This window comes from Nymphaea colorata, chromosome 2, assembly GCF_008831285.2.
Source record: "Nymphaea colorata isolate Beijing-Zhang1983 chromosome 2, ASM883128v2, whole genome shotgun sequence".
Classification (NCBI taxonomy): Eukaryota; Viridiplantae; Streptophyta; class Magnoliopsida; order Nymphaeales; family Nymphaeaceae; genus Nymphaea; species Nymphaea colorata.
The window spans coordinates 8817673-8887942 of NC_045139.1; the positions used below are offsets into that span (position 1 = coordinate 8817673).

The 70270-nt window shown below is 38.4% G+C and overlaps 5 protein-coding genes across 9 annotated transcripts; 2 read left to right on the plus strand and 3 right to left on the minus strand.

Annotated features, from left to right (window-relative positions):
- Positions 1-3881: 3881 nt before the first annotated feature.
- LOC116247652 (protein transport protein SEC23-like) lies at positions 3882-16579 on the minus strand. Of its 2 annotated transcripts, none has more exons than XM_031619885.2 (12): positions 15551-16579; positions 15196-15369; positions 14231-14392; positions 9329-9471; positions 7772-7847; positions 7457-7632; positions 7276-7357; positions 6272-6364; positions 5980-6141; positions 5632-5895; positions 4499-4603; positions 3882-4418 (listed from the first exon to the last, which is right to left on the minus strand). In XM_031619885.2, exons 1-12 carry the CDS (start codon positions 16301-16303, stop codon positions 4272-4274), a joined length of 2337 nt encoding a protein of 778 aa, XP_031475745.1. In that variant the 5' UTR covers positions 16304-16579; the 3' UTR covers positions 3882-4271. The 2 variants fall into 2 exon arrangements, with proteins under 2 accessions (XP_031475745.1, XP_031475746.1); XM_031619886.2 differs by having other exon boundaries at positions 6272-6349; positions 15551-16578.
- A 3453-nt stretch (positions 16580-20032) lies between these two features.
- LOC116248362 (aspartic proteinase 36-like) lies at positions 20033-37017 on the minus strand. 2 transcript variants are annotated; one of them, XM_031621113.2, is made up of 10 exons: positions 36013-37017; positions 35402-35531; positions 34812-35059; positions 32902-33126; positions 30951-31125; positions 30806-30876; positions 30466-30556; positions 28571-28646; positions 21172-21243; positions 20033-20755 (listed from the first exon to the last, which is right to left on the minus strand). In XM_031621113.2, exons 1-10 carry the CDS (start codon positions 36234-36236, stop codon positions 20610-20612), a joined length of 1458 nt encoding a protein of 485 aa, XP_031476973.1. In that variant the 5' UTR covers positions 36237-37017; the 3' UTR covers positions 20033-20609. The 2 variants fall into 2 exon arrangements, with proteins under 2 accessions (XP_031476973.1, XP_031476975.1); XM_031621115.2 differs by lacking the exon at positions 30466-30556 and having other exon boundaries at positions 20599-20755.
- Positions 37018-37129: 112 nt separating this feature from the next.
- On the minus strand, positions 37130-40077 carry LOC116248364 (thioredoxin F-type, chloroplastic-like). The gene is made up of 3 exons (XM_031621117.2): positions 39647-40077; positions 38156-38255; positions 37130-37560 (listed from the first exon to the last, which is right to left on the minus strand). The coding sequence occupies exons 1-3, from the start codon at positions 39985-39987 to the stop codon at positions 37429-37431; spliced, it is 573 nt and encodes a 190-aa protein (XP_031476977.1). The 5' UTR covers positions 39988-40077; the 3' UTR covers positions 37130-37428.
- A 3310-nt stretch (positions 40078-43387) lies between these two features.
- LOC116248363 (biotin carboxyl carrier protein of acetyl-CoA carboxylase, chloroplastic-like) lies at positions 43388-49169 on the plus strand. Its single transcript, XM_031621116.2, has 7 exons — positions 43388-43743; positions 44428-44475; positions 44544-44710; positions 44894-45212; positions 45303-45374; positions 48632-48697; positions 48776-49169. The coding sequence occupies exons 1-7, from the start codon at positions 43585-43587 to the stop codon at positions 48797-48799; spliced, it is 855 nt and encodes a 284-aa protein (XP_031476976.1). The 5' UTR covers positions 43388-43584; the 3' UTR covers positions 48800-49169.
- A 2915-nt stretch (positions 49170-52084) lies between these two features.
- Positions 52085-60586, plus strand: LOC116248921 (uncharacterized). 3 transcript variants are annotated; one of them, XM_031621958.2, is made up of 6 exons: positions 52085-52295; positions 53700-53807; positions 56619-56986; positions 58888-58983; positions 59755-59814; positions 59918-60586. In XM_031621958.2, the coding sequence occupies exons 1-6, from the start codon at positions 52091-52093 to the stop codon at positions 60119-60121; spliced, it is 1041 nt and encodes a 346-aa protein (XP_031477818.1). In that variant the 5' UTR covers positions 52085-52090; the 3' UTR covers positions 60122-60586. The 3 variants fall into 3 exon arrangements, with proteins under 3 accessions (XP_031477818.1, XP_031477819.1, XP_031477820.1); XM_031621959.2 differs by lacking the exon at positions 53700-53807; XM_031621960.1 differs by lacking the exons at positions 59755-59814; positions 59918-60586 and adding an exon at positions 59071-59748.
- The last annotated feature ends 9684 nt before the right edge of the window (positions 60587-70270 follow it).

Sequence of the window (70270 nt, forward strand, 5' to 3'; positions counted from 1 at the left end):
AATGCATTTGGATCCACAGTTGAAAGAACAGAAATCCGGCACACCTACTCTTTGTTACCATAAAACTTGCTGATGTTTCCTTTAGAATAGAAAAATCAAATGCTCATGCATTTGTTGGGCATAGAGGAAGAGCATTTCATCTTTTACCATCCAACAATATAACCAAAGCTCTCATCTTTTTGCCCATCCCTATGGGGTACTAAGTCCGTTTTTGGTGTCTTTGGGATGATACCTTCATTATTTTGAATATCAAGTGTTCCTCTTTTTTTTACAGATGCTCCAAAATCTCAAAATGGAGGCATCCATTGTGCCAATCTCGAGAGGACAATTGCTCATGCATTTACTGGTGAAAGGAAAGCAACAATGAAATAAAAATTTTTTAAGGATGCTCACACTTAATGAATTTAAGTGAGTCACTATGGATACCATCGAATTTAACCACCAAAATTTAAGACAACTAAAAACGGGTTCCTTGGTAGGGCGCGCATTTACTAAGAGAATTGAGAACCATACGTTCTTATTTTAAAAAAAATGATGCGATTATGAATATCGTTTTTAGGTCAAATGCTAAACATAAGCACATCATATTTTCTGAAATAATAATATGACATCCTTGGAATGTGTGTTACAACAATATATATACATATATATATATATATATATATAAGCACAATGTTCCTTTTATCAAATGCCATATGATGTCAATCTTATCTCGCCTAGTCAGTGAACTAAGAGTTGAGGGTTGCGTTGATTCTTCTGTGTTTATTCATGCACTTTTATACTATTACACAAGACAGATGGGCTTCCAAATACGTGGTGAGTGCACGTGCCCATTCGTGTGCTTTTATGGGAGACTCGGACAACTGATACTCAGACTGCTAGCAGGTTTGAACACCGCTGCCTCTCTGATTTTTAGTTGAAGCAATTTGTATATGGCAGTGTCGAATTCTTATGATATCAACTTTTTATGTTGCAAAAGCAAAAGGGAAAGCAATATTGTGCAACTTCTTAACAACCCACTGCTCATAAGAGAAGCCCAAGTGACCCTCATTTCTCTTACCACTGGGGTCATGAACTACATTAGAACTTAAGTGGAGTATAATATACGAGTCAATTAGAGTATCACAATTCCACCGTTTACAGTTCAGGAAAGTAGCTAGCAGTACAGAAATCAAACTGATGATGCACGTTTTAGATGACCCACTGCCAACTAGCTATGCTGTTCCTCCTTAATGAACTTTTCAAATAATTTTTATAGCATTTTTGTTAATAGCTTATTGACAATCACCTGGAATGTTCCTCATAAAAATGTGCGCATACCAATGGACGAACCCTTTGTGAAGGCAAGTATCAAACTATCATCTTCCTTCCAAAAGGTACATGATTGAAGGTAAGGAATTTCATTCTTCTTCTTTGAGAAAAATTGTAAAAGGATGCTTAATCTTTGAGCAAATAACAAATCATCACTTAACTTTTCAAAGTCAACAGATAGAGATTAATTAACTTATAAAGAAATTCTCAGAGTTGCCTACTACCAAAGACATTATTTTTTTAATATAGAATGACAAAGTATTTCTCTTGGAAACAAAAATATCTTTCGTCAGCCGATGGAGAAGCAACTCTTTATGGGAGGTCTTTTGTCATTTTATATAAAATATTAATGTTTTGTGTAAGTAGAAGCCATTTGGGAATTTTTCTTAATAATTGAGCTCCGATTTGTAAACTTTTAAAAATTGAGCAGCTTTTATTATTTACGTCAGATGTTAAGCGCTTTTTTATAAAAAAAAATCTTTTACTTACGGATCTGCAGTTATAATTTGTTAAAAGGTAATTTCCATGCTTACTTTTTGCTTATAATTCTAGTGAAAGAGAAAATGTTTCGTGATTTTTTAATAAGGTTTATATCTTTCATAAAAGTTGTCAAATAAGGGCCTGAAGTGAACTTTAACAAAACAAAGGTAAGTTTCTTCTTTTCTTTTTCCAAAAGTTACACTTTAACGTCTTTTGCACATGTTAAAGGAAGCCTATGTTAAGCCTGTGACAGTTTTTATGAAAAGGTGCCCTCTTTGTTAAGAACAAAAGAAGGATCCTTTTTTTAATTATAAATATAAAATGCAAGCCCAAAAACGAAATTTTCCTTTATGAAACTATACTAATGTATATCAATATATAGCCCTATATTCCAAGATCGAGTGCTTTTAAATCCAGAGGTGGAATTAGAAGAGCGGCTGCAGCTACAGCTGCAATTGAAGAGGATAGATAGGTCGTCATTATTTCGCAACTGTGCATATGATTCCAGATGTACACCGACGGCCCATGTATGTTCTTCCCGTATTCTAGAAACATTTTTTCTAACTCAATTATATTGTTTAGCCAAATGTGGGTACATTTCCTTGCACGTTTAGAAGACAAAGATGCAGATGTCAAAGTGAAAATGATGTGCATCACTTTCGGGGTTTTAGGAGAAGGAAGGAGGCTTCGACCTTCACTCAGGTGATGAGATTTCCTGCCGCTCACCAAAAAAATGACGTACATCATTTTCAGCTACAATTTGTTTGTCTTGTCTCGTTATAGAGAAGTTAAAATACCATTCACATTACTACAAAACAAACATGTGAAAACAACACACATGACTTTGGTTGCTTCGATTTTCTGTCATGTGATGCATTGCTACATGTAAAACGAAATAGCACTTTGCCAGGCATCTTCTAAGAGATTCACTTGTGAATCTTGTTACACTTTCTGGCTGAGCAGAAGGCATTCCTTGTCTTTATGCCAAAGGCTAGTTCTTGGATCATGTTGAGTATTGCATATCAGATAAAGAAGTTAAAGGCACTTCTACCCATAGAAGTCTTGCTTTTCTTAATTGGGCCAACATTTAATTACCAATAAGGCTCGTTAACTTTTCGAAGTGAAGTGAGAAAATTATTTTTTTCCCATTTTTGGCTTACGATAGATTTCTTATTTCATGCTCCAACCAGAAGCAAAGCAATTTCTAGCCTTCCCTTGACTAATTTTATTTCTTCTCCCCACTGAAAAGAAAAATAATCTCTTACCTTACTGAACCAGACAACCTTTTTTTTTCTTTCCCTTTTTTGCTGGTGACACGATATCCTCCAATTAACGAGACCATGTTATTTAAACTCAGAGCCCACGAATCATCACGATATCCTATAAAGGCAAGACCATTGAAAAGCCAAGGTACAGAGGAATCCATTGAAACTTGATCGGAAACTGTCCACTCATCACAATGCCTCTTCCGAGACATTGGATAAAAAATGGAACGATACACTCATCACAATGGGTTGGAAAGCATATTGCAGTCAAGAATCGGCATCAGTATAAACATCACTGTCAAAGGACCGCGTAACAGGTAAACTCTGTTCTTTGGAATGCAGGGTTCCATGAAAGTGTCCATTTATTGGAAAAGAAAACATTCATGGAGCACTGCATTCCAAAGAAACGCAGAGGTGGAACGCCCTCCAAACGGTACCGAATCAAGTTCCTCGCCAGAATAGTTCAAGGACCGCCGCTTATCCACCTGGAGGACAGGCTCTGCAGAGCTATAATCGGCAGAATCAGCTTTAATCAGCCAGCCCATGGCCCTGCCAGTCTAGTTTTAATAATAATAATAAAATAACAATAATATTAAGATTTTCACTTTTTTTTTTTTTTAGTAAAAAAGTTTAAGAAGAAGGATATATAGAGGGACTAGTGGTATTTTTTTTTCTTCTGCAAACAAATTTGGCTAATAGAATTTAGTCTAGGCTTCCAATTGCTTACAATTAGTTCACACTCCCGAGTGAACCCACGGTTGCATAGAGTTCCGAGGCACACTAAGCATGTAGCTAATATAACGACCCAAAACGGCAACATTCAAGTTCAACAAATATTACTTTTAATTATGCAAAGAAGGAAATTTTGCACTAAATAGCATGACTCAATCAATTCCAGTACAAAGGACGTCAATTGAACATCGTTGATGCACCAGAGGGAAAAAGGTGGAAAGGGGGGACCGGAGGCACTTAAAAATATTAGCAAAAAAAAAAATAAATGACATATATATGAAACAACAAAAAGAAAAGGAAAAAGATGCAAATATTTCTCACTTTCACCTCTAAGTGCGTTTTGTTTTCTCATTGTCGTTCTATCAGCCGAGACCTACTTTATTAGAGCAAGCTGTGCATGCCATCATTCTTGTACAGTGCATTCTGCTTATGGCATGCATTAAGCGGCCAGAGTAAGCAGCCACAGATGCTCAATTCCTTTCTTCAGCTTTGGACGGCCAATCTCTGAAGATGCTCGAAGAAGACTTGCAAACTCACATCATCCGTAAAAATAACATCAGAGCCAGGGGCAACATCTTGGGCAGAGTTATACGTGGCTGAAGGATTCAGTTTAGCGAGTAGGAAGCGTGCCTATTAGAAGGAAAACTCCCAATTGAGTATTCAAGCTTAAAGAATTCAACTTTAACGTGAAATGGGCAAAAAGAACAGACCTGTGAACCATGCTGATCACAAACAACCAGCCGTGGTACTGGAAACCGATCCTTGATGATGAGATGAGCGTCATCCTGTGGAGCCTGCAACAGCTGTGCAAAAGCCTGCAGATAATATGACCAGTATGTTAGTGAAGAAGGTCCAGGTCTTTGGTCAATAAGTCCACTCCAAACCTAACATTCAAGTCCAAGAAATCAAATGCACCCAGAGTTCCACCTGGAGCAGGCTTAAACATAATCAGGACCATAGTAAGTGACTTTACAAACAAGAAGCACCCATGACTTTACAAACAAGAAGCACCCATGACTTTCATGCATCAAGATCAGGTGAGCATCTTTTCCAAGGTTAAAGAAAAATACAACAAGACTAATCAAGTGATAATTCATAATTGATATTCAAATTTTCAAGTGGTACATGGTAAATGAGTCACAAATCAAGCACTGTCCTTCCTTGGATCAGCTACTAACTATATTCAACTTGCATAAAGGAGATGGATCAAGCGGATCAGGATGCTAAATCATGAGATGAGTCTTAGAGACATTAATAAAAAGACCAGATTAATGTGTGTATTTTGTAAAAGAAAATTCAGGGTAGTTCCAAACCTGATCCAAACTTCTAGAAGATGGTACGAAAAAAGGTTCTTCTGAACAGTTTATAAACAAAAAGGTATTTTTCAGAACCAGAGGAAAGCACTGTAAAGGAGATGATTAACAGGATAATGCTGAACGTATGGGAACACACAAGGCAGCAGATGTGACAAAATGCAAGCAATAGCACTATGTTCAAGCCTCAGAGTATCACAGGTACACATGAATTCAGTTTTAATGTGGACAACAGTTTCAATCAGTTATGCAGAAATCAACTGAGATCCCAGTATTTCATGGTTAAATTCCAAGTCCACATAAAATTTTCCTGCAAGCCACCAGTGCCTGAAATTTGCATGGACCTCTTGGTAGCATCTTAAAAGGCAAGATGCTTCAAGTATAGAATGAACAGATGGTCGCACTAAATTTCCTAACCACAGGTGGAGATATTGAAAAGATTTATCTTTCTTCCATGGTGAGAAAAGCGAGCCAATATCATAAAACAAAATGGTGGAAGTAATGGAGAAGAAAAAAGCACTAAAAACAACCTGATGCTCTGGCTGATTTTGATATCCCATGTTTCGCCATTGTGCAATTGTCATTCCATGGAAGACAACAATGCTGAAATAAGCATCTAGAAGAAGTATACGGTCAGCCGCAATAGAAGCTACATCCAGTAATGCTGGTGCAGGTGGCGCGTTAAAGGAATACGTGATCAAGGATGGTTGGATCATAACAACGGAGTTGGTAATGTTTTCCCGATTTAAAAGCATACGGAAGTAGGCAGTCTCATCTGGGCTATTATTAAAAACCTGGAAATATATAAGTCAGATAAACAGAGTTGCATCTAAAGAAAAGAATGTGATAAATGGTACAATTTGATGCAAAAGTCTCACCTGGACAAATTGAGATCGCCTGAGATTAAACATGAACTGTGGAAAAATAGAGAAGCTTGGATTCAAATTGAAGGATGCAGGATCATCCTTCCTGTAATCACCAAATCTAGAACACAAGCGAATAAGAGAACGATCTAACCACCTTGTAGCGTCAAACTCTTCCTGAACATGAAAACAAAATTTATAAGCAATTTAAGGTAGTAGGTTGAACCCAAGCCCACTAGAGGATCAGAAAAAGCAAAGACATGAGAACTTTCACAATATTAAACAATGACTAGTATTTCTAGCATACCTCCACTTCCATTTTTAGTGAAGCTAATCTTGCCATAACAACAGCAGAAGTCTCCTGGTCAAATCCTTCAACTAATTCCTGCACTTTCAATTCCTTCAGATAAGAAATACAACATAAGGTAGCAAAATAGACACTAGATCAAGATGGAAAAAAAAAAATAGTTCTTAAGCTCATTGATGGACTTTGAAATGGGTGACAATGTATCATAAGAAGAAAATTGCAGTAGTTCCCATGCGTAGTAATCTATCAAGATATTAAAGTTTCGCTTAAAAAGACATATATCCACATTTTGGAAATTATAAACTAATAAATGGCTATGAAAAACTTCAAGCAGTAAAAAGTAAACATATCTAAGGAAACTTATAAATTGAAGCAGCATATATTATTAGAGACAAAACCTGCCAATTATTCAGAATAGTCTCTATTTTACTAATCTTTATTTTATTTTTAGTTAAATTTCCTAAAACAGAAGGAAGAAAACAGGAAATAGCTGCAGAACACCTTATTTTTTGTGCCAAAACATGTGGATTTGCAACATTACACGTGCTTATGTGTGTCTGGAATGGGTTGAACCAGTCACAAAATGAGACTTATTTTTCCATCACTCTTCTCTTCCTCATTCTTTTGCCTACTTTTTCTCTCTGCCCTTTTTCATTTTCTCATTTTTCCTTTTCACAACAATCCTGCCCACCGTAGGATTAGTGGATCCTAAGGAAAGGAGACTTGGAAATCCAGTCTGAAAATGGGGGTGGTTTTCCTTATTATACACACACATATATATATATACACACACACACACAGACACACACACACATATTATATATATATATATATATATATATATATATATATATAGAGAGAGAGAGAGAGAGAGAGAGAGAGAGCTGGCTTTACCAAGAACAGAAAATAACTTTGAGAAGAACTGTACTATGCAAAATCTAAGATATGCACATTTTCATGTCATACAGCATCAAGTCAACAAATCAAAAGCTTCCATAACTAACCTCTGTACTAGTAGAACCATCCACCCATTTTCTAGTAATAGTTGATACACGGAGCTTCATCTGTCCTTCAGGATTCTGGTAACTGAATTAAATGGAAAAAAGAATGTAAAAAATATAAGCAACTAAGAAAACAGTGCATAAAGACAGAAAACGACATATAAGCAAAATCAGAGTATTTTACGTTGTCAAAAACTGAATATATAGCTGTTGGCTTGCACCAGGTGCTGCCGAGTTTGCCTTCTCACTTGGTGCAACATCAAAGAAAACCGTCAAACAAGTCCTCTTATCAAGTCCACACATCTTCCATGATGTTGTGTTCCCTTGACCAATGACAACATCAGCACATAATGGTCCTTTCTGCACAATGTGATGTGATTAACAAAAAAGGTCCTTTGATAAGCATTTGATCATTGAAAATCTATAATAATAAAACATGCCTACAATGTCAAGAAGCAATAATCAGCAGAACCAGAAAGTCACAAGTTGACAACATTACCTTTTCCAAGGATGAGCAAGGCCCTATGATTCCTTGAATTTTAATATCCTTCGAACAATGTATATCAAGAGTCCCACTGTATTAAGAACAGAAGCGACATATAGAGAAGTATAAGATTTAAGCAACAAAAAGCTACCCAAAATCATATAATTGCAATTAGCCTATGCTTAACTTGCACACAACACAAAAAATGGAGCTAAAAAAAACAACGAACATAGATAGGTCCTAGGTTGAACACTCTGGCCTATGAAGAGCATGGGATATGTAGTAATAAAGTCGAGCATAACTTGTCTGATAGCAAGAGAATGTCAAAGAACGGAAACCATTGAGAAAATGCATCAAGCCACTCAAATTGCTTCCTGATAAAACAATTCAAAAATAACAGGAGGATATCTCTCAAGCATATGATAACTGAACCATAGGAAAATTTTATCAACAAGGAAGAATGAATCAAGGAATGTTGCTGCTAGCATCCATGTCAACAAGCATCATTCTACATATGGAAGAAATATTCCCATCTGCTTTTTCAGACTCTATAGCCAAAACGCTATGTTAGCCTACAATCTCTCAGAACTATGCTCAAGCTCTTTCAAAGTTTTCTTACACAAACTTGTACAAATTCGCTCTTTCAAAACAGTAATTTTAGAAGTTTACATTGCAGAAAAAAATACCTACTTTTCTTATTCTATTTACCAGTGATACGTCCAAAGATCCTATGTATTCCTTATCTTATTCTTCAGCATGACTTTTGTACCAAGCTCAGGCACATATCTCAGATAGAGCTACAGTAATCATTCTCTGTCTCTTCCAATTCGAACACTCAGCATCACATAACAGCATATTAGTTATGCTACATATCTTCAACCTTGAGAGGAGACACCCATTGGAAAGCAAGGGCACCATTAACCTTTACATCTGTCATCTCGATGGCAACTTGAGATTAAATGTTCTTAATTTGTATTTCTATTTCCGCTTCCTTTATAAAATTTAAATACTTTCCTCTGTTATTCCTGAGGCTATCACAACTTTGATTTCGTAGCATATTCTCCTAAAAATAATCTTCACCACTAATGATCTTATCTTAATTAAGATCATTAGAACTATTGAACACAAGACTATAGACACTTGGGATAATCACTAAAATATTATCGTACTGTTTCCTTTCACAGCATTTTGATCAGAGGCCACTCGAACAGGATAATGGATATTAGTCAACTTTTTGCTTGCTGATTTTCTGCAACCTCGAGGAAAGAATGAGAATCACTATAAATTTCATTACATCTAGTTGACTAGAACTTAATTCACTCCTTGTTTGCCTTTTGAGGAGTATCAATGTGTGTGCTCCAGCAACTACAGTCACGGTTAAACTTTCATCATAAGAAAGGTCCGGCTAATTGGAATAGAGCTCACTAACTCTAAATTTTCTCATAAGACACTGCCATCAAGCGAAACCAGTGGTTTCTTGGTTAATGGATAAACAAACACAGGAAAGGTTTGCACATGACATGCATGTTTATGTAGAGAATGGAAGACAAAGAATTTCACAGAAAGACTTACTTAAAAGAAAGCCCAAGAGACTGTTCGCCGCCATCAAAAATGCGCTTAAAAGAGTCTCTAAATACAGCATGTCCAAAACTTTCAGCAAGAACAACGAGACCGCCAGTTCTTTCAACAGCCACTTTCATTTCCGCAACTCCAACCTTGAAAACAGAAGATCATATAGCACAACTAAGGAATCTCCATTTAAATAGCAAGTTCCCCAAATTTCATATGACACCTAAAACATTTAAACATATGGCAAAGGATATGGTGCTTGGAAGCATAACTATAAGACCAGCAGCATCAGCAGTGGAAGAAAAAGAAGAAGAAAAAAAGAACAAAATGCTTCTGTATTTTGAGCCCATATAGGATAAAACTTTAGTCAGACACTGTGATATCACAACAACAACGTGGTATTTCAGTTATTTGTTTTTGTATTTTGTTGTTGTATTTTAAAACACTATTCTAATTTTTACTTTCAGTTATGCATTATGTGTCACTTTCCTGTACATTATTCACTGTTGATATTTCTGTTTTGAGATATTAAGTGGAGATCACTCAATGATATCAAATGAACCTATACTATTGGGAATTTACCATTCAAGATCTAGCCAAGGACAAATACTCGTGTCTCCATCATGAAATTTTCAGTACTGCACACCAGCCATAAGATCTCAATAGCAGTAAGGCTAAAGCACTCTCTAAAACCCCTCTCCAGTCATGCATGGATTCCACAGATACCTAAGTTGGTAACCTTTCAGTTGTTACCAACATCATGTTTTCCACTTTCAGTGGCAATTGGCTAATCATGATATGTCAAATAGGTACGGGTGCCAGAATAGGCATGGATGCAGAACACTTTCAAAAACTTGGAGACAGGAAAACAGCTGTATAAGATTTTAAGTAAATAAACACATAAATTCACTGTTAATATCATTAAAATATGTATTACTAAACAAAAAAATACTAAAATATACAAGCATTAAACCTGCAGTATCCAATCCATGTCTGGTAACCTCTACCCATGTCAGGTCGTGCTGACACGGATACCTCAACTGATTAGTTGTGCTTGTGCAGCTTGGATCACAGGTGTGTGGCGTTCCCAACCCTACGTAAGACTATGACGAGTAAATAAGTAACCAATAACCATGCAAGCTTCAATTTATGGTTTGGATGAAAATCGCTCCTCTTCCTGGGCAGGGAGCAATACCAGAAGTCGTGCATCCTTGAGAGAGTCGCCTTTTGACCAATCTAGCCCAAAGAGCAACCCTCAACGATGGAGTTGGAAGAAGAAATAAAGATGTTAGATAATGGCTATTGGTGGTTAGGCATGAAACTAGGAAGTAAAGGGAGTCTATTGCAGTTTCCAGGGCCTAGCCAGATAACGCCTAAGCACAATCCTAAGGTGAAGACCAGACAACAATTGATCGATCAAATCCTGAGGCATTTAGAAAAAAGCAAACAGAAATGGCCATGGAGAGAAGGCTGCAAGGTTGATCGACGTTAATGCAAGCGTGATAAAGGAGCTTATGAAGATGACGCTCAAACTCTGACCCTAACAAAGAAGCCAAACCAAGGAGGCGTTTGAGAGTAGAGTGACTATCGGAAGGCAAGGGAATATAGGTTGCAGCAAGAAGAAAACACCTGAAGGAGCGTTAGATCATCTCTTCGACCCGACGACAGGGTGCAAGTTTGGCGACATGGAAATGGGGAGTGAAAGATCAGTAAGGCAACCAGAGAGACCCCCTTGCTATCATCTTCTTGTTAAAGGTAGTAACGGTTTCACATCAGGAGATGAGGTCCCTATACCGCTCCTCAATGGCTCAAAGATGGCTTCTCACATAAGCAAGAAGCGAAGGTTCGTCGCGAACGGAGTCTTCTATGCGGAGCTGACGAGGTGCATATGGAAGAGACATTTGAGAGGATTAATAGAAGATAGTGGACACCGATCAGAAACTGCAAACTATCAGCTCGAGGCAACTCATTATGAAGGAGTTGTTGCAGAAGCTTTTTTACCAGTCTCCAATACCTCTGAGTAGGTACAACTGAGGAAAGAGAAACACACGCTAAGAACGGATGACACGTTGAGGATCGCTATTCAGAGTCCATGCATGCAGCCAATGAAGAAGAAGCAATGTTTGATCATACAGCAGTGCAGGGCAATTCAAACGACAAAGACGTTTTAGCGCAAGATGCAAAGAAGGATGACAAACTTCAGCGAGAAGAGGAGGAGCGTGGTAACAACAGGTACACATGGAAGTAGGAAACCGATAAAACTTTCGAAGGAGGAAAGTCTCCTTTGCTGGGCATTTAAAAATATGTTCAGTTAGGAAGCCAAGAGTGATATCATTCCATTAGTAGGGTGTCGAGAGTGGGGTAGAGGGCGAGTATGCAGCCAGGAAAACCCCCATGGCCGATTAGGCCACTGCGTCGATGTGTGCAGCCAACTCCTGATAGGAACGAGACTTCTCTCGTGGAAGGGAAGGGAATCGAGAAACCCTTGCGCAAAGTATGGCACATGGGTGCAAAGAACAGGGCAGAGAAAACCAGGGGATTTGGAAGACCATCGTAGACGTCTGCACTGAACTCATGAGTAAGAGCCTAATGGAGGAATATTGCATAGCTCTTACGGCGGTAGCCCTACTGATAAGATCGAACATAAGCCATGGGCAAAACTAGGAAAACTCTGTTGGAAATGGAAGAGACTGGCGGAGATTGGTTGCTCCAATACTTTTGGGGGTTACAACAAGAGGTACCGCCATTTCAGCCCAACCCTCCGCTGCTCCTATGACCTTCTATATCTACTTCCCTCCTTATGCGGACCCCCAGAAGCTCCCCATGCTCTACTAGTTGCCTGGACTCACATGATCCAATGAGAACTTTATCATCAAGTTTGGGGCTCAACGTGCAGCTTCTATCAAGGGTTTTGCATTAATGGCACTAGATACATCACTAAGAGGTCTGAATGTGACGCTAGAAGCAAACAGCTGGGATTTTGGTGTGGGTGCTGGATTTTAGCTAAATGCTACACAAGAGAAATGGAAAAGCTGACAAATGTATGCTTATGTTGTCAATGAGCTACCTAAACTTTTGAGTGATAATTTTCAACAGCCATTAGATGTAGGTGATTTCTGTAAGAATACAACACCCCTAGTGTTGATGAGACAGAAGACGAGATCGATCTTGTTAAAAAGTATGAAGCTTCTTCTAGATTTTCTTGTAGAGCTAGACTCCTTTCTGCATTAACCTGAAGTGCAGGCTTCCCTTGCAGCTATTCAAACTGTTGTTGAGACAAATTCTTACAGTTGGCAGTCCATCTAAAATCAAGGAAGGAACCTTCGAAGTCAGCATTCATTTCTCATGTTCACACCTTGAGAACAAGGTGTTTTGCAAGGGGGGAGTATTGTTAGTAACCAGTTATGTGATTTGGATTGGTTCCCATTGGGGCGGACCCAAACAAGGCTATAAATAGGTCGAAGGTCTTAGTAGGGAGGCTGGTAATTGAAGGTCATTCCCCCTGGGAGGAGAGAACCCTAGTCGGGGGATTAGGGTTTGCATGGGTGAGTTTGAGGTTTTATCACGGTGCCATTGCTCTTGTAACCCATTGTATTAGCTGGAAGCTAACACATAGACTTAAAAAGATGCCAGAGGAAATTCAAGTAGTCAACATGGCAGTTGCATTGATCCACACATGATAGCATGTGAAGGTAATGAATTTCAAGAACCTTTCAGCATGTGAATTTAACCCACCCTAAGTAATAACTTACATGATTTTGCTTCAAGTGGTTACAAGAAGACTAAACTAAAGGCAGTGGACTTGTCAAAGAATAAAGAAAGAAGAAAAAAGGCGAAGAAAAGACTAAAGTTCATGTTCCTTAACAGAATGAGGGTGCAGACAGAAAGAAACTATCTGCACTATTGTCAGAAGGAAAACAAACATTTGATGAAAAATACAACACATCAGCACAGGACAAAATAGTCTTGTATAATACATGTCTCAAATATGCTTAAACACATTAAGACTAGATATTCTGCCATGAATAATACATGTCTCAAATATGCTTTAACATGGTGAAGAATAGATATTCTGCCATGAGTACATGGCTAGGACCAACATTGAATTGGCCAGTTGGAACCAAATTAGCAGCAAATAGATCGATTTACTAGCCAATTACAAGAGTGTAACATGTAATAAAATTCATTCGTTAATTGTTTTAAAGTTTTCTTATTTTTAGTTCTTTTTTATGTTTTTTATATTTTTTCCAATTCAGCTGACTGAATTTTATGTGTGTGTCTGTGTCTGTGTGTGTGTGTGTGTGATTGGATGTGTTGTGAGCATGTCCTTTCATAGGAAGGTGTGAACTGCACAGGTTGCTTTTTCACATCTATGACAAACCAAAGTGATTTGTGAGCCTCGTTGCTTCCCTTTGGCATACCACGGACATAAGATGGAATCAGCCATCAACATCTCCAAAAAATTGAAAATATTAGCAATTGAATCAGATTGGCAGTATCAGCAGGAATCCATAATGAAACTGAAACTTTGAATGCCACTACAATTATATATGATGATGCAATATAATATCATGGAAATGAAATGTCGCTGAAAAACCTGCTTGGCAGACTTTTTAGTCTCCAGACACCAACCTAAATCAAACAACTGTTTAAGGAATCATAAGCATCTCATAGACAGTAGACGACATGCTAAGCACATGGATTATTCATGATATCCCATGCAGAAAGCTCAATGCATGGGAACATGCTTACATGCAGTACTAATTTGGACGCTATAAACATGTAAACACTCATGCATGTTCTAAGATAAACAGATGGATACTTTATCTGTTCATAAACACTTAGCTTTACAGCCTTAAAAAGCTAGTTCCTGGCAAAAACAAATATGAAAGTGGCAGCTCAAACCTGATCCAGTGCAGAAGCAAAAATATCTAACACATGCCCTTGGCTAACCAACTGCTTGGCAAGATTATCATAAAACTTCACGGCTTTGTGAAAATGTGGTGCTGCATCTTTATCCAGGTCTTTATGGGAACGCACGGGGTCCGACAGATCTTTAGACACTATCTGCAAAGTTACCATCATAAGCATCAAATGTTCACAAGTATAACTCTACTAGCAATTAGAATCACTCTGCATTGAAGTAACCAAATAATAAACTAGAGAAACAGAGAAGATTTCATTCAGCTTCTTGAAATGAAGGAGAACGCATGAATAAAGCCAAAAGATACAACATTTTAACACACCCCAGATCAAGATTCTATCTGTCAACCACAAATTTGATGCCATTCCGATAGTGCTCCAGATTCCTAGAGTATGTCAACAGTAAAAATTTCTTAATCTGAAGAAAATGAAGTAAGATGCACCCAAGGCTTTGTCCTTGTCAAGGAACCAAGTTGCAAATTTAACTATTTGTTTCAAACTTGTTTATCGTAAGCAATTGACGCCACAAAGAAACATTAACCATGACACTTTTCCTTACATTGTACTCTAAAAAAGGGAGATGCTGCATCTCTCTACAGCATCAACTCTACGAGTTCCCAAACCCCACTAAACAAATTATTCCATAAAGTTATTTTCGCACTTGACTTGATTACAAATTTCTTATGATATACCACCGTAGAAAGAAATGTTCATTGATTAATCAAGGAATCAAGCTCATGGAAGCCCATAATTTCCATTTTTCTAGTGTCATCACAATCTAAAACATTTCTGACCTCCAAGCACATTTCATTTTCAGTAATTCAAAATTCGAGCCAAAGTTTATATCACCAAAAACAGTACTGTAAATCAACAGTTCAAAACGAAAGGAAACACAATACTAGTAGTACACCACTAACATCTCAGCAATCAAAATTTTATCATCTTACAGTTCCCGGCCCTTCTGTGCATGGACCACCAACCAAGGCGATGATTCGAGCACCAGTCCCCTGCACACATGCACCAAGCAGACCTGCCGCCGCGCTAAGCGCCACGCCTGTGCAACGCGCTGCTCTGTTGCTTGGTTGCACAGGCCATTGATCCCTCTGCAACTCGTCCAACAGCTACACCAGAACCAAGAAAAGATTGTCAACCAACGTTGCTTGGCCACACCAGCAAAGGACATTATAGTGCCCCAAACAGTAACTTTTCAAAAATCCAATCGGTGGTTTCATAATCCGATGTACCCTCCCCAAACGGATGTCATAAACAGATCTACCTAATATTCTACCAAAGAACACCCACCGAATTCAGCGTGTACTCGCAATCCGCCGCAGAGAGCAAGAACCTCCCAACAATCCCAGATGCCGTGGTCATTCCATTAGCAACGACCGGCCTGCCGGCAGGCACCTTCTGGTAACCGGCCGCCCGCTGCCCAGCCAGCCCCAGCTGATCCAAGATCTGCTCCTTCGAGATCTCCTTCGTTCCTCTAAAAATGTACGTCTTAAACAGATCCGGGAATCCCAACTCGTGCACGTGCACCTGCGTCCCAAACGTGATGAGCCCCACGAGGGCGTTCTCAGGGATCAAACCAAGAGCCTGCCGGAGGGCCGACTTGACGAATCCTAGCTCCTCCTCAATAACGCAGGTGTCCAGAACGAAGAGGAAGACAGGCGGAGGAGCCGGGATATCGCTTCCGACGCCAGGGCCGGAGAGGGCATACTCTATAGTGGTGTACTGCGGGAAGAGCTCAGCAGGGACGTTAGTCTCGCTGATCATTGCGTAATGGGGCGGAAAAGAGTTGCGCTGGAGGCAGAAGGGGCAGATCCAGAACTTGCCGGAGAAATCGACGCGGCAATGAGGATTAAGGATGCAGGCGCAGGACTTGCATCGTAGAGGACTGTAGGGGAGGACGAGAAGGTCCGGCGAGGTGCGGATCGGGGAGTAGACGCAGGCGATGGGAACGACACACTTGCTCGCCTCCACTTTCGACCGCGGCCACGAGTTCCATGTCATCCGAACGCCGTCGGGACCGTCGGGGTCTACCATCTCCGCCATCCTTGGTCTTCCTCTTGCTTTCTTTCCTGATTAGAATCTTGCAATTAGCCGGGGGACCGATCAGATCGGTGGCGGATCTAAGGATGGGCGAGAGAGACGAGGAGGGCAACGATGGGGCGGAGGGAGAGGGAGGGAGGGAGGATCTCTCTCTCTCTCTCTCTCTCTCTCTCTCTGTGGGACGGTCGCAGCTTCCGTCCTCCTCCGTCTCCGCCCTTTTTTTCTTGTTTCCTTATTGTTGGTGACGGGAACGTGAAATCTAGAACAAATCGCGAGGTTGAGGAAAACTTTCGTTGCTATTTTTATCTGTTCTTACGGACAGGTGCCTTTTTTGGTGGCCTTTTCCAGGGAGAGGTCCGCCATTCGGTTCTCTCTCCCTCTGCTGTTTTTAACTTTTTCTGTAACGGTCAACAGTTCGGAAGGTGATCCGGCTATCCCAAAAAACTAAACGGATCGGTTTCAATTGAACCTAGTGAGCTTTAAGCCTTTAATTAATCCAAATTTTAGAAAATATTATTCTGCAATGAATCTATGGGGACATTTGGTACTAATAATATTGTGCTGGTGTTTCATAAATTTTGTCCGAAAATTTGAAGTATGTTCATGAAACATTGTCGATGTTCTATAAGTTTGTCTGAAAGATGGAAGTGTACTCATAAAACATCATGTCTGATTCAATCTTAGAGTATATTCATGAATCACTATGTTCAAATATTTCAAACAAATTTATAAAATAATAACACCATATTCATGTTACCAAACAAGCATTTTTTTTTGTTGTTAACTTCTTAATGTGATAATAATGAGAAACTAATATAAAGGCATGTGATGTTGCTGGTGTTCCACATTGGTAGGGTCACCCGCCGGGTGAGGAGATGAGTAGGTAACTCCAAGTCTCCAACCTACCAAGAAACTGCTTGGTATTGGTGGGGATGGGGCGATTTATTCATTTTGTCTTTTTCAAGCAAGGAAAACGCACCAAAAAAAAAAACGAATCAAAACTTTGTTCATACAGGAAACTCTGAGGCCTCTTATTCAATTCCGACTGTTTTTCTAACAGTCCAAGATAAAACACCATCAACACCTACGCGACCCTGCAGACTCTTGTTTGTGATGGGTATTTAGGTTATTTTGAAAAAATAAATGAATATTTAGATTATTTTATGAAAAAATATGTTTTTTTTCTTGTTCGTACACTGTATGGTGCCTCTTTTGCCAAATTTTAGGGGTATTTTGATCATTTAAAGTGTCAAAAATAGGAATATATTACGAGCAAGCCGAGCTTGAGCTTGAATTGAGCTTTATGAGGCGAGCTCCACTTGTTTAAGCTCGTGCAATTAACAAACAGGGAAGACACGAGCTAAGTAGAGTTTAAACAAGTTGAGCTCGCGTAACTCAAACTTGACTCATTTATAACTTGTTTTAACTCAAGCTCGAGGTGAGATAGAGTCTGAGTCTAGCCGGAGTTAGCTCAACTGCTTGTACATCCCTGATCAAAAATGCACTTCCCCAGATATCAACCTCAGGTTGGAGTTAATGGAAGTGATGAAAGTCCATATTACCGTAATGCTTGCTATTTCATGTTAATGGGTGAGAGATCATTTGTTTTCTCTTCTATTATGTAGTTCGAGATTTTTTTTAGGCATATATTTTAACAACAATTTCAGAAGAATCATCATTTTTGTAATTTTTTCTTAAATTTAAGAGCCATAGTTTTCACAAAAACGATTTAGTTTGAAATAACTAAGAGCTTATTTAGGAGCCAATTCCTATAAATATGATTATGATTGTCCGTCTGCTATATGAGATCTTTTTACGAGCCTTTTCCTACGTACTTTTTTTTTTCCTCAGAGAAAAGGTTTTAGAAAGTTAGTCGTTTATAGTCGTTGTAAGCCGAAAACAAGATTATCAAAATAATTTAACCTAAAAGTGTCTTTTTCCAGCAAGTAGATGATAATCAGAAATTTATATAATCAAATGATGCAACATCTTGCAAGAATCCATACACCGAGTAATAGTTTGTAGCTTAGCCCTCAAAAGCAAAAACTTGTTTCTAGGTTATGTTTAAAATGTTCTCCATGCATCAAAGTTGACTTCGACGTGCAACTTAAGTCATCCCAAACTATTTCTCATTTTTCCTTTAAAAATTTCATTGCCAACCGTATGCTTTTCAAAGTCTTCCCTATGCAAAATCCTTGCTATTAATAATCATTTAGATCTAATACAAATCATTACTATTGTTATTGTCATCCAATGAATAAGATGATTAGGAAAAGTAAAGGCCAAGTTTTGATTCATCCTTCTTACACTCAAAACCAAGTCCTAAGGATATTGGTGCAACTGCTTGGGGTAGGAGCAGTCTTTATTTCGAGTATCAGCCAACTTCTTATGTTGCAAAAGGAAGGTTACTGATGTATAAGTTGAATGGTAGCGGAAGGGCAGCACCCAGGGCACCAAAAGCAACCATGTCTCTGCCGGGTGGCAGCTTCAGCTCTCTGCCGGACGGTAGACCTCAGCGCTCACCCTCAACACTCAAAACCATGTTTTCACAAAACGTGATCTTAGTAAACCTTCTGCTCTTGGCATCCAAACGCTACCTTAGCAGTACCCAAATATTTCCATGATGGTTTAACGACTCAGTTTTGCCTTTCGACATGGTTGTTCATTTTGAAGACTTTTAGCATTCTTTTGGTGAGCCTCAACTCAAACGTGAACTTTCATAGCGCACTCGAGGACTAATAACGTCTTAATATTAGAAAGCTGTCAAGAACATGTTCCACTTTTTGTTTACCAGTTGCAGCTCGTTATCATATTTACACTAGCACAAGCTACTCGACTCCTCAATTTTTTTATATGAAGATCAGTTATTTCCCTATGTACATGAACAATACAGTCATCATATGAGTTCTACAGTCCAGCATATAATTCAGACATGCAATGCAAATATATTCATGACTCATTTTTATTACAAATAGCTCACCGAACAATTTTCCACGTCTATACTAATTACACATTGCTCCAGCAAGTGCATGCGCTCACTCCGCATGTCCTACTTATCATATTTATATAAAAGCTATCAGAAATACTGCTCCCCTTAAACTTTAACTCCCGTTAAACTTTGGCATATACCTCTGACTACAAAGCCTACTTTGTCAAGACGCATAGAATTTCCTCAACATTGAAATGAGGCCCAATTGATTTTACTTCCTCGATGGTTTTATTGAAACTGTCAACTGAAACCAAAGTAGGACAATCAGACCATTTGCGTACAATCAACACCAACTGATGGTATAATCCTACAATAAGTGTACACCTTCCAAGGACATGTCGACTGAATTCGAAGGTTGGTTTTATCCAAGATACAAAGAACTGGCTTTAAATTTAGGGGAGACAATGCCGATGTCTATACCATAGCTCCATTGGTTCCAATTACGTCAGCGTTAAGAATGAAATTCATGTCGGAAACCAGGCATTGAGATATTATTAGCAAGCAACGATGAGCGTGGGTTTCTGTATCAACTAACAAAAAGAAATGCATTTACCAGAAATTTGTATTCCTGTCCAATCATGCATTGTCAGATCACACCTTTGAATGCTAAATGGCAATCAATTATGTAGATCAAAAGCGATGGCCAGCAGACACATATTCATAATATATCCACCTTGGAGCCATTTCCTCCACCCTTGATATTATACACTAAGCCCACCAACTAGTTACTTGGACCTATCAAGTGAATAATAATAATTTGTATTAGAAATGGATGCTTCCACAACCACCTAGATCAGGTCCAGAACATGGATCAAACAGCATGAATTGTAATAAGAAAATGATTGTCCAGAAAAGTGTACATAGGAAGCTAAAAGCAAATGAAACAGCTTTCGGAAGCTATGGTGCAAAACATCAGAACTTGAGGATGGCAACAGGTTTCAGGCCAACCATTTTCATGCTGCTGTTCATAGAAAGCTGCCTTACACCTCTATGGAATGTGTGCTTTTTAACTACCCACAAACTGTTCATAATTCACTCAAAGGGCAAAGGTTAACGATGAGTTATGTCTCTGCGAGGCACGATTCTTTCTAGGATCAATAACAATTCTACGTAATGTCATGACATTCAGCAACCTGCTTTTAGCTGAGCTTGTCCCACCTAGCAGCTAGAGCAAATAACTGTTAGGAGCAGGAGGATGGATTGGTTGTTCTTCCTCTTCAAAATTTTCCTTTTCTTTCTTCTGCTGAGAAGACGTGCAGCACCCTTTTTATTAAGTGATGCAAATCAACAAAATGATCAAGTTGCTTCAAACAATAGAAATTAAAGAATCAAATGAAGAATGATAATTAGGAATAGTATTAATGGTGATCGAAGCGAATCAAGGTTACAGGCCAAAGAAATGTTATGGGCTCCAACAGAATAAACAGCTCCAGTCTTAGAATCTTTCACTTTGATGCTGGTCGAGCCTGAAAAGGTCAAAAGAAATGTTTCATCTTAAAAGAAATGAAGCCAAAATACTTTGACTGTGAAGCTTTTAGATACATGGCAGAAACAGAGCTTCTCCAGAACAAGCAGTTACTATGTGTATCCAATCAATTTGGATTATAAGATGGTATTACTGCATTTCTACAGTTATTATGAGGAAAACCTGCATTTCTCATTAGTTGCAAACCCACACCCACGTAATTTCCTTTTCCAGGAACTCAAATCCCAACATGTTATACAAATCCAATACAAACTTTTTAATAGGTTTTGTTTTTTTTATTTGGTATCTTGTGTGTTTACCTTTTTACTATTGAATAATAGTGATAACATACCCAAGACAACCTTGACTAAAATTTGGAAAAGTTGACATATATTGAGACACAAGAAAATCACTTACAATCATAGTCAGTCCATCCGATGGCTTGGTTCTCAAGATCATAAAAAACCAATCTATTAGCCAAAACCAAATCTGCATGAACAATGAAAAAAAGTAAAATAATATGATTAGGAAAGCATAAATGCATTGACAGATAATGACAATTTTTTACTTTATTCGTATACGGTCCAAGGAATTGAACTCTTGACCTCCTTCAACTTGAAGGTCTTAAGCCAACCAATACATCCAGGTAAACAAACACATGGTGGAAAGCTATTTAGGGCCTCACTATCAGTCTCAACTCCTGGTAAAGTAAAATATCAGGCTAAACCAGACAGAAGGATCTTATAGACCACATTAATTTCTGGGAAATATACATACTGGTAAAGAACCATGTCAAAAGTACAGCCTTCATGACCTTTAAATAGTTCATAGATGAAATGGCAACACAGCTTATCACTTATGCACCTGTCAGTTTTGCATGTGCAATAGGAGAGCATAGAAAACTGTTTCTGGACCCTCTAGGCCATCATAAAGAGTAGATTTAGCTGCTGGAATAAGGTTGCACGTGCAGTAGTGAAGAGTTTGAAGGGAGAAAAAATAAAGACAACAAGAAGCAAAGAAGTGGGGAACGAACAAAGGAAGAAAAGTGATGGGAACATGAACAATTAAAAGAAAAATGGTCAGAAAATCACACATGAAAAAAAAAACAAATTGGAAATGAATTGGAAGCTAGTTTTACAGGGTTCTATTTGGTCTGGTACCATGTAGACCACCCAAGTGGTTTTCTGCAAATCCCAACTGATGAAGTGAGTGAGTAGGAAGAAGTGAGGACAAAAGTTTTCAGTAAAACAACCATAATTTCTATTAATTTTCTTGTATGTAGGAACTATAAAAGACAGCCTTACTAAGTAAATGGCAAAACAACATAACAAGGCTAACATTGAAAATTGAGGTATGCAGAGAGAAACATTAAAAGCTATTCAACAATCTAAGATTCAAATGATGGACTCATATGAAGAGATCAGAACTAAAATATTATGCTTAGAAGTTTTAGTTTGTCATTAGAAGTTAATTAAACCTCATTAACTTGTTCATATTAATATGTGTTATGTTGCTTACTGGTAGGCACTGCCTGCCAAAGTAGTTCACACCAAGCACTAAGAGACACGCACACAAATTAGGGTTATCCTGCCCTAATTCTTCATTAACCAGAAAATCATAAGTCGAGTGTTTTACAGCTAGCATTATATATGGGCTGACAGAAATGGATACTCAGTGATGGACCCGACCCAAAGATACCCTTATTCAATCGTATACCCTAATACAGACTATTATCATTTAACGGCTCTATCAATCACCCCTCCCTTGCAAGCAACACCTTGTCCTCAAGGTGTAACATCTGGAAAATGCTGTTGGAGCTCAGTAGAGTCCTCCCAAGTGGGCAAAGGAAACTCAGGACCTTGCCATTCGATCAGCCAATCAGTATTGGAAGTCCCCTTTCCCTTGGTGGACCTTCTCTGCAAAATTCTGAAGGGAGTGACTGCATCCTGTTGGTGTTGGGGTAAATTTACGTTTGCAGCAGGTGGTGAGACGTCTGGGTAGTGTGGTTTCAGATAGGACAGATGGAACACTGGGTGCACAGTCGAATCCTCTGGCAGCAGTAATTTGTAGGCAACTTTGCCTATCCTCTGTATAATCTGATAGGCCCAGAATATCGGGCTGAAAGCTTGCTGTTGCCTGTCCCCTTTTCAACAAACCTTCCCTGAGGGATGTGTCTTCAAATATACCCATTCTCCTATCTTGAAATCCCTCTCTGCGATGCTTATTATGCTGTTGTGCGATCCTATTGTTGGCAGCCGCCAACCTCTCTTTAATCACTTTCAGTACATGGTCCCTGGTGAGCAGCTGTAGTTCAACCTCCTCTAATTGTTGTGACTGATTTTGAAAGCGTCATAAATCAAGGGGTTTCCTGCCATATACGATTTCAAAAGGAGACATTTTAATAGCAGTGTGTGGGGCTGTATTTTAGGTGAATTCAGTCCAAGACAGAAATTGTGTCCAATTGAGGGGTTGAGCCTCCACATAGCACCTTAGATATGTTCTTAAGGTTCTGATAATTGCCTCCGTTTGACCATCCATTTGATGATGGTAGGCTGTGCTCATCTTAAGTTGGGTACCCTGCAGTTTAAAATAACTTTGCCAAAACTTACTCAAGAATAGTGAGTCCCTATCACTTACTATTGAGCGTGGCATTCCATGAAGCTTTCCCACCTGCTCTTGGAAGGCTTTGGCTACATCCGGTGCCGTGAAAGGATGGGCTAGGGCAATAAAATGTGCATATTTGGATAGCCGATCAACCACCACCAGAATGACAGACTTTCCCTTCGACTTTGGCAGTCCTATATAATCCACGGATAAATCTTCCCAAATGCAAGCTGAAATTGGAAGTGGCTGAAGCAAGCCTGCTGGTTTCAACGTTTCATACTTATGTTTTTGGCAAATGAGACAAGCACGCACATAATCCCTGATTTCCCTTTTCATGCCAGGCCAATAAAAGGTTCTTCTAACCCTCCGATATGTGTTTTCCACCCCTCAGTGACCAGCCTCTTTGCTGTCATGGAAATTTACAATTGTGGTCTCTGTAAGACCAGATTCAGGGGAACCATAGATCCGCCCTTTGTAATGTAAGTAGGGTTGCCTCCACTTATAACCATATGTCTGCGTCTATGAGGTTTGTAGCCTCTATTTATTTCCTGCACAGATTTAGCCTGCTGATATGCTAATTCTAACTGAGCCCAAAGGTCTGCTGTGGGAAGCAACAGTGTATTCAATTGGATATGTAGTTCCTCACCTTGCTGATCCTGCCCAAACTGCCTTGACAGTCCGTCTGCAACCACGTTTTCAGGTCCTTTCTTGTACAATATTTCAAAATCATAGCCCAACAGTTTAATTACCCATTTCTATTGTGTAGGGTTCAATACTTTCTGCTGCAGGTAGTGTTTTAAGTTGCGGTGGTCTGTGTAAATCTGAAGTCATTTCCCCACTAGGTAATAGTGTCATTTGCAGACTGCTAACAATCAGTTCTCTCTCACAAACTGATTTCCCATTGAACCTTTCACCCATGGCCTTGATGAAGAATGCTAGAGGGTTGCCTTCTTGAATCAATACCACACCCACCCCTTGCTCTGATGCGTCAGTCTCAAGCTTGAAGGCTTTCTTGAAGTCAGGTAATGCTAGGATTGGAGCACTTATTATGGCCTACTTAAGTCTTTCAAATGCTTCCTTGCCCTCCTCCTTCCACTCAAATTGCTTTTTCTTGAGTATCTTCGTAAATCTGAAGTCGTTTCCCCACTACGTAAGAGTGTCATTTGCGGACTGCTAGGACAATAGCAATCAGTTCTCTCTCATAAACTGATTTCCCTTTGAACCCTTCACCCATGGCCTTGATGAAGAATGCTAGAGGGTAGCCTTCTTGAATCAATACTGCACTCACCCCTTGCTCTGATGTGTCAGTCTCAAGCTTGAAGGCCTTCTGAAGTCGGGTAGTGCTAGAATTGGAGCACTTATTATGGCTGACTTAAGTCTTTTGAATGCTTCCTTCCCCTCTTTCCACTCAAATTGGTTTTTCTTGAGCATCTTCGTAAGGGGCGCAGCTATGAGTCCAAAACTCTGCACAAATCAACGATAGTACCCTGCAAGCCCAAAGAAGGCCCGCAGGCCTTTTATGTCTTTGGGCGGCTGCCACTCCTTAATGGCTGCCAACTTGTCTTCTTCCATGTGTACCCCATTAGTTGATATAACGTGACCCAAATAAGTGATATGGTCACTGCCGAATAGACATTTAGAAGCCTTGTCCTGCAGTTTATGCGCTCTCAACCTGCTAAGAACTTCCTTTAGCTGCTGCACATGTTCCTGGATGTTAGAACTATAAATTAATATATCATCAAAAAACACCAAGACAAACATTCTCAAACCAGGGCAGAATATCTCATTCAAGAGGGCTTGGAAAGTTGCTGGTGCGTTGGTAAGCCCAAAGGGCATAACCCTAAATTCGTAATGACCTTCATGGGTTTGGAAGGCTGTTTTAGGAATGTCTTGGGGAGACATCCTAATTTGATGATATCCTGCTTGGAGATCAAGTTTAGAAAATACGTAGCCCCTTCTATTTCATCCAATAGTTCTTCCACAACCGGAATTGGATATCGATTCTTGATGATTATTGTGTTCAACCCCCTATAATCCACACAAAATCTCCATAACCCATCCTTCTTTTTTTACCAATATCGAGGGGGAAGAGTATGGACTTCTGCTGGGCTGAATTACTCCCTATGAAAGCATTTGTTTCACCAATTGTTCAATGGACTCCTTCTGAGTATAGCTGTACCTTTATTGTCTAAAGTTAACTGGTTTTGACCCTGGTTCCACTGCTACTTTTGATGATCTAGGCTTCTTCTTGGGGGTAACCAGGTTCAGCAAAAATATCAGTAAATCCCTGTAGAAGTGGTTTTAAACTTTTAATGGCTGTGGCATGCCATCCTACGAGTCCTCATTCTGTTCTGATGTCCCCACTATTAACATGAGTAGAATATGTAACCCTGCTGCTGTGCTTTCAGTTTTGGTTGTCAATGTATCCAGCTGACCCTTTGGGCTGGTCAGTGTTGCAGCCTATGTTGTTCTTCACCTCCATCACCACCAAATCTCATTTTCATTGCCATGAAATACCATTCAACCCATCCCAGCTGCTTCAACCACTGAATACCCAAAACCAAGTCTGCTTCTCCCATCGCAAGTGGGTGAAGTTCTACCTGATATTTCTGTCCTTGGATTTCCACCAGTTCTTGTGGGCATTTGCCTTTACATTCAAGGGAATCACCATTCCCCACCAGCACTTTAAAACCCTGTGTCCTATGGTTTTACATCCACAAATCTTGGTTGTGTGCTCGTTCACGAAATTATGTGTGGAACCCGTGTCCACTAATATGCTAACCCTGCATCCTTTTAATTTCCCTTATACACGCATCACTTGTGGTGCTTCCTCTCCCGCCAGGGCATGAAAAGATATTTCCGGCAGATTGGTTTGTTCAACCCAGTTCTATTCTTCCCCCTTTTCCACTGGCTCCTCTCCTTCTTCCTGCACTTCGCTGGACAGTTCTTCCACTAAGTACATGTGCACTTTTTTACACGCGAGGCTTGGAGACCACCTCTCGTCGCATTGGAAGCACAACCCCTTGCATCTCCTGTCCTTAATCTGGTCTGGGCTCAGCCTTCTCACTATTCCTTGCTGTTTTTCTGCGCTGACTCTACCCGCTGGTGGCTCTTATGCCTCCTTACTCAGGTTCTGCATTTTCCATATAGGGGCTTTACTCTGACGACCCTCTCAGTGCAGCATGCCCAAACACTTCCCTTCTTTTCTGCAATCCTGGCATACTCAAACGCCTCCAGTAGTGATTGAGGTCTATTAGACTGGACATCCACTCTGATTTCATCTTTCAAACCTCCAACAAAAGTTCCAACAAGAGCTTCCACCGGCCACCCACGGACCATGTTGCTCTTTTCTTCAAATTCGGCCTGATATTCTATGACGGAACCTTTCTGATGTATCTTGGATAGTTCGACATTAAAATCCAAGTAGGCAAAGGGCCCAAAATGCACGGTCATGGCAGCCACCATCTCTGGCCAGGTCGGTTTCCCTTAATGTGCTATAAGCCATCAGTACCATCTGATAGCCATCTTCGCCCACGGCTTGTCGTGCCTCTTCTATCTGTTTCTTGAAAGCCTTCATTGCAGCAAGCATTTCCGTGTTTGTCATCGGTGTGGCTCTAATACCAATTTGGTAGGTGCCGCCTACCAAAGTAGTTCACACCAAGCACTAAGAGAGACTCATGCACACAAATTAGGGTTACCCTGCCTTAATTCTTCATTATCCAGAAAATCATAAGTCGAGTGTATTACAGCCAGCCATATATATGGGCTGACAGCTATGTCACACGGATACGGCAGTCTGGGCCACATACCAGCGTCGACACGCCAACACGCGGAACCCGACACTTGGACACGGCCGGATACCTTTTGGATCGGGTCTGGGTCAGACCCAATCTGAACCACTTTCATAACCTGTTTTAACTTTAGTTTTTAACCCTCGACGCTCATTTTATGCTCGATGCTCGACCCTCAACTCCTTGTGGTGACAGCAGAGTAGGCAATGGCGGATTAGGGCGACGGCAACAAGCTCCGGCGATCGATGGCGGCAGACAGGTAAGTGTTTTTTTTTCTTTTAGAAGTTAGGGTTTCAACTTTTGCCGATTTGGGGATTTGGGGATTTTGCCGATTTGTTCCATCTATTTCATTCCTTTTCTTTCTTATTTTGTTCTTCCGTTTCAGAGTTCTTCCTTTCCTCTTTGTGTTTTCTTTGCCGTAACGAACTGCCGTTTCAGAGTTCATGCCCTCGTTGCCATCGTTTTTTCTCCTTAACTTATTATTTTGTTTATTGGATATGTCCTTCTATATTTGAAGAGTTGAATCCATTAAACATGTTATTGAAGTCACAATCTGAAGTCTCTTTGTGTATTTGACTGGTTCTGGCTTTCTTGATTGCACAATCTGAAGGCTCTTCTTTTGTTGCTGAATCTCGTTTTTACATTAAACTGCATTTCTTTTTGTCTTTCTAATTTCCTGCCTTATGATTAACTGAATATGTATTTCTTCTCCTGAACTGGAAGTCTGGAATTCTTTGATCTGCCTTATGAGATTGGTGATGAAAAAACAATGTTTTGTTTGAGACTTTCTTTTGTATGATTTATGAGATTGTAAGAGTGAATTATTAATTGCATGTTTTTTTTTATTATCATTTTTAATTTTTTTGAATATAATATTCGCCGTATCCGCGTATCCTAAAATTTTGAAAATTTCCGTGTCCCCATACCCGTAATGGTACCCATACCCGTATCCATGAGACATAGGCTGACAGAAATGGATCCTCAGTGATGGACCCGATCCAAGGACACCCTTATTCTATCGTATACCCTAATATAGACTATTATCGTTTAACGACTCTATCACTTATGTTCTTACCAGTTGCCATCAAAGACTAGACAAATCATTCCTGAGATTCCTTTCACAATATTCTTCAAAAAGTAGATAACAGCACAAAATATGGAAAGAGGAAAAGAGAATTAGGCTGATAACCAGTGGAAGATAAAAATGGTAACAAACACTAGAACTTTCCATAAATCTAAACATGAGAAAAATTAAAATGGACAATCAGAATGGAAAGAAACTTGTCCATCAATCTAGGAGTGCAATGCAAGTACAGGAACATAAAAACTGGTAGACCATAGTGTAAAAATAACAAGAAAAGTTGAAGAACATTTCATAACTAAGAGTTTACTTCCTCTCAAAAGGTCTTATCAGATCATACCCCCAAAAACGGCCCAAAGTTTTGCATCCTTACTCTGACTTCCACTTGTTTGGAAGCCAATACACCATTCAAATTCCTGCAAGAGAATATTAAGAAGCAAAATACTCAGTTGCAACAAAAAGAAAGACCAATAATAACAATCTAACCTCAAATAAAATTTTCACCAGGCTTTAATTGCAAATGTACAGCTCTAAGAAGGATAATCAGCACTACTGATCTACTATGTTTGCCACAAAGCTGAACAAGATTCCCTCAACATTTCCTGGAAAGAGTGGCATAATATATGTCTAGCTTTGGTAGTCATGCTTTAAGTTTTCTTTTCCTGACAATCAACATCAACATTATCATAATCCCAAGTTGCTTCACTCGCAACTGTAAAGATTTGACACAGGTCCTGCTGTTTCCATTTGTGTGCTTCAACAAGGCTATTTTTCCTTTTATACCTTCAATGTTGAAATTCTTAATGTGAGCCAAGCACAGTCCAAACCAGTGTTGTACGTATCGTACGATATGGGGCCGTATCGTACGATACGGGGCCGTATCGTACGATACGTATCGTATCGTTTGCAAAATACGATACGATACACCCCTGTATCGCAAATGGGGGTGTATCGTACCTGTATCGTACGATACGTGCGATACGGGCCCCCGTATCGTGCGATACGGGCTGATTTCTAAAAAGGAGACTTGCACCCCATTTTTTCGAGTTTTTTTTATAAAAACCCACCCCTCGATTTCCATTGTGAAATCATCGATTGTCACCGTGAAATCATCTATTAAACCATGGATTTGTGCATGGGTGGCTGATTCCCATTGAGAGGAAATGGTTTTTTTTTAAACTATGAAGATAAAGATGAAAAAGAATGATATTGTTATGAATTTTGATGTCTATGAAGTATGAATGATGAACCGTGAACGTGTAAGTTTATAGCATTTAGCAAAATAATAAGTCTATCATTATCTAAAAGACTAAACCATGTTTTCTATGAAGAATTTATTATTTTTATTTTTTTCTGATTTTTTATGTTTTTTTTTAATTTTTTCTGATTTATTTTTTTTTTTTAAATTTACGATACGGTTACGATACGTTCTGATACGGCGTATCTTAAAGTCCGACCGCTACGCTTTTTACAACATTGGTCCAAACAGTGAGTATTCATTCTCAAACAAGCCAAGCTTGAGGTTGGCAGGTTACAAGCCAAGGCTGAGTAACCTTAAGCTCATATGCCCCCATGTCACAAAATTTGTGTAAAATAATTAGGACCCAGAAATCTCTCTCTCTTCCCCCAACCAACCCCCCACCAACCACCCCCCCAACCCTCACATACATACACATAGCTGTTCTTCTTCTCGGCATGTCTAGTGAACTTTTTATGGAACACTTATACGAACTTGCGAAGCATGTTCCTGAGCCAGCTTGAACCTCAGCTCAATTAATTTAATTTTATGAGACTAACTGAGAGGAGCTTGGCTTCTAAAGCTCGATTCAAGCTCAAACTGAGTTTGAGCATTCTAATATATGATTCAACCTGAGTTTGAGCTAGTTCAGCTCAAGCCCAACTCAACTAGTGCAGCCCCACTAGACACTAGTAATAGCATAGATCCACATTAGTATATAACTTGAATATCTCATCACTCTGTCTTCAAGAACATGCTAATTTGAAATTTTGGAAGAACAAATTGTGGCTGGGTTCAATTCATGTAGGGTTAATCAACATATGAATAGGAAACATTACATCAGAATGATTAGTCACTAGACTGGCAGCAACTGTGCAGAATGTGTAAGATAAACTTGAACCAGTTCATCGACATTACCACCATTTCATAACTTTATGCAAACAGCTGTGCTACTGCTGCCCTTAAATAAATAAAAAGTCTGAGAGAAGAATACTTACACCTAGTCGATAAAGATACTGATGTGGATAAACCTTCATGCTAACGGAATTTTCAAAATAGAATGTGACGTACGGAAAGGAATCATTAACACTGCAGTAGAATCATGGATCAGAAAATTAATGTCTAAGATACAGGGCTTCCACATTCATCAAAGAAAAAGTTTCCACAAATATCACCCACAGGTTAGGGGTTCTGCTTTTAGTTGGCTGTCAAGAGGCTCATAAAGTACCTGCCCTTTAGTTGGCCAAGCACCCATGGCGCTCACTTATCTAGGTTAACTGGGCAGACTACACATACAGAATCAATATCAAGAAGTCAGCAGTTGTTCAAAATATTTACCTTCCAGTGAACTGAAAGCAGCTTGACCCTTGAACTGTAAAATATTCTACGCGGGGTCCATTTGACCGAATCTGAGAAATAACACAGGAGCAAGCAATTACCACACCAAAGAGAACCAAGTAAACACTCAGAAAGTCCTACTCACTGCATTCATCAAAGGACTGTAGATATCCTCTGGAATATAGGCCAAAGTAGTCCCACTGTCTATGATTGCTCCCATCCTATCTTGCGCTGCAGCTCCAGAATCAGCCACACCTGAAGGAAGTTGAAGCATTACCCCGCCAACATCAATTCCCTTCATGTACACGTTATAATGTGACCTATGGTGAAGATTAGTTAGTGATAATTCAAGAAATCACCAGTCTCAATTTATATGGAAAGGCATAATAAAACTGTTCAACGCAAAAGTATTTTAAGACGAGGAGGCCAAATCACAAATTTTTTGCATACTCAGTTTTCACTAATTCCCAAAAGCTTTCTCTTTTCAACATAATTCCCCCCAAAAGCTTTATCATTTCAACATAACAAATTCTGGAAATTAATCTGATACTAACTTGACATTGACATTTATACACAGAAATAATATTTTTTCTTAATTTTCGCATTTCTTACATTCCATTCCTCAGAAGCTTTATCTTTTCAACATAAAAGCTTCTGGAAGATAATGTGATACATATATTAACTTTTATATTCCTTTGTGTAATTTTATTTTTCATTGTGTTTCTGCTTTTTAAATTTTAAACCTTTAAGTGAACATGCAACTTTTTCATATTTGTAGTTGTTGACGTTCCTAAAAATTTTCCTTCACCCAAGAAATCTAGATGCCTGTCCGACTGCTGTCATAAAACGGTGGCAGCACAGTGAACTTTGCCCTTTCTTTAGGGGCACATTTGGATGAAAAGCAAAAGAAACAAATGGTTCCGTAAAATCATACCAGAGAGAGAGAGAGAGAGATCACTGCTAGGGCATTGAGAGGGGTAATATATCTTATTTTTATTTGTAGCTTACTTAAGTTAATGGGTAACTTTAGTAGCTTAGATAGTCTTAAACATGAAGATGTAAGTGCCCTAACATCCAAAATGAAAGGGAAGGTTTTGGGAAAACCCAAAGGCAAGGAGGAACTTAGAAATATGCCCACAAGAAAGGGAACAATGTGGAAAACTGCCTATTATAATTGACCATAAGAAAAGCATGATAAGTTGTTCAACCAAAGGTTTTCTCTAGATGCAACAGAGAACCACCCATCCAATACAACGATTCATTATGAATTTTCAGCATCTTAATTCCTCAACTCTTTGTTCAATGTAGAAATAAGAAGCTTGCTAAGACTATATTTTTAATCTTCAAGCAATTACTAGTTCCATTGTTGAGGAACAAATTTTCATATCAGTCATCGAGATTAGCTGATTAATAATTTTATACCTTGAGCAACCGAATCTGTCAGAACACCCCAAAAGACAAAGAAGCTCAGAGCACCCCAAAGGACAAAGAAGTATCAGGAATGTGTTCACACCTATTGCATAGTTCCCCATTTACCTTGCTAAACATGACCTTTGAGGAAAACTTTTTCATATCAGTCATTGTGATTAGCTGATTAATGATTTTGTACCTTGAGCAACCTAATCTGACAGAACATCCCAAAAGACAAAGAAGCTCAGCACACCCCAAAGGACAAAGAAGCATCATGAATGTGTTCACACCTATTGCAAATTCGTCGAATCACTCAAACAAATAACAGTTACCCATGGGGCCAAAATAAATCAACCAATTTCAATCAATGGAGTGCTACCAAAAAATACTTATAATCTCTCTCTCTCTCTCTCCCTCTCTCTCTCCCTCTCTCTCTCTCTCTCTCTCTTTCTCTCTCAATATTATATATATATATATATACACACACATTGGAAATAAAAAGTAACATGACCCAAATCCAGTTCTAATGAGGATAGTGCAATATAAATAATGTTTATATAAAATTCGCTAACAATAGAAATTCTCTGACCCAAATATCATAACCTGGATGAAAACCATCAATAACTAAAACAACTACTATTTAGTATTTTCCATGCTCCTCAACAAATTAGAAAGAATTAACATACTCATTAGCGACCATGGGAGTTGTCTTCACATGGGGATACACCACTTGTCCAATAGCAAAAATTCCACCACCATTAATCCCATCCAAGCAATGGGCAAACATCTTGTCAACTTCTCCAGCAGAAGCTAATTGAGAAATCACAGAACTATCCGACTGCCCAAAGCCAATGATCCCATCTAGTGCCTGCCTAGTGTCATCAAGTTGCCCAGTTTGACGAACAGAGCATCTGCACAAGTATCACAAAAATATATTATTGATTCAGTAACTTTTTGAAACAAATTAACTAGTAGAATCAAACAAATGAAATAAAATTCCAATCTTCTGTCCAGACACATGACTGGAAATTCAGGTGAATGTGGTTACCAGCTTATGTATGAATCACAATAAATAATTATCTATGCTACAAACAGCATATTGCCAAATACAGACAAAAACACAAGTGGCTCAGCTCATATGTGACCAACTGTGCAAGATGACTAGATATTTAGCTTGGCAAGAAAGAAGCCCATGGGACTGAATATCAGGATACTACAACTTTAAAGTTAAATTACAAATTAGGGTCAGGAACCTAAGACAAGAAGGAAGATGAGAAAAATGACACATTCCAAAGAAGAAATGTTGGAGACTGAGAGGAAAGAACTAGTCACAGTGAAGATTCCATTGAGTTTCCCATGCAGGGATGCATGGCACTGATGCTAAAGGATGCAGGCAGGCCTACTTAACATAATAAAACCCCAAAGAGAAAAACTAATATTTTCATTTTGGGATCTTGGTACCAAGTACCAACCTAAAATAGACTGAGTGAATAAACACATACGAATGAAACAGTTGAGAAAACCATAAGTGTTATGACTGTATAGAACCAAAGAAGGAATGCTGAACATTGAGAGGAAAGAACTAGCCATAATAAAGATTTTATTTGAGCTTCTTATCCAGGGATATGTGGCACCAATGCTAGACAGGGTGTGAGCAGGCCTACTTGACCTAATAATGACCCCAAACAAAAGCTAAAATTTTCATTTTGGGATTTCAGCATCAACATAAAATATAATGAATGAATAAATCCATATGAATGAAACAGTTGAGAAAACCAAAAAAATAGTTTGACTCTATACAACATCAAGAAGGCAAGAAAAAAGAAAAATCTAGTGAAGAAAAGTACCCAGGTGCTCAGTTAAACATGAAGTAAATCCTAGGTGCCAGGCTAGTGCTTAGGGGAAAACCTGCCATGTATATTAAGTAATTATTTGATTTATAAACATGATTACAAGGTGTCCAGTTCCCTACAAATAAATGCACAAAATTTTGCATGATATTATTCTTCATTCAAATGAAGACGTGAGGATCAGCAAAATCCAATATCTCGTAAAATACAAGACACCAAGCAAAGAATAGCAAGTTCATGAAACTTCCAATTGGGAAACAAAAGGTAATCCAAACCAAAGAAAACATGAGGTTCCTCCAGCTCGCTGCCAAAGCAGAGATGAGGTTCCTCCAGCTAGTGATTGCTCAAAGAGCCAGCAATCATGAAGCATATTCAAATCTCCATATTGATGAGTTGCATCCATGTTCAGTTATTTAGTGAAAACACTTCTATAGATGTATATTCCATGTTTGACATATGTCCTCACCAACCATCAGGCTTCAATACAAAAGTACCCATCACAACACCTCTTTCTACGATTGTTTTCCAAAGCAAAATTAGTCAATCATGTTGATCATAAATTTATGGCACGTGAAACAGCACCTTAAAGTGTCAAAACTACAGCTTAACATCAAAGCAAATGTCAAGGTCTTTTCTTTTATTTTTATTAACCTCAAGGATTTAAGATAGCACATTCCTAGTATAAAAACTACTTTTATGTTATTAGCTCGTATTATTAGCATCAAACAGTTACATGGGGAACTTACCCAAACACCACGCTTGCATTGACAGAGCGTGTTTGCAAATTGCCAATAACTTGGTTGTACTGTAAGAAATCCTTTATGAAGTAACCCATACTTGTGCTACCATCCCCGTATTGCAAATAATATTGGCAGGGGAGAGCAGGAGTGCAGCTCGAAAGATGACCCCTATAAAGCGTTGAACAAAAATCATCCCTACATGAAACCAAAGACCCGCTGCTGGACCCACTTGGATCATAAAGAGTCAACTCCAACTGTATGAAAAGCATTTATAATGAACTTCAGAACAGCCGAAAAGCAATTATAAACTATAACAAATCCAGAAATACAGACAATTTTGTTTATCATTCTGATTACAGTCGGCACATGTACATGAATTTGCAATATGCAAATCCTGCTCTAGAATGCATCGTCCATATCTAAACTGATGATAGGCATGGAGATTCCGACACCACCAGATAGACAAGAACTAAACAGGTAGCTCTTCGTACGTTAACTTAAATGTCAAACCTCACGATCTGCATGGGTGCAAAATATCGTGAAATAAACTACCAGGAGAAAACAGAGCAGTCGAAATAAAAAATTAAATAACTTACTCCAAGGCCGCTCTTTTTAGGACAACCCTGACATTGAACGCAATTCACCCAAAGCTGATCGCTGCCTGTATCAACCTGCACGTAGTACTTCTTCGATGGGTTGCCAAGCCAAATTTCAGTATAATACAGCCTAGCGACAACAAATGCCGATCAAAAAACCAAAACTACAATAAAAAACAAAAAAGAAAGAAAAAGCATGCATAAAGAAATCGTAATCCGACGCAAAGCCTATCTCAAGAACCCAAAACCCAGGACTGCATCAAATCAGCATATAGAATGGAATGAATTGTTCAAAAGAATAAACATAAAATATAGTGAAAACAAGTAAGCACTGTTCAAGAGAACATATAAATGGCGTCCCCAAAACCAGACGAACAAATTCCACAGCTAAAGTACTAAAAAACGAAATATTATACCTATTCACAAGTAAACCAAAACATCAGGCCTCGATTCAACAGTTCTCTAAAGAACAAGGAAGTCCAAGAACGAAAATGCAAATTACACAACTCTCAAGGAAAAAAAATAAAAACCGCAAATTACACAATCCCCGCTCAAATACACTAGAACTGCGGAAGAGATTCCCGAATAACCACAGGCGCAGCTACACTCACCCGGCTGCAGTCGCTCTACCAATGCCGCCCAACGGCAGGTCAACATCGCCGAGCATCCGGCCGTGCCTGCTGACGTCATGCGCCCTCAACTCAGCAATCTGGCTCCCCAGACCGGCGAACTTGCTCTTGACTCTAAAAACTCCGTTAGCGGATGCCCCGCCAACACAAAGAAGAACAAGGCAGAGGGCGAACGCCGGAAGAAACACCGGCTTCCTCGAGCCCATTGGAGCAAAAATCAGCTTTATTACCAACCAGAAGAAGGAAGAACAAGAATAACAATATCTAATCAGGATCAAGGACAGGAAGAAGAAGTTGGAGTCTAGGTTACGTGACCATGGGGGAAGACCTCGGAGGACGCAGTCTCTTTCTCTCTCTCGCTCTCCTCCCCCCTCCCTCTCTATCTCTCTCTGTTTGAGAAATAAAAAGGCGGGTGGGGAGCCTTTCCCGTTTCCTTGTCTTTCCCTCTAATTCTTTCCCCCCTCGGTCTCCCTCTCTCTCTTAACGGAAAACTGCTAACAATAGAATTGACAGCTTGGGTACGGATTACGAAAGGAACCTGAGGTTGATGGACAGCACATTCATGTTTTTACCCCCTCCCTTCTTCAAAATTCCATCATCTCCCTTGCACGCTGTCAGGAATTCGTCCCCTGTTTGCTCATTGCTGCATCAAATCTCGGTTCATTTGGATTCGAACCGTGAATGAGGAGTTCCGTTATTAACCTTGTCAGATTCATGAACGTCATCATCTTCATCTTGGACTGACTGGTAAATAAGGGATGCCATAAGGGACGGACAGGTAAATAAGGGATGTCATAAGGAACTGGCTACTGTTGAAGCATGGTATGGTAACAAGTTTGAAGCATTCCATGTCACCAAAATCTGGTCTTAAACATGGGGCCGGATGAACTCTTCGAGTCCTCATAGCTACCATTTTCAGGATCAATTTCACGATGACTAGTTCGATTCTTGTACTGTTTCAAGCATGTTTGAAATGCCTGATCTTAACGGCGACTGCTGCCTAAACATCAGGTCAGATGTCTTTTCTTCCTCTTCGATGAACCTTCGTTTGCGTATATAAACATCAATGTCATAGTGCCAACAACAAAAGGCCATGATATATCTGTAAGCAATCTCGAAGGCCATTGGTGTCATTTAATTGTAGGCAATAGCACTAATTGCCCCATTTCTCACACCTAATGTACATCCAATTTGAACATTAATAAATGTTACAATAACTCAAATGATACAACTCAGTGACGGATAATCATTATAGGCTGGCATCTTCATGTTAAGCCTCCAATGTTGAAGAATACATTTGACTGGAGATTGGGCAGAAAGTTGCCAATCAAGCGGCACACTCAGCCCAGGCATTTCTGTCATCTTAGCCTATAGAATCAGCGGACCATGTTCCGCATGTCAACTTCTTACTGCTTCAAGTGATGCCAAAAGTTCATCAAACTTTGCCCCCACCACCTCTTTCACAACCATACCGTCCTTCAGGATCTTGAAGGTTGGAACTACTGCTACGCCCAACCCTTTGGCCAGAGGCTGCAAACAGAAATGCACATCAAGTTACCAATGACAGAAATAAATACATGATGTGTCCAAAATAGATTGTTCACAATAAATTAGCGAGAAGGCAGACATGCAAGCAAAGAGCATCCATTGAACAGGAAAAAGATGGGGTGCTTGCAGTTTTTCCCGGTTGATTTGTTAGGGAGAGGGATCAAAGTCAAGGTGAAAGCTAAATCACTCTGCTGAGTGAGGACCAGGTGCCTAACATAGATGTTCTGTGGTCATCACGTTTACAACAGTTATGGATGCACATTGGAAGACACAAAGAAGCAGGGTCTCCGGGAAGATCTGCAACCCAGCACCAAAACAAAAAAAAAAGTTCTGCGTGTACCACCAACATTTCAATAACTAAGCAATTTGAACTGTTCTGCAATATCACCTGCACTAAGTATGAAATATAATCAGCTATGACAGGCGCAATTGACTGGACTGACTCAGGCATTGTTCACATCGAATTAGTAGCAGATGTAGTCAATGTTCATGAGACTCTAAACTTGGAGCAACGCCAGAATTCTGAGCTACGCTTAGAAACTACAATAAACAGACAGAAATAAGAAATTATCCTGACCTTGTTCTCTTCATTGCAGTCAAGCTTTAGAAAGACAACGTCCAGACATTTCCCTGACAGTTTCTCGAATTTAGGGGCCATCACCTTACACGGACCACACCTGTAAATACCAACTCTACAATAAGTACCAAATATAAATGATGCGCGGCTTCATTAGATATTGTTACCAAGCTTCGTTTTGAAGTCTACCAGATTTTTTTATATAGAAAGGATAGGTAGCCTGCAAACATCAATTGATCTGCTCTGAATGTCTGATTTCATATGTCAGAAAAATAACGAGGTAGAAGGTCTGAAAGTGCCATCGATTGAAAGATTGACAAAGTATTGAATTTACTAACTGAACTAAACCTAAAATCCTACAAACATATCCTAATAAGCTTTCTTTAGTTCAAAACGTTAATATCACAATATATGTGAAATGATAACGAAATAAAGATATTGCAATACCGTTATAGTGTTCACAGTTTTCGTGCTTTTTCCTCTTCTTACGTAGATAATTTTTTTTTTATCAATCTCCAATTTTCTGCTACTAAAATATTCTTTTTATAATTTATTTATTTTAAGGATGTTTAACAAGAAACTCCGCAGGCTTTGTAGAAAATACAAATATGTACTAAAAAATTACCTCATATGTGGCATTCCTTCGTAAATTATCGCTATAATTTGTATTCGTGAATCGTGACATACATACTTTGAGGAGTTCAATGCACAACGTTGCACAAACTAAGCATCTTGGGGAATGTTAACTGGATGATTCAAAAAAGCAAAATTTTGAGGTTTCTTTGTACGACTTCCTGCTTTAGCATGCCATACTTACCTACATTAATAGGTGATTTTGATTTTTCCTCCATTCGAGAATGGCAGGTTTTCATCATTCTCGTTCAAGAGCAGAACTGGTTTTTAGTGCGTTAAAGAAACAGCAGGTGAGGACTTCAAGAGGACATAAAGATCTGTTCTTCCGATAATATTTCCAAACGATAAATTAAATATACTGATACTTGCATAAAAGTGAAACCCATACTTGGTCAATATCACAGGATACAACTTCTTTTTTGCTTGTCAGATCTTCAAATGTTGTCTATCTTGTTTAACTTTCCCGGCCTTCTACATGTGTAAATTGTAGAATGACACTTGGTGGCACCCCAAACTGTTTTCAGACGGGATATATAGAATCCTCTGAAATTGAAGAGGGATCGTCTATCATCCGAAAATATGATCCTCAGCTTTTTAACAACACTACTCCAGCAAGGATGAAGAGCAGGAAGCATGTGAGCATGTGGATCATATAAAAACTATGCTTCTTTGTTAGGGAACGAGCGCAATTGGCCGGAAGAGTCCCTTAATTGAGCAGCGCTTGTAAGTCTATATACGAGTAGAGAAACGACGAAGATAATCGAGGGAACAGAAATAATATGTGAAAGCTCGTCTGAAACAAAGGAATTCCAAACGAGAACATCAAAAGACGAAAAGGAGAGATCGTTTTCCGATTACCTTTGAGTGTACATATACAGAACAACGATCTTCCCCTCCGCGGCATTTACGATCGGCCAGAACGTGTCCCCATTCACCTCCGTCACCACTCCGGTGGCCGCCGCGGCTCCGGCAACATCCTGGTTGGCGGATGCCAGAACCCTAGCTCCTCTTCTCTTCTCGGTCCTGCACCCCATCCGAACCCGAGTGCAACCAGTGGCCTGATTCCTCCTTCCACTCGGATGATCAATGGACAGTCTGTGCTGGACAAAGGGGAAAGAAGAATTCAATTGCATGCCACGCGAAGTCATCTGACAGGGACTCATAGACGAAGGAGAAATGATCGGAATCCTCAGAGCCATTCCTCCCCCTCCTCCTCCTTCTTCTTCTTCTGCAAAATTCTTTGCTCAAGCAATTCATGAGAGGGCGACCATGGTAGCTGTGCGGATCATAAGCCGAAAAAAAAAAAAGTCATTGTATTCGTGGGAAAGTTAAGCTCTCCGTGTCTGCTTTTGCCACGTGGATAACGCCGTGCATCTTGCTTTAACCTTCATTGACTGGAGACAGTTGTCGAGGTGGCGTTGACGGCTGCGTTATCCATGGCCACCCATTTCTGTCGCTTTTTTCCATTAGGTTCACCATTTTATGGTAATTGTGGAAAACAACTCATAATTTTCTGTTAGCTCCAGTTTAAATATTTAGGATTGACATTGGTGCTCGTGAAATTTTTTTTGTCGCAAGCTTTAGTTTTATTAAAAATTGACAAATAAATGTCTCTTCTCCCAACTATCTTGGATCCTTGCTTGTGACTTTGAAGATTTTATTTTTTCAAACTTACCTTTTGCTTATAGTTATATAATCTGTGGCTCTTTAGACAAGGAATTTACTTAGTTCACTTTTCAGAACAATTATCATCAAACAAGAGCATGACGAGAACTTTCTTAACATGAAAACAAAAAAATTTAGCTTTTTTTTTTCTCAACATTGTCCTATCCAAATTATATTATCTCTCTTTTATCAAATCTCCGATCTCGGTTCCAAGATTTGGATCAGCCCTAAGATTTGAGGCTTTATGAGCCACTATTTTTTCATTGCAGGGACCAAACTAAAGCTTCAAAATTTTAACATGGATCAAAATATAATTTTTAAATTTATATTTATTTATGTTAAATTGAATTTTTTTTTAATTTGTATGTAAAATTTTGAATTTTTAAAAATTTGAGAGAAAGCCATGGGCCCTAGCAGCCTCTTGTCTCTGCCTCTAGATATGCGATCAGCAGATTTCAGATCCGAAAGCTCCGATTGATTTATGAAACCATAAAGGTTGTGTTTGATTCCCTATGGATCTCATATTCAAGGGAATCTCAAATCCATGACAGTTGAGATTTACATATTCAAGGGAATCTCAAATCCATGACAGTTGAGATTTACAGTTGTGTCAAACTGTGGATTTTAACATCTACCCTCAACGTGGATTTCAAATCCACTTTTTAGTAAAAAAAAAAAAAAATTATGGATTTGAAGTCATATGGAGGGGGAGGGTTGGACTTGTAATCAAACGCAACCTAAAAGAGAGAGACCCTTGGTCACCAAAGGTTGACACGGTAAAGAGAAAGGGCGCTTTTGGCAATAGCAACAAGAAGTTGCGATAATGTTTAGATATCTTGGGCACATAATCAGCATTGTCGTCCCACATTTAAAAGCTTTGTCGATTATAGTTTTCTTAAGCGGTGAATGCTCTTGAATATATTGAGCTGTATGGTGGTACAGCGACAGAGACGGGACATAAAATAAAGCACCAGGTCTTTCCAATGCTCACCTTCTTCGTATCATTCCCTTGGCGTGAACCGTGGAAATTGGCAAATTAAGATCGATCATTTATTTGCCATGTGTATATCTTGTGACTAGGGCTGAGCATTTCTTGTGACTAGGGCTGAGCATTGAACCCAGCCGAGCCCTCCGTGGTTCGACAAAGTCAGGTCGGACAGGCCCAAAGGCCAAAATAGAGGAGAGAGAAAGAAAAAAATGAAATAAAAAATAAGAAGGATGACGATTGAAGGCGTGGCGTGTATCCCCAAATTGAGCCCTGTATATCTTGCCGGACCTGTTTTTATTTTTTTGCTTTTTTTTTTCTTAAATTTAAGATGGGTGACTTGGGTCTTGAAGTTGAATAGTCAGCTCAGGCCCAACTCATTATGGGTAGGTACCCTACTACTCAATGGGTAAGTTTAAAAAAAAAATACATCTAAGTTTTAGAAAATTTCACTTGTTTTATATAAAATTTTTAAAAAATAATATTTCGGTTTTTATCAAAATTTAAAAGTTTTAATTTAGAAATTCTAGCTATACCGCTGCTTGACATGATGTCCACCGGTACTTGTAGCTTTCATCTTGTCTTTAATGTACTTGAAACCTTAGTGTGACAATGTCTAGTGACCCAAACTTTTATGGGATTTAAGCCGAAGCTACCATCACTATTACTGCCGCACTTACTTCAAATAAACAAGTAAACTTGATAGCTTTCTCTCTCTTCTTTTGGAAGCAAACAAGTAAGTTATTCACTTTAATGACATTTTGTTAAAATTGAGTTTCTCACAAACTTAGTTTTGATAATCTTCCAAACACATTTTAATTATATTGTCATGTCTAACATCCGACTAAATTTAAAAACAATATTCATAGTTAGATCGTGTTTGTGTAATTTAAAAGAATGTGATTTCTACGCAAATGCAGGCTGTTATGGCCTTACGTTGGGAGAGGGAGATTTGGTGTTTTGGGACAGAATTCTTTTTTGTCTAAGCTAAATGATATTAAAATATATGCTTTAAAGAGTGTAGCATAGTTAGGTGAAGTAAGGTATATATATAGAAGGGTACCTCGGCTCGGTTTTTCATAAATGTTACTCTCTTACGCTGTACACAAGTGAAAGGCTATTAGTTAAACTGTTCACCTAAACCTAGGGGTGAAGAGAACTCGAGTTTAGTCAGTTTGAACTCGGCTTGACTAATGAAACCTTGAGCTCGATAATAGCTCCATAGAAGCAACTAAGTTTGACTTGGTAGTTATGGGTTGAGGTTGACCTTGACTCGATTAAGACTCGATAAACTCGTTTGAATAGAATTGATATTCATCGTTATATGTTGAGTTCGAATTTGATTAAGGTTTGACAGATTTGTTTGTATAGAATTGATATTCATCATTACGTGTTGATCTGCAGCTCAACTCGATTAAGACTTGACAAACTTGTTTGAATAGAATTGATATTCATGTTGAGCTCGAGCTCGACTCGATTAAGGCTTAACAAACTTGTAAGCTCGTTGAAATATATCGACTTGATTAAGACTCGACAAACTCGATTAAAGCTCGAGCTGGACTCAATAATTACGTGTTGAACTTGAATTAAATTTGATTATTTGAATGAATCAACTCATGAAAACTCAATCCATTAAACAAATGATTAAGCTGGAATTCGTTCAGGAGCCCAGCTTTAACGAGAGTCAGCTGGATGCACAGATTTTGAAGCGATAGTGAAGGAGGAAAGGATGTTTTCTAGTCGTTGGCGTGGAAAAGGGCTAGAAGGAGCTGCGGAAAAGACTAGAATACGTCATTGAGGACAAATTTGTCATTTTCTTCGGAAACATGAGGCCCCACGCTCCCTTGGTGTCTCATCCTCACTGAGTCCCCTAAGCTCGGCGTCGTCAAAGAGGCGAATATCTGACCGTTGATTGGTTCGGATTTAGCGCGACCGATTCCCCCCCTCTTTCTCTCTTTCTCTCTATCTCCCTCTCCACCCCCGAAACAAACAGAACCGATTTCTCTCCCGATATCCTCGCACTTCCCATCTCTCTCTCTCTCTCTCTCTCTCTCTCTCTCTCTCTGCGGGACGGCGCAGGTAGGAGGGGGAACTCGCCGCCCTTGTTCATCATCATCATATTCTGGTGTTTGTTGTTGGTTTGGTGATGGCGTCTTCGTCTTCGATCACGGCGGCATCTGCCGCGCCGGTGGCTGCCAAGACGTCTCGACTCGGAGCTCAGTGCCACCTCGTTCCCTCGAATCTGTCGTTCCGGCCTTCCCCGAGGCCGAATCTCGCCGTCGCCGCGTCAACTTTTTATTCTCAGGCTAGTATTTTCGTTGCATTGGGTTCTGATCGGTTCGTGAAAGGATTGCATTAGCTGCATTGAGGAAGCCGCCTTCTTAAATTTAGTTGGTTTTAGGCTTTCATCATGGTAGAAGAGCTCTTCTTTTGCCGGATCTAAGAGGGAAAAGCAGAGAGAAAGTATGTAGTTTGTACATTTGCTACGACGTGTATTTGCAAGATGAGAGTGAGTATAACATGATGGAGCTCAAAGAAGCTTCCTTGTCTTTTCCCCTACTCTATGCGGGCATGGAGTTACTTTATCCCCTGTGGATGTGGGTACTTAGCTTTTTAGTGGCCCCATTTGGATTACCGACGAACCGCATCGAAGTGGGAACAGATAGATCCTCTTCGGCGTGCAACCTTTTCTGAATTTGGCACTGTTTCATTCGCCTCGGAAGTCGTACTCAACTAGTGGTACTGCTTCACATTGTGTCTTTTCCTTTTCCTGATTCAATGTGAAAGGAAAAGATTGGGACTGGACAAGGAAAGAGAAAAATACTGTAAGTACTCCTAAACATGCACAGAAATACGGTGGTTCCCCTCAGTGATGCCGCAAACTGAAGGCTATTGCAGTTAGTCAGTAATGCTCGCCACGCATGTGCCTGCACACCATGTGCCCCCATTTCTACATCTAAACTAATTTATGTTCATTTTCATCTTGCAGGGTTCCCTTCAGCATCGATCTACTATTATGAAATCACAGTTGAATGAGGTGATCGCTTCTGCAGCTAACTGTGTATGATTTTTTTACAACAAACTGACTAGTTTTGATCTTCTAAGGTTCCTGTTGAAGGATCTTCCCACCCGTCGAACTCTTCTGCAGATAACTCAAGTGTGGCCAAGCCTCAAAAGGAGGATATAGAATCAGAAAAACAGAGTGTTTCAACTGCTTCTGTATCAGACTCATCAATAACCGAGTTTATGGCTGAAGTAGCTAACCTTGTCAAGTAATAAGCCGTTGCTTCATTTATTGTTGAATAATGGATTGGACGTACTTTTGTTTCTGGATGCATTTGCGTTTTCTCAAACTATTCTTACTGTGGACGAAACCAAGTGTTTTTCTCCCCCTCTTTCGAAGAATCTCTAATATGGTTGAAGCTTGATTGAGGTTGCTAATGTTGTGTTTCTAGGCTGGTTGACTCCAGAGATATTGTAGAGCTGCAGTTAAAGCAACTTGACTGTGAGCTTGTTATCAGAAAAAAAGAAGCTTTGCCGCAGCCACCATCTCCAGCTCCAATGGTCATGATGCAGCCACCCGCTCCACAGCCCATGGCTTCAACTCAACCGCCTCCTTCTCCAGTGGCTACCCCAGCTCCTGCCCCCTCAGCAATCCCAGCTCTTCCACCTCCTGCTGCCAAATCAAGCCGCTCATCTCATCCACCACTTAAGTGCCCTATGGCTGGAACATTTTACCGAAGCCCAGGACCTGGGGAGCCACCATTTGTAAAGGTTGCTTCTTCAAACTTTGTATTATCTCTTAGCTTGTTTGTTCTGCATAATTGTTTTCTCTGTTTTTATGACGGCATTTTTCTTATGCAGGTTGGGGACAAGGTTAAGAAAGGGCAGGTTCTCTGCATTGTTGAGGCAATGAAGCTGATGAATGAGATTGAAGTAAGCGCTGAAACTTATTACCTATTGTCCTTTGTCAATTCCTCTTGCCTTTAAATTTCATCTCTCTCTTGAGAGTTGAGAGCAACGTTTGTTGGAAAGCTTGAAGTTGCTTCCCAAAGACACCGTATGCCTACCTTGTTTGAGGTTGCCAATAATTTGTTTGCTTAAGAGTAAATTGGTATCAGGTGAGCAGTTCCTAAGATAACCACAAGTTACCATTATCTTTCAGTTAGAGTATCTATAGATGGAAGGAGACTTTGAGCTGACAACCTGGCTGAAGATAGTCAGACTAGGAATACTATTTATATCTGCATGTTTAGTTTCAACCCGCAAGAACACTTGTATTCTTTGGATGCCAGCATTCTCCGATCAACCATGCTATCAATGGGACAGAAAATCCAGGAACACTGTTTTAAGTAAAAATTGCACTAAAAAAAGCGATAGAAACATAAAAAACAGGTCAGCCGAATAAAGCTGGGAAAAATGTGTCTTTTGAAAAGGATGCCAAAACAAAAAAGCACGAAAAAAACACATCTTGTCACATTTTTCATAATTTTTTTCATTTTTGATTGCTGAATTTTCCCCTTCTTTTTTGTGTTTTATTTTCTAGAATTTCTTTTTAAAATTTTTTAAAACAATTTGCTGAGATTTTTCTGAGAAAAATAACTTTTCTGTATTATACCCAACAAAAACATTGCTGTTTAAAACACATAAAGAATATTTGTGATTCTGATTCCAACTATGAGCTATCACATTAGAGCTTTTCTCTATTAAGTCTGCAGCAACATGTTTTTTTTTATTATAAACAATGTCAAAGTAGCTTAGATTGGACAATCATTGGCTAAGATGGCATCACATACGGCTATCCAAATGGCATGCGCTGGTGTCTAAGATGATAGGACAAACTCATTGGAGGGTGGAAGGTGGGTCAGGGGAAGGAAGGAGTGAATTCATTTTTAGTCGGTGGCAGGGGGTGAACTGTGGTTGGTATATGTGTTACCTTGCCGATATGGTTATTTCAAAGATGGTTCTTTCCAAGTCATTGTTCCCTGTCCTTAAACCATCCCCAATCAAGTGATCAAACCTCAGAAATAATTTGATGTGTGACATGGACATAGTTTATTTGACTAGAAACCTTTTGGAGCACCTTATTTCAAGGTGGAAGGAAGATTAAATGCATAAAAAATTCACAGATCACACTGTAGCAAAATTTTGTAAGTCAAAAATGCAATTTCTTCCACAAATCATGATCTGAGCCATAATTCGCAACAAACAAGCTAGGCTGAATTTATATGCACTGTTAAACTAACTGAAATCATTGTTTTTTAACTTGGAGCAATGAGGGCACACCAAAATATGGGGAATACAATTCAGTATGTATGTAATCTGATTATGCGTCTTGGTTGTATAATTAGTTGATCTATAGTTTCTGATAGTTGTAAGCATGCTTACATATGTTGTGACCAGAAAGACCTGATGTCATAAATCATAACAACATATTCCTGGTTGCATTGTACATCTAGTTGTTTCATTCAAAACAGGTTCTTTTAAAGTACTAATAATCAGGTTCCAGAGAATCTGATGAGGAGAGAGTGTTAATATTCATGTTTCTTTACTAACATTTATTAAAAAATTCAGGAGCAAGATGACAAATTTCATGTATTGTAAGTTTGTAACTGACCGCATGGTCATTATTTCTCACTGTTTCTTTCCAAATGCATGGCGTTTTTAATATGTTATCTTCACACTTATTAAAATGCTGATTCTGGTTACAAACTGAATTGATGGTTGAAATGCCATTCTGACTTTTGAGTATGGTAGTTGCTGGGTGTAATTTCTTGTGAACCTACTAGTGGCTGTGTGAATGAGCAGCTTCTTAAACATGATCAAGTGGTTGCCTTTCTTTTTGAAGGTCAGGCTTGTATAGATCAAAGCATGTAACACCATAATTTATTATGTATTTAACACACAATCGTATGTACATACTCTATGGAGTCTATATTCCATAGCCACAAATATCACCATATTTTTTAAAAATATCGTGATATTAACGAAAAAAACAAAGAAGACAATAAAAAAGGGAAAAATTGCGATATATTGAAAAAATGTTAAAAATGAATTCATCACAATTTTTTTCACGATTATTTATTTATTTATTTCATTTTCTGTATTTATTTTTTTCAACTTTTGTTTCACTGTTTTATTTCCTCTTGTTTTAGGTATTTAACATGACCTCCTAAATGCAATACAATATTTATTAGTTTTTCATTTCTTGTATTTTTACCTAACATGTCGATGTTTTATTTTTTAAAAAACTGAGTCTTTCCCAAGGAAAACAGCTTTGGCGATGAATACTGGAAAAAAACCTTGCTGATAAAAACCTAAGAACGATGTTGGGCATATGCTATACTCTACACTCTAGTGGTAGTACAACACCCAATAATTTATGATTGTATATACTTTGATTTACTAAAAAAATTTACTTTTCGGTCATCTTTAATTGTTTTTTTTTTTTCCTAGCATAGAAGTTGAGGGCCAAAGAAATTTTTGACATCAATGAAGCACCTGAAGAAAATGACTGAAGAATGTGAGGCATTTTAAAGAGCTAAAATGAAAGATAGTAGGAAGCCTCTATACATACTGTGACAAGCAATCAAGAGATATGTACAATAACTGCACTGAAGATGCTCTTATGTTATTATAATCCACGGATATCCCAGTAAACTAGGAATTTGGGAACCTCAGATTTGGATTTGATTGCATGATTTTGAGAAAATTGTCTGTTTTCTTGTAAGAAAGGGAACATATGGTGACAAATAAAGTTTGTTGCCCAATTTCTGGCTATGATTCAGCAATTGTACCTCTGGAAGAAATTTGATCAACAGAAATCATCAAGCATTCTTTCTCTCTCTCTCTCTCTCTCTATATATATATATATATATATATATATATATATCCACTTTTGTGCACAGAGATGCTGTTCATGCGGTGCATACAGGTGTGTAATGTGTCTGCATGTATGTGTCTGTATGTGCATATGTGAGAACTTATTTATACATCGAGCCAACCATCATTATGAAATAATTTGCCATGTAATTTGGTACGACTTGGATTACTCAAGTTTGAAGCTGATTGAACACATAACATGGTTCCTGTGACATTCTTTATAAGTAGGATTTATCTTTTGCCGTATTTCTTGTTTTTACTATTCAGAAACTGACAGTGAGCTAACTGTAGATGCATTTGTAATTGTCTAGGCCGATCAGTCAGGGACAATAGTTGAGGTTCTTGTGGATGATGGTAAATCAGTCACCGTGGACATGGTACACCTTGATGTCCTTTTTTGATTCTTTGTTTTTATGTTAAATGTTTTTTCTTAGCTCACTAATTCCTCTTTGCAGCCTTTGTTCATAATTGAGCCATGAAGCTGTGAAATTGGTTTGCTGAATGGAGAACATTTTTGTTGGTAATATACATCCAATCCAGGCATGCTGCAGGACAGAAGCTCTATGTGTGTGTGTGTGTGTGTGTCCACAATCTAGACCTAGAGTTGGAAAGGCAAGGTAACTGTTCATGTCTATTTATTGTTAGATAGGCGGACGGTCTGCTTTGAGGGAAACCGACTGAAGAGAAGGATATTTTCCAATCTCGTTTTCCGTGACCATGGGACTTTTATTGTTCATCAAGACAATAATTACTAATTCAGATTTGTATTTTCTAACATTCTGATTGAATCAAAGACTGAATTACTTCTTAAATAAAGCCATACAGAAACAGGATTTGCTTGTCTGACAATGTCTATTTGCCCCCAACTTAAAACTTTCCTACCAGAGTTCATCCTCAAGGGTGGTGACATCCTTGACTTGGTGTAGGTTGTGTTCTAGTGTCTAAGCCACAAGTATGAGACGATCTGCTCGTATGTTATGTAGAGTCAGGAGTTTCTTACCACTCTTGGTTCTTTCATCGTTTTTTCCCTCTTGCAACTTCATGTTAATTTACTAATCCATGCTGATTTTTTGGTGGTTGATGAGATTGGCGAATCAAATGAGGGGCTCATGTTTGGATTCCATTTAAAGTGATAAATGCGCCAAAAAGAAAAAGCAGATGCCTTTTGAGGGAAACTGACACTAAAGTATCTATCCAATAGCTCCCCATGCTTTACTATTATGCTTTGACAAGATGTTCTTCACATATTGGTGTCACTGCTAAGGTCAACAATACCTACATTCTCCTTCCAATTTTTGAAGCTAATTCTCCCAGCATGATTTCATTGGAAGCTAATCCTCCCACATTGTTGGCAAATTTCACAGCATATGCAGCCCCATTTGCAGCGGTGACCATGTGACTGATCTTATCCACTTAACAATTTGTGTAAAAGTTGGTCATTCTTCTATTTATTGGACTAGTGAGCTCCTGAACTTCGGGAGAAATTTTGTGTTCTGGGGAACATGGCAGACATATCACTTATTTTGAATTCTAAACTTTAACACAGGAGTTTTTAGGCCAGCCAACCTTCCAAAAGTTTTCTTCTGGCTTTGTTTGCATGTCTAAATAATATGGTATATGAAGGGATGTATTTATTTTTATGATGGGTCAAAAGTTTGCCCATGTTTGGTTAGTTTGTTATTCTTATTTATAAGATTATTACCTGCTTACTTTTTGTTTAGGCTTGCTCGAGATATTAGTTTGTCATTCATATTTGAGAAGTTTACATATCCTTCTAAATTTTGTCGAAGTTTTCGAAACCCATTAAATCTTTCTGTTTAATGAAGAGCCACTAGTAAATTTTCAAACACCCACCTCTAGATCAGAGAAGGTTTTCTTATTTGAACAACATCTCAAGTCGGTAGAACTCTTAGTTACGAGCCTTACTTTAAAAAGAAAGACACGCAAGGACAAAGCTCTCTGCCCCGTTCTATTGACTGGAAAAGCTATTTTGCTGCAAATAAGCAAAGATTTTATTGTGAATGGTCCTTTGATCTAGTTGGGTAGCAGCAAATGTACATGCTTGCGAAAGGCGATTAACTTTCATATTGAAATTTATTCATAAATAAGTGTGACTTGCCCATCTTGACCCCCACCTTGATCTCCAATCAAGCAGCCTTCCTTAAAGGTGGAGATATCCATGAGAGCATGCTACTACGTTACTTGGACATGAAAAATGGTGCATCTTCTGGAGTTTCATATTACGTTGAAGCTTCCTCCGACCTTTTTAGGTACTTGGGATTCTTAGATGGGTGTCAGCGGCACCTGATCCAACAAACCCTAGGATGCAACAGAAAAATTGAAACACAAATAAAGAAAATGGACTAAAATATGGACTGAGTAGTACTCAATAGGAGGTCAAATCCATTGTCCTTCCTCTCGCTCCCAGGGTTTAGGGCTGCTTTGGGACCTGATATTAACTAGAGCATAGTGTATCATCTGTTTGCAGTTCAAAAGGGTAACATTCATAGAAATTGAATTGGCGGATAGTTTTTTACCGGCGGTCAGCCCAAGCAGCAACGCTGCACCCCTCAGGGCTAATACTTCTGTACTATAGAGATGGAGTGGTTCAATAGAACATACAAGCACTGTCAAAGCCAAACAAACACTTGCAAATATTCTGGATTCATTCTCAAACAAATATGGAAGAGTGTGATCAATGGGTGGAAGAGAGCCCATGCAGAGGCTTCAAAGGGAAAAAAGTTTTGCTACACAAGCCAGGCCAAGAATTAGCTCTAAAGATGGCAAATGGAGAGTTTTTGAAAGGAGAGATTGTGAATAGAGGGAAGCGATTCACAAAACAGACTTTTGGCCCACTAAAAATTTGGGTGAAATTTGACTGGAGAAGGTCATAACTAAAGCTGGAGCCCTTAAAACAGAAATGGTCAAACAAGAAGCGCGCACCAAAAGGGCTGTTGAGATTCTTATAAACTATTGCAGAAGCTGCAAATCTTTAGAAATTAATTTATTGCATAAGGAATCATACGGTTGCTTAAGATTCACTTGTACCAAAATTTTGACATTTGATTACTACAGCAAAAATACCATGCCAAATACATTCGTCAGGTGCAGCAATAGGACCCATAGATCAAAACTACATAATACCTATCAAATGGTAAGGGGAACAATTTCTTTTTTTTTTTTTTTTTTTTTTTTTTTCAATATGAGGCGGCTCTAAAGAATCATGCACCAATTCTTCCAAGATTTCCCACAGCGGGAAATCAGGAAATTCCATATAGCAGTTCATCTAAATTTTTTACATTTGATTCGAATTTGGTAGTGTATATGAACAACGTTGTTGTGGAGGTGAGTATCAGCTGGTACACATACAACACTTTGCGGAACAAATTCATGAAACATTGCATCCAAAGAACACAGCGTTCCAGTTACAAGCCTTTGTTACTCAAATGGTACAAAATGGACGATTTGGCCGTGCCCTGATCAAGCAAAGACTTTAGACTCCGACCGAGCCGATCGTTGTGCTCATGCATTCGAACCCGTTAACTGAATCCTCATAAATGCGATTGTAGATATCCAAAACTCCAATCCAATTATATGTAAAAATTTAGATCCAATTTTGCGTTTTCTACATTTAAACGTGAATCTAATAACCCAACAGTCAAAAGATGCGGTAATAGCTATACCAAATCCAAATCCGATCCAACTTCCGTTGCTGGACATAGTTATGTCTTATCCGGGCGAATTGGATCCATGGTCCGCCGAGTACGTGCATGTCCAAATGCTCGTTGATCGAACACGAAAAACCCTGGTTTCTCTCCTCTCGTCGTTTCGTCCGGCGAGCTTCTTTTTTAGTTGTCCTAAAACCTGAATTTCTCTCGCTCTCTCTGTCTCATTTTTTCCCGGCGCTCTTGACTTATAATCACGCCATCTCTCTCCGATTCTTCCTATTGGAGGGTCGCAGAAGCAGCGTCCAAGGTAAACTCCCCATTCCTCCCTCTTTATCTTGTTTTTTCAGCAGCATCCTAGAAAGCCCCTCATTTCCAGCAACTTGTTTCGGTGGAGGCAGGAGGCTGGTTCATTTCTCAGCGATTCTTCCATCCGTACATGATGGGCACTTATATTTTCTTCAATTTGTTTTGAGAAGATGACCCTCACTTGCTTATACGACAGGCCTATTTTCTCTAGATCGTATAGCTACAAAAACCAGGCAGACAACTTGCATATAAGTTTATGATTCCAGAAACCGGACTTAGACAGATAGAAAGGATTAGGATTTCTTACTGTTTTGATAGGTTATGGTGATTGTTCTCCAGATTGAGAATGTAAATGTAATCTGCCCTTTTCTGTCCAATACCCTTTACAAAGGAGAGCAATACCTGTACAGGAGAATCTAGGGGCTTAATTTTTATTGGTCTTAAGAAGCTTACCTTAAAGCCCACTAGCTCCTTTCTGTAATTGGAAAAGGCACGAAAAAAGATTAATCTCAGAAAACGAGAAACGTAGGTGTGCATTTAAACAGGCAAGCAGTCAGACATATTGTTTTGAACCATGGATTTGTGCCAAGGCAGAGCTTGGAAAGGAAAATGATCCTCCGTTTGCAAGCTATGGGGGATGAATAGGCTTTATATACCTGCAATGCTATTGTACCGTGCAACGAAGAGTCCTTTCTCTCCGGTCATTTCATAGTAGGTTGCTCCCTTGATCTTGTAGGCCTCAAGTTTACTCTCATCTTCATTTCTATATGCGAACAAGTCCCTCGGTGAATTTCTAAATCTCTATTTATGTTTAACTAGAGATGCCATATTGACGGTTATAGCTATTTGATAGTTGTTTTCTGTTTTTTTTTTCTTGCTATTCTTTACTACGGTAAATAGCCTATCTGAATATGAAGGTACTGCCATCTTGTCTCTCAATTTGTTGTTTTTGAAGTATCAGATATTTTATGTCAGTTTTTCTACAGAGGATAAAGCCATCAAACCTGTTGCATATAAGTGGTTAGGATCACTGTGTAATGGGTACCCACTTTTTTTTTTTTTGAGAAAAATTCCTCAGGTGCCAAAAACCAAGGAAATTTTCTTCCTCTCCAGCTAACGTGCCTCGGGATTTGGAAAAGGTGTAACTTTCTCCTGTTGTACAATCTTCTACAATGTTCCTGGATTTTTTTTTTCTAGAATTTTTTTTTCCAGGAAGAAAATTTCAAGGCCATCAAAAACTACTCGAAACTGGTTCTGTCTTCAGTATAATTTCCCACTCTATTATATATATATATATATATATATATATATATATATATATATATATATATATATATATATATATATATATAATGGCTTCAGTTTTTCTTGTCCTAATGGTTACAGTCTAATCTGTTCTTTTTAGGCTCAGGAATGAGACTTAGTTCCATGATGTTGTTGCGTTGGAGCAAATGTCTACGACAAAGTGATAGTTCATGTGCAATTAGAACTCTGTTCACCAGCCGTCAGTCTGGTTAGTAGCATTTCGATCAAGCAAGTACTTTTGTTTACTAATTTTCTCTAATTGTGATCTGGTCATTAATTTTCAGAGAACTGTATTAAAGATGGATTTTTCTTTTGTTTCTTACATTTTGATCTTTTGATAATTTAAGCCAAAGAGGTCAAATCTTACTTTGTCTAGGTTTCACTATGAAACTCAATATTGATTTACTAGTAGGCCTATATTTACCTGAAGTCATCATCCTTAGTGCAGACTTCCATGACATGGTTTGAATAAGAATTAGGGTTGTCCCAAGAATGCATATGTATGTCATCTCCAACGTGATTTGTTGGATTGGCAGAAGCAAAAGCTTATTGTCGTTGGAATGATGGGGAACATTCTAATGTAAGAGAATTATGAATTGATTGCCGTGAGAATATACATGATGATGGTAGCACCATGTATGTTAATACAATCATAATCTAAAAATTTACTGCCAGAGGATTCTTACTTGGTCTTACCATCAGCTCTATGGGATACCGACTTTACCATTTTTTTTTTTTGTCTAAATGAGCATCTGTTTTGAGAGTTTTAAGTTGCAGACTTGCAGTATTCTTTGTGGATTCCACTCCGTTTGGTGGTCTGATGGTTTTGATAACTAATCTTATAGTTGCTTGGGGAAGTGTTCTTTGCCATTTCCACCAGAATTTTGTTTGGGAAGGAAGTTCATTTGTATGCTCAGTATGGTATTTAGTAGCTACTAGTTCCGAGTGTGCTATGTTGTCAAGGTGCCCAGGCTGACGTAGGCGAGCCTAGGCAAAAAAATTGCGACCAATTTTTTTTTTTTTAGTTATGTTAATATGTCAAGTTATTTTGATTAACTATTACTAATATTTGAAATGTGGAGAGCAGTAATATAACATGCATAATCAACTTAAACAATCAAAAATTAATTGTTGACTTCATTGAATATGCAAAATCAATAGGAGAAGGTTAACCTTACTCATTAAACGTAATCTATTACAAAAAGAAAAAAAAAATCTAATCTCTAGAATAAGGAATGTAAATCTGCAAGAAGGCTTTAATCTGTTTGTACTTAAAGAAAGACATAATATAATAAAAAAGACTAACAATACATAATAGTATACATATAAGTACACAACAGTAACAATACATATAATAAGTACATAACGATACTAACTTGTATATGTATATATATATATATATATATAAAATATACTCAATTAAGTACACAACAATATACTAAATTAAGTGCACGACAATATATAGTTAATTAAGAAACTTTAATTGAAAGGGAAGGTGACTTTTCACTTTTCCATGGGCTAGCCATGTTAGTGCATAGGCAGCCTAAGTGCCAGCCTAGGTGCCAGCACATATTCTGTCGCCTAAGTGGTGGACTTAGGTGATGGGCGTGGACTCATGCTTAGTCCACGCCTAAGCGAAGCCTAGGCGAGGCCTTAACAACATAGCCAGTGCGACAGTTGAAATGAGGACCTAGGGTTGCTTCCTCCAACCTAATGCTATAAATCCTATTTTCCATGTTCCAAACATATTCTGGAGTTCTGGATTCCATAGAGAAAACATTAAAAACACTTCTATCAGTGAAATTGCTGAATCCCCATGTCTGCAGTTGCATCCATGTGCCATTGCTTATCAGAGGGTTTGATCCATCTATTTCTGTTAGCTGGGTCCTTGCGTCAATACTATCATTGATGTCATCGCATGCACAAAGATCGTTCTATTCAATGCTACAAGGAATACATTCTCACAATTCGTTTAGATGAAACTTTTGCATCATTTTCTAATCTCCTTTATAGTAAAAAAGTTTCATTTCATTCTGTGCAATGCAAGCTTAGTCTTGTCACCAGTTATATGTTTTTGCATTTTTATATGTTTCTAGTTATGGAAATCAATGTTGTCACTGGGGTATTGTATTGTGTATCGGTTGGGCCAGCTTATACTCCGTATCGTAATGTATCGTAAATGTACTGTAACGTATCGTAAAATTGATTTTTAATTAAGAATCATGAAAAATCAGGAAAACTCAAGAAAAATAGCCAAAACATCAAAAAAATTAAGAACAATGTATTTCCTATAAAAAAAAAAACTCATCACACATAAAGCACATTAATGATTCATCATTCACCATTCATCATTCATAAACCATAGGCATATATAACAACAACAAATTCAAAAAATGAAAAGTTTGACTATATATTCAAAATAACTTATTAAAACATTCATGATCTATCACAAGTTTAAAGAGCATCTATCACATATGAGTTTAGACTTTAGAGTGTTGTGGCGTTTAGTAAACTACGTTGCGAGTTCATCAAATCGATGGTTTCTTCCTCAAATCAGCATTTTTTTGGAGAAACCAGCAAAATCTCTCCCTCTCACAGGCTTTAGAGAAGTTTAGAGAGAGGGAGAGAGGGTCTCGGTTTAAAAGAATGAAGCAAAAAGGGACCTCAGGCTCCTTTTTTAAACTTTGACCCCATGTCATAAGATACAAGGTGTATTGTGTGTATCTACTGATACAGCTCCTGTATCGTATGATACACCCGATACAGGTGCCATACGTAGGCGTATCTCGTATCAACCGTATCGTCTAGGTTTTCTTCACCCAGACGAGTCGTATTGTATGATACAGATAACACTGATGGAAATAAATGACTTTTTTGCTTTTTCCTATTGTTCTAGTTATGGAAATAAATGAATATTTTACCCATTCTTGGACTTTAGTCATCTTCCCCTTCTGCATTTTTTTTTCCCATATATGTTAGCCCTGAGTCCTTTTACTTGGTTGTGAAATTCTTTCACCAGGTAGCAACACGTCAGACAGTGGAACTAATAACCTAGGTGAGAGTGTAGAATCTGCATATGATTTTACACAGAGAATATTTGGAGGATTCGGTGATAGCACTTCAGAAACAGATCCCTTTTATCAGAAATTGGACAGGTTGGAAAAGGCACGTGGAAGGGCTGGATTTGGTTCAAGACGCAACAATGGATACAGTTCAGGATTTCAAAATACAGATGATATGGAGACTTTTGATACGTTGTCAGATGGAATGGATGGCAAGTTGAAGAAGGCTGCCATGTCGTATCCTTACAGTGATGAGATCAAGAACGACGATTATGCATTCAGGCCAGATGTGAATTTTAGGCAGGGCGTGACATATACTGTCAAGGTATACATACATGAAGCTTCTGTCTTTTTTTTTTTTTCAGCTTTACACTAATCCAAAATTTATGTTCTATACAAACCATGGCATGGCAAAGGTGAAAACACAAAATAATGTTTGATGGTTTTCTTCAGTTTACGTTGTTTATCATAAAAGAATCAGCAGATATTGAAGTACTCAAGACAAATACATATTTTTTATCTAAATTCTGATATTTTCCATATTTTATGGTTCACTCAAATGAGAGCAATGGTGTTTCTGCATTTCATCTGTTGACATTTCCTGGGTTTATGGGTATATGTATGTCTATGCATGTGTACGGTCTATAAAGTATATGGATTGTGGAAAGGTATGAAACTTATGGACCACTGCCCATCATCCATTGCATGAGATTTGATGAATAAAATCTCAAAAGTGAAAGGTGAAGAAAAGGTGTGGGCGTTTGAATTTGTAGCACACCGGAACTGCCTCTATCTCAAGAATGGGAGATGAAGAAAAAACATAAGCAGTTTGGACATGTCACCAATTTGAATGTGCTTGCCATTTTTTCATCTCCCACTTTTGAGATCCCATCCATTAGATCTCACATGATAGGTGATGGACTGTGGTCCATACAGTTCATGCTGGGGGCCCTATAAAATGGTTCAGAAAGTAGGTACAGTAGGTCAACGTTGGATAGGCACGATTCATGCATACAAACATACATTCTAGATAGGAAACTCAAGGGACTTCATACAAATGCTGGAAGCTCCTACATTTCAATAGGAGGTAGGACAAAAAATCAAACAATTCCAAAATGGTGGGTTGGGCCAAAGTTGCATGGAAAGCATTCTTCCAACTGTCTTAACCAGATAAACTGGACAAACTAAAACTCACTTGTGGAAGGCCAGTCATGTGCATGAGAAATTATCTTCAACAGCTATCTCATCATTATGCGTATTTGAAATTGCTCAACTTTGTCTACAAACAAAATGAATAGCTTATGAACGTTATGAATTGTAATTTAGGTCATTGTCTGTTATCAGAATCAGCCTATCTGAATCAAATCCTTGGCAAATCAATTCAATTCTACAGCCAACTCAAAGGCACCATGCATCCACTTTTAACTACTTTTAAAATATTTTGAGTTTTTTGTACTTTACATTAATAAAATTTGCACATTTTTTTCTATTTAGCTTTCTGAAAAATATTTTTTTAAATATTTTGGGCAACTCACATCACAACTGATTCAGCTGAATGGTGAATCAGCTGATTCACCGAATCAGCATCCCTTCAGTTCACAGACTGATTTTTCCAACACTTGTGTGCACGCGTGATTGATTATTGCACAAATAATGTATATCACTATGTTCAATGTGAACTAATGTGAACTGCCTTCAGTCATTGATATGAAAATCTGTTCACAAAAAGAAGTGTTCAATTTCCCATAAGAAAAGGATATCTCTCAATTTTTTTGGCAGTTCTGTGAACTGGAAAAAGGGCAGTTCACATTAGTTTACCAATGATTGTCCCTTTCTAAAGCTGGAACATGACAAAATATAGACTAATTTTAATCAAATAAATTTTAGTGGTAAAGTGATAAATGCTATAATAATGCCTTCAGCTTTTATTTTCTAATAAGAAATAATTATAATACATTTGGGTCTTCACTGTAGAAAACTCACCATGGTTTCATGACCACATTGTGCCTATCCTTGTTTGATTTTCAATTTGGAGAACATCTTTTTCTGACAAGGTATTTACTATTTTCTGATTACAGCACTTGTTTGTGTTAGCCTTATCGGTAACTGGCCTACGTGTGTTGAATGTGACTAATAACCCCAAATGTCTATTTATACTAAACCTTCTTTGTGAATGTTAAGGCCACTTGATACTGGTGTAATGATGATCATTTTGCCTTTACTCAGGATCTTGATCTTACAAAACCAGGTGTTCAGAAGCGTGCCCCCAGGGAGGAGTTTGAAACAACGACTGAGGAGGTCTTAAGAAAAGCGGATTTTCGGGTATATCTCTTTTCTTGAGCTGATAAAGATTCCAGGAGTTTTCACCTTCTTTCCTCACTGATGAATAATAGCTTCTTATGGGTGCAGAAGTTGAGATTTTTCACTTTATGGGGGATTGAGCAACCTTTTATGTCTGGTCAGATTTTTTTGGCCAGTGTATTTTTTTTTGTTGGACTAGCGAAATTCTTCTGAAACTTTAGCTGCTAAACTCAGTCAGGGATATATATAAACTGGAGGTTGGAATCTGATCTAATATTATCGTGAATATGAAAGGTGATGGTTTAGGTATGCCAAAGTTGGGCTTCCCTCACTTTGCAGACACTGAATTTGGGTTCCCCATGTGACTTCCACCTGTTTTCAGGCTGAAGCTTTTATGATTCGAGGATTTTAGATCTGGCTCATCTTGCATGCTGGGCCTGGTGTCATATCCAATTCTCTAGTTGTTTATCCTATGGTTTATCATGCTATTTGGGTGCAGATCCCAGTTCATCGTGGTTGGCAAAACCTGATTTGTTCATGGGCCTGTAAGTGTTATATAAAGTATAAAAAACATTATTCCACATTTTTAGTTACTTGCGTATTGTTCATAGGCTGTGAACAGGGCAGATCTGCCCTCATGATTTGACCTGGGTGAATGGATCAATGCTTATTTGATTTGGCATCTGGAGAGGAGTCCCAGTTGAAGAAGCCATGTATTTGAAGCTTGTTTTAGTATTTTGATTGGCAGAATGAAGTCAATCTGTGCTTACATACTCATAAACCCTTTTGCAGAATGTCAGATTCCTTTCCAATTTCATCACTGAAGCTGGAATTATTATCAAAAGGAGCAAGGTCAGCTACCCAAATACTTGGTTAGCAGGAAAACATGTAATAAAGTGATCTTAGTTGTGTATCTGAAGTACACTTTTTTCTCTCTTTCATCTCCTTGCTGCAGACTGGTATTAGTGCCAAGGCACAGAGGCGTGTTGCTCGTGAGATCAAGACAGCTCGAGCTTTTGGCTTGATGCCCTTCACTACAATGGGAACTAAACCATTTGTTTTTGGAAAGAGCGTAGAAGATCTTGATGAAGATTATGATTTCGAGTACTTCGGAGGAAACTTTGTTGCTGGTTCTGGAAAGGGGGAAGCTGCGACCTGAATGGAACTTGTGCACATGGAATAGTTTTGGGATGTTCTGACCAGCATTACAACATGGGGACAGCTGAAGGAGATACTCATGTCTTGGAGATGCAAAGTGTTGTCAGAGTTGGTGTAGGCTATGCAAATTCCTTTTTTCTCTTAGTGTATTTCTTTTGCTTTCTGTTGCTTGAGCACCTGGTTAATGATCCACTGGGTAGTAGCTCCAGCTCTTGGCAAACGAATCAACTTAAAAAAGGGAAGGAAGCATATGGTAATTTCGAACTTGGGAGATTCCTGACTGCATTTGGTAGCGGTTGGGAAGCCAGGCTCTGTGCTTATGTGTTGGCTCATAGTGCATATTCATAAAACAGGTTCAAAGGCCAAGGAACAGCTATCGGGCTTTGTTTTATAGGTTCTTTCTCATTGTAACGAATTGTTCTACGTTCTACACTATACGTTGGATGGTAGAATCCATGGTTGGAAACGTCCGCTTGCTGGAAGGCGATACCACATAGCTTCTACCCTTTCATTTTTCTTTCTCATCACCGGGGGTCGGGGCATTCTTTGTTAAAAGAAAGCTGTTTCGTTCAGTTTGTGGTTTCCTGTTGCTATCAAATTTGCGACATCAATATCTTCTTCTTCCCCTTTATACGATGCGTGCATGGCCTGTTAGGCTGTCTGGTCGAACGGAAAAAGGCGACCGCTTTACTGGGCGGAACAAGCTATCGCCCTTGTCATAAGGAAGATTTTCTTGTTGGGGGCTCCTAGTAAGATAAAGTAAGAAGAGTTCCACAATCTTGCGGAGGAATAACAATTTCCCAATGAGAGCAAGGAATGGGCGAGCATCCTCCCTGCACTTTAAGATGAAAGAATATGTTTGAAAGTGCCATGTATGATCAGAAACAGAGAGGGTCAGTACCTGTTTGGCGTCTGCTGCTGGTCAAGGTCAGTTCGTCTGTTCTCAAAACTTTGGGGTAAATGTTTTGACAAACTTCCTCCAGATCCCCAGCTGTGGTTTATTTAAGGACAGGCTGAGCAAAGCTACTCAAGGGGAGACAGGCAGCCTGGGTCAGCACTCTCAAGTGATGAAGCATATCAAAGGCTTAAGAATCGGCAATCAACAACCTGCTGTTGAAACTGTCGCATGATCCTTTTGTGTTCCGCTGATATGGGATAGTATGGAATGTGAGATAGGCTAGGTTGGCTGGGATTCTAGCCAACTGAGTTTTTGGTAATATTGCCATCCAAGTTGGATTTTATTTTTGTCCTGTAAATATCTCATTTTTTGTGAATAAAAGGTTGAGGGCCTATCCCTCAGCAAATTTTCACTGGAATGTGCCAGGTATCAAAAAGAGCGAGGAGTCAAGACTGCATTAATAATGACATCCAATACAGCGATCCTTCTGAACAATTTCTCCAAGGTTTAATTCTGAAGATCTCATAAGGGTGTGTTTGTTTCATCATGGATTTGAGATCACAGTGATCTGAGATCATCCATGGTTTTTAGGTCAGACACCTTCTTCTGACCTTAAATCCATAGTTTTCTTTACATGTAATTTGCATTTAAGATCCATAATACTAAGACCCTCAGTCTGTTTAAACTGAGAATCTTACAGTACTCACTGTTTAATGCAGCCTTGGATATGAGAAACTAAGACTGTGAAACACTACCTAACGGATCAGCACTTCTGATACATGGTGATTTTTATTGGGAAGAAGAGAACGCAACCCACATTAAAAAACTATTCATTTCTAAGCAACATTTATTGCCACCCACACAATGGTTAGATCAGATGCTTGTAAATTGGTTGATCAGATTGTTTAAATTATTCAGCAACAGAAATTCGTTTAGATATCAATATGGAGGTTTGCATTTGCAGATAGAATTAGGCGCAGTCTTGCCAAACTCCCATGATCAGAATTACAACTTCATGCTTTCAACTATTCGAGCTTTCCATACATATATTCTGGTAAACAGCCAAAATCAACATCTCAGAAGACTGAATGATATATTTTTTCCCGATTCCTGCCTTTTGAAAGGCACAAAGTAGTTTGTTGTGATTCAAGAACAGAGTAACAGTTGCCTCCGTCTAAATGCAACTGACTGAATTATAAAAAATATACTGTAGGATGAGCGCGAGGCTAATTCCACTGTCCGACTGACGGCCATAGCCTTCTATCCTTCAGGGTCCAGCTTTGGGCACTATGAAAATGAAAATTTACTGTAGGATGACTTCTTTCTGATAGTTTTTTCAGAAAAAAAAAAAGAGACCTAATTAGGACGACATTTACATCCCGAGCAGATCTGGTCATTCTCCGGATGACATTTTTAAAATGAAGCTTCATTCTTGCCTAGTTGGTATTATTCAATAACTTCAATGCAAGTGGTAAGGTTTACATTATAAACTACGTTCCTATTGCTCATGGTTCGGATTCACGTCAGATCAAGCATGCTTTTATTGATTCGACTTACTCATCAGATTTAAATTCAAATTCAGACCTTGTTCTTTAAAGTTGGATTCAGATCCTACTGGCATAAGGTCTTTATGAGATGGGAGTCAAGATTCAAACTCCAAGGAGAATTCGTTTATGAAACTACCAAGGCTATATGGAGCCAAAAAATTTTTTAACAAAGAGGCACTAGTTATATAATTTAGATTTTTAAGGGGCAGTTGTATGAAAATCTAAAAAACTGCCATGAAATTTTAATATAAAATAGCCATTTTTTGTGGGCATGTGTGGGCAATTGCCACACTATGCCCACACCTTCCTCTGCCCTGCAAGGCCGTCCACTCACACCATTGTCACAACCCAGTATGTTTTTTTTTGAATCATAAAGTTTGTTTTCCCAAGCATGCACTATGAACCCTGAGGGCGAGAGGCACAGGGGAAATGCCTCTCTTTGGGGTGATGGAAAAACCACTTCCCTTAAGAAAAAAAAAAACTAATCCAATTACATAATTAGTCCAAATCTCTTAACCAGATCCAGCAAAATGAGTTTGAGCAAGTAGACACCCTAGATTTCTTTTAAAATGTGATTTGACAAAAAAAAAAAAAAAATCTTGATCTCTCATATCCGAATGTAAGTATTTAATGTTACAATTTCCATTGCTAACATGGTTTATTTATGGTCGACCAAAAAGCTCTCCGACTGAGCCCACTACTGACCCAACATCCACATGGACTGAACCTTCAGGCGACCCCGGCCATCATCTTTCCAGTTCACATAAAAAACGATTGTTGACTCGCTAAAGCAAATACAAAGGCTGATCCCTAGGCCTCGTTCATTTCTAAGAGAACAAATGGTTTACAGCCAAGGAATCTTCTTCTGCCGATATTAAGGTGGTTTTCCTCATATATTTTAATGAAACATTTTGAAGATAACTTTTGGGTATTGTCAACAGCCTGTTCTTTGTTGATTATACATTTTAAGCATCTCCACTCTTCCCAACAAAACACACATGGACACCTGTATCCGAATAAATATGTCCCTAGCTACCATATATTATATAAAAAATAATCAAGTGTCGTTTTCTTCTAGATTAATAATAATGGAATATAGTAAACTTTTCCTTGGATTTTTAAGTGTTACTTTTAAGCTCCCAAATGCAGGCCAACTTGCTTACATCACTACCAAGGAATTTAGACAGAGTCATGACAATTATTAGGGATGTCAATGGACAAGCCTGAATTGGAATAGCGTTATTTTTACTTTTTTTTTTATATATATATATTTGAATTCAATTTAAATCGGAATTTGGAAGAGTCTAGTATCATATATGAATCTGAATTTTATTTACAATCTGAACCAGATCCAAATATGATGCTTAGATTTACATTCAATCCGAATCTGATTTTTAAATACACAACCAGGATTAATGTTAGTAACACCACTTTGGCATCCGCTGATTTTGGAATTTGAAGCAGTGTCATCAGAATCGGCTTGAATCAGTTTGAACAGTAGCAGAAGTAAGTATAGGCTGATGTGGGACACTGCCTGTACCATTCTACAAAAAATGACCCTATTTAAACATTGACACCTTTGTCATTTTTGTTTATTGATATATAAATGCTCTTTAAAATTTAAAATCTATACTTATAATGTTCTTTAACTAAAAATATTTGACAAATTGTATCTCTTTTACGTGAGCAAGAGGTTTACAACCTATCATTCAACGTTCTGACCCCTGAAATCATTCAGAGTTCTGAGCCCTGAATGCCTATCAGTCTCTTGCCTCAGAAATTTTAAGCTATTTCAACTTTAGTGATGACAATGGTATACCCTCCAACTTAAATGTCACAATTCACAAGTGAGATATTACATGTTAGCTTGAATATCAAGAGTGATAACAAATTGCATCTCTTTGAAAATGAAAGCAAGTGAGATCAGGTTAAAATCTTTCCTGCCAAGTGAAATGTTAGCTTGAATATCACAAGTGATGACAAATTGCATCTCTTTGAAATTGAAAGCAAGTGAGATCAGGTTAAAATCTTTCCTGCTCTTAAATATAAGCATGTGGCTGGTGACTGCTTTCCCAGAAAACTGTGCACATGGAGGCGCCGGAACGTGTGATGTCAGACGCTGTTCCGGCACAACCCAACTCATTAAATTCTTCCCGCAGCCATTTAAAAGGAAGCTGGCTCTCGAGGGCACAGACCTAACAGTGGCATGTGTTGTTGGTGCCATTAATCGTCGACAGACGCTACAGAAATTGATGCCTACATTTAATGCATCTGATCACAGCAGCAGGTGGAGAGGTTGTCGTAAAGAGTACCGTTTCGAAGGTGAAATCCCTTCAATCAAGTCGCAACCTCTGCGGCTCTACACCACTACATTTTCATGGTCAACTAAAATTCTTCATTAATGTCTATTGTTAAGCTTTTCAGTTGTACTAAAACCTGGTTTCGATATATTTATAGGAAAACAGGTAGCTACCAAATCTTGGTATGCCACACATCGTTTAAACTGTAGATTTTAAGGAATTCAGATAATGTTGATTAAGTTATAAGTATAGAGTACAAGTTCTTCTAAGAATCTAAAATACTTTAAAAAAGACAAAAAATTTCATATAAGAAAACTCATTTGTTTCCTCATTTCCTCTCTCTCTCTCTCTCTCACTTCCTTTGAAGGGTATCTCATACTCTTTAAAAAACTTGTGTTTTATATTTGTAATTGAATCTCTATCATTCAAGCTCCTGCAATTGACAGTGAACATGATTTGGTATATGAGGGTATGGTACCTACCAGTTTTCTCTCTCTCTCTCTCTCTATATATATATATATATACATATATATATATATATATAAAATTGGTGAATACCATATCGCTTGGGTAAAAGATAAAAACTAGGCCTCTTAAATTTATATTAAAAAGTGTTTTAAACAAGGCTAATCAACTAATGTGTTTATAAGTACTAAGTTTGTATAGATATCATATTGTAGTTCAAGTTATTTTGTAAAAAAAAAAACTTTTCTATTATCAAAATTTTGATGTTGTAAGAGCAGTACATTTTTTTTATCATTAACAAAATTTTATAAAAATAAAAATGACTAACTTAATGTATCTTACTCATCAAATCATTTTTAAGATCTTGACTATAAGGTTAGATTATAGGAAAGGTACTTGAATAATTGATTTTAACTATAAGTTTAGATTTATGTGCTGCACAAATGGCATGGTTTTTGCTAAAGTCTGATCCTTCGGTTGATGCCTGGTTTCCGTCCCTTAGCATTTACATTCTCTAGGCAGTGCCTCCATGCATACTCTAATGTCTTCTCATGGACTTTAGCTCGCACATCCCTAACATCATTTCCCATGCAGCTTCCAAATACACCATAACTGCATTAATGTGATATTAGTCCTTTCAACTTTTGCCATTCTAAACAATGATTTTGCTTCTGCTTGTTGTTGACTGTGAGAAAAACAAAAAATTGTGCATTCCATCCTATCTTAGATTGGAGAAAGGTCAAGTTTACTCGGAAAATAAGTTAGTGGCTTGGATTTCGTAATCGTTTGTTCAAGGAACTGTAAAGAATATTTTATGTATGCGTCTTGCCTTTATCATATCTACAGATATAAATGATATATAGGCTTTTGATGTTTTCTCATTTTAGATGGACAAGAAACACGGCATCATGGGTATTGAACTAATCATTGTTATCATTATTATTTAATAATAATAATTGTTATTAATCTTCTTAAAGGTCTTAAATTCAATCTGCTCGCCAAATGGTTCACAGAGTTCTTGTTGGAGATACTCCAAAGAGGTCGAAACCCTACACCCTATTTCCCTTACCTCTAGGGTTCAAAGTGGCTTCGGAACCTAGGTGGAGAGCTAGGATACGTGTTATTAGAGTGTTGCACATATTTACAGTCTAGAAAAAAACTTTTACTGACCTACCAATCCAACAATTAAGACTTTTGTTGGCAAACCATATAATTTAGTAGACATATTTATATTTGAAAATTTTGTTGCTGCTTGTCTAAATTTATTATCTGCTTAAATTTGTTTCTTTGGATGTCTTTCCTACGAGTGAGATCAGGTTACATGTTATGGCCATGACAAGGGGCCATGTGTTATGAGCAAAACGACTAGAATGCCAAAGATTGCCATATAAGGTTAAAATTGATATGGTAAAAAAAAAAAACCCTATAAAATGACTGAAAAGCCCCTAAGGTTAAATACGGTTTTGCATGTTAGCCGCATAACATGGAAATCGTTGTTCTCCTTACAACTCTACCTAACCCCAACTTGTCAATTGTCAACTGAAAAGGAAGAAGGAAAAAAAAAAAAAGAACTTCTACATAGAGATTCCACAAAACAATACATACAAGACAGGATGGGCGTCTGCCTCGGTGGGAACACGAACATTGTTTCACTGTTAATGACAAAATGGGCCCAACCCTAAAGTCTTCTTTTAATCTTCATTTTCACACACTGTGAGATCGAAGATACCTTGAAGAGGCCAAAGCCCTTCATCCTTTTCCCGTGCTTTTAGAATCTAACACTGATTCGGGAGTGAAGAGCGGAACATCTGTCAACTAGAGTGTTGTGTATTTATCATTTGCAGAACATCTGAAAAGCCCCTCAAGTTAAATACAGTTTTGCATGTTAGCCGCATAACATGGAAATCGATCTCCTTACAACTCTACCTAACCCCAACTTGTCAATTGTTAACTGAAAAGGAAGAAGAAGGAAAAAAAACACTTCTACACAGAGATTCCACAAAACAATACATACAAGACCAGATGGGCATCTGCCTCGGTGGGAACACGAACATTGTTTCACTGTTAATGACAAAATGGACCACCCCTGGTCATTTTGGTGGGCCCAACCCTAAAGTCTTCTTCTAATCTTCATTTTCACATACTGGGTGAGATTGAAGATACCCTGAAGAGGCCAAAGCCCTTCATCCTTTTTTCCTGCTTCTAAAATCTAGCATTGATTCGGGAGTGGAGAGCGGAATATTTGTGAACTAAAGTGTTGTGTATTTACCATTTGCAGTTCAGATGAGTAGTGTCTATGGAAATCATCGTCGAATCCATATTGTCAGGTGAATCAAACCCGTGCACCTTGATCTTCCTTTGAAAATTTTACGAAAACAAACTCAATCAACTTTTACTGGGGTAACAAAAGCACGCTGAATCAGACCATGGTAACTACTAATTCCTAACTACTAAATCCTTGTTTATCTACCAAACGAAAGACCTATGTACATACACGAGGTTTGCTAAGAGTCTGGTATAGGTGAGATTAGTTGCTGTTTCCGTGATTGATTTAATTCAGATCCAGACCTAACTCATCAGCCCGACATGTAAGAACATCAATTATGGGTTTCATGATGGATCCACTCCAGATCCGCATCCTACTCTTGAATTGACAAGTAACCCTAAGGAATTCAAAAAAAAAAAAAAGCAGAAGCGTCTTCCCAACTGGGACATCAATTAGGGGCAGGGTCAAGGGAGGCCCAGCTAGGGCTCTGCCCCCCTTCTTTTTTTTTTTTTTTTTTTTTTAATTTTACATTTTTTAAAATTATCTTATATAAAGATTTTGAAAAATGATATTTTTATTCATGTCAAAATCTTGAAACTATAATTAGGCCTCTCTCATGAAACTTCCTGGTTTCGGAACAGCAGTTTTTTCTTGTCATGTAATGTTGCCGGAGGGCCAACCCCAATGGGGAACCCAATTTGAGCTTCGATGACTGAGGTTAGTGAAATGGGCAAAGATTCTCGGATCTAGAAATTTACCCGGTGAAGGGGGACAAATACGTAAATTTCTAGTTGAGAAATATGAAAGAATACATCGCAAAAAGTGCATAATGTTTGGGTAAATTGCAGTTCAGGGCCCAAGTTTTAAAAGTAAATACATAAAGGCTCAACTTGTGATAAGTTCTTAGAAGCCGTCAAGAGAATGTTAACTTTTCATATAAGATGATAGGAAGGCCTCTTCTAAGAACAAAAATGTTTTTCTTCAGCCAAGAGAAGAGTGGTTTTCTGAAATACCTTTTGAAAATAAACAAAGGTTTCACTTAAGAAAACTCATTTGATTCCTTTTCTCTTTCTTTTAAAGTATTTCGGTCTCTTAGAAATCAACTTGGTTTATATCTTTGAAACTTAATCTCCATCTTTGTTCTCCTGCTTAAATGATTCCTATTAATGTATGGAAATTACTTTTTTTTTTTTTTTTCATGTGTATAGTATTGGGGCCCGTCAAACGGGCCATAACTTCCGGGCGACCGCCGTTGGAGCACAGGGACAGGACAAACGAGTCATGGGACTCGTCAATTTTCCTGTAATTTTTCATTAAGAATGGTATGGAACAAGGACGCGACGTGAAAGCAGACTGGAGTGTTGTTACGACAGAGCGTGCATTGGAGGTGACGTCCGAGCGGATTTTATTGCTGCCCACAAGAGATCTTTGTCTTGCACCGGTACTGCCTTGGCCAAGCATGGCAGGACGTCACGAGTCCGAACAGCAATATATATCTGTATCTTTTGTCATAAGCTGAAAAGAAGGTTTCATGAAGGGTTTTGCCAATCACATATAGTTTCGTTGGCTCAAAAGAGATTGTGCTTATATTTGCATTAAGTTCATGACATAAACATTCATGACGTACCTCACTAAAAGTATCAGTCACACTATTTTTACTGACATTTTTCTCAATCAGTAAAATGCTTTCTTTTTTTTTTAATGGTATGTTCTTAAAATAATTCGACTGTTTTTATAAGCATGAACCAAGTCCAATGTGATAAGGTTGGTTCGTAGAATGGAAATTAGAACTAAAAGGCGTAATTAATCTCACCTGAACCTCATTGCTCTTACCTTTGCAGTCTGTTGCATTCTGGCCTGACTACACTACAAAATCCCTCTTTTCTTTTCTTTTCTTTCTTTGATCTAGCTTCGGATTTCATAGGAATCGTGGACAGTATATTGGCAGGCCCGCTCTTGCAAAATCCTGAACTCTTCTTCTTGTTCTTTTATCTAATAAATGGGAGGTAGCCTGTTTTGTGGCGAGGAACTTTGGCCATGTGGGTACAAGTCTTGTTCATAAATAGTGACTCTAGTTTTTTAGAGTCACTCAGCCATCTAATTTGTACATTTTAATCAAACATGATGAACGATTAAGAGAAAAATAAAGAAAAAAGATGATGAACATTTTTGTCATCTAATATTAGTTTACTCTTCTCAACAATCCATCTGCTTTAACTGGGTGGCCTTAGTTAGGTGGCTAGGTGACACTATATAACTATAATCACCGTTCACTCTCTCTCTTTCTCTCTCTCTCTCTCTCTCTCTCTCTATATATATATATATATATATATATATATATATATATATATATATATATATATATATATATATATATATATATATATACACTGCTGCACCCACATTTTTTGAAGTTGTAGTACTTTGTACCTACATATTATTACATACTTGAACCCATGCTCATGTGACTTAGCGTTGTTACTTTGGCTATTCTCTCTCCCATTTTGCATTTTGCATTTTGCCATAAGAAAGATGCTGTAGAGCATGTAATATATCATCCATCAAAATAAGTTCATAACACCACCCACCTCCTTTCCCCACAAGAAGCAGATATATATTTAAATAAATTAACAAATATTTGTTTACTTCCATGAATTTATTTATTTGTACGTTA

Bases quoted from the DNA above. Each gene is read 5' to 3' on its own strand.
- LOC116248362 (XM_031621113.2), bottom strand. From the start codon at position 36,236: ATGGGCTCGAGGAAGCCGGTGTTTCTTCCGGCGTTCGCCCTCTGCCTT. The intron at 35,060-35,401 runs GTAAGTTATTTA...CTTTTCATACAG, and splicing joins CTAAAAAGAGCGGCCTTGGA to TTGGAGTTGACTCTTTATGA. The intron at 33,127-34,811 runs GTAAGTTCCCCA...ATACTTGTGCAG, and splicing joins AATGCAAGCGTGGTGTTTGG to ATGCTCTGTTCGTCAAACTG.
- LOC116248364 (XM_031621117.2), bottom strand. From the start codon at position 39,987: ATGGCTCTGAGGATTCCGATCATTTCTCCTTCGTCTATGAGTCCCTGT. The intron at 38,256-39,646 runs GTAATCGGAAAA...TGGTATTTACAG, and splicing joins CTGTATATGTACACTCAAAG to GTGTGGTCCGTGTAAGGTGA. The intron at 37,561-38,155 runs GTCAGGATAATT...TTCTGTTTGCAG, and splicing joins ACTGCAATGAAGAGAACAAG to CCTCTGGCCAAAGGGTTGGG.
- LOC116248921 (XM_031621958.2), top strand. From the start codon at position 52,091: ATGTCCAAATGCTCGTTGATCGAACACGAAAAACCCTGGTTTCTCTCC. The intron at 52,296-53,699 runs GTAAACTCCCCA...TGTTCTTTTTAG, and splicing joins TCGCAGAAGCAGCGTCCAAG to GCTCAGGAATGAGACTTAGT. The intron at 59,815-59,917 runs GTCAGCTACCCA...TCCTTGCTGCAG, and splicing joins TTATTATCAAAAGGAGCAAG to ACTGGTATTAGTGCCAAGGC.
- LOC116248363 (XM_031621116.2), top strand. From the start codon at position 43,585: ATGGCGTCTTCGTCTTCGATCACGGCGGCATCTGCCGCGCCGGTGGCT. The intron at 43,744-44,427 runs GCTAGTATTTTC...TTCATCTTGCAG, and splicing joins CGTCAACTTTTTATTCTCAG to GGTTCCCTTCAGCATCGATC. The intron at 44,476-44,543 runs GTGATCGCTTCT...TGATCTTCTAAG, and splicing joins TGAAATCACAGTTGAATGAG to GTTCCTGTTGAAGGATCTTC.
- LOC116247652 (XM_031619885.2), bottom strand. From the start codon at position 16,303: ATGGCGGAGATGGTAGACCCCGACGGTCCCGACGGCGTTCGGATGACA. The intron at 9,472-14,230 runs GTTTGAGCTGCC...TCTGTTTTCAAG, and splicing joins TTGCTTCTGCACTGGATCAG to GTTGGAGTTGCGGAAATGAA. The intron at 7,633-7,771 runs GTAATGTTGTCA...CACATTGTGCAG, and splicing joins CTTGCTCATCCTTGGAAAAG to AAAGGACCATTATGTGCTGA.